The sequence below is a fragment of the Cydia pomonella genome, chromosome 13 (assembly GCF_033807575.1).
Source record: "Cydia pomonella isolate Wapato2018A chromosome 13, ilCydPomo1, whole genome shotgun sequence".
Lineage (NCBI taxonomy): Eukaryota > Metazoa > Arthropoda > Insecta > Lepidoptera > Tortricidae > Cydia > Cydia pomonella.
Window position 1 is genome coordinate 6,246,991 of NC_084715.1, and position 60,948 is coordinate 6,307,938.

The following is a 60,948-nucleotide window of genomic DNA, read 5'->3' on the forward strand; positions in this document are numbered from 1 at the left end:
AGACGACACAAAAAGCGACATCTGGGATGGCTCAAGAGTAACACTGGTGTGAGCGGCTCAGGGGTATCGATAGGCGTGTACCGCTTTCAACCCAGTGGCTGTAACAGCCACTGTGCCAACTCGCGTCTTGCACTTCCACCCTTGGAACTTATAGCTCTAACGACTCCACCCTGGCCGGCCGGCCAAGGCAACCCAGAAGCAGATAATCCTGTCCCACCCACCCTCCTTCGAATGACAGAACTCCCTAGGAACACTCGGGTACGTGAGATCGTTACTCCCCAACTGCATGCCACAAGCTGCCCGAAGTTGACTGATTGCACTGGTAAAATCAGCGGGCCATAGATTATTAGTTTGCAGTTCCTAAAAGCCATTGCTGAAAGGATGTGTAGCTGTCATATACAAAAACAATGGGTAGACAGTCTCAAAGGGTATGTCTTATGATAAATAGTTTCATGCCGCAGTAAAATAATGTGATTTGTAGTATTTAGTTTTTAAATATATTTTTATAATGTGTATGCTAATCTTAAGGTATTTATCTATGGGCCGCTAGTTGCCTGAAATAAATTATGATAGATAGACGGATAGATGGGGTGTTCTAAGAGAAAGTCGCTTTGAAAATGCTTTTGTCTTGTATGGCAGCTTCCTCAATCAACTGCGTAAAGCTCGAGAAAATACTGCCAAAAGGCTAGGCTAGATAATAAGTTTTTATAAAAGAAACATGTCTTTATGGGACCCATAAAATTGAAGCAATACAAAAGTTAGAAATGAGAGTCAAATCTGACAATCGTTATCTACGCACGAAACGCCCCTTATTAAATGATACTTGATCGTGACGTCATGATTAAGTTTAATGCGTTTTATTTGCATTGCATTTACAAAAAGAGGAGCTTTCGAGTTTCAAGGATTATGTTTTTAAAATACGTGTATATTACGTAGGTTTGTTTGTATTGATTTTTTGATTCTAGAAATAATAGTTGTATAACCTTAATATGTATGTAATGTAGGTAAGTACTAAGTACATAAAAAGTACCGAAATAGGTCAGAAGAGCAGTAAATTCAATATTACTATACAGTATATCCAAAAAGAGCGCTATGATAAGTAAAAGTTCCTTTTTAGGGTTCAGTACCCAAAGGGTAAAACGGGAGCCTATTACTAAGACTCCGCTGTCAGTACGTCTATCCGTCTGTCACCAGGCTGTATCTCGTAAACCGTGATAGTTTGTTGATATTTTCACAGATGATGTATTACTGTTGCCGCAATAACAACAAATACTAAAAACTACGGTACCCTAGATGGGCGAGTCCGGCTCGCATTTGTCTGGTATTATTTAAATATAGGAGGCAAATGAGGAAAGCCCATGAACAGAGGTCGTACCTATCATAGGATAAGTAGATATATATGTACAAAGAAACAGCGGTATGTTAAGTAGATTTTTTTATATAGTAGGCAAACGAGCAGAGCCCATGAACAGAGGTCATACTCTTATCATAGAATTGGTAGATATGTACAAAGAAACAGCGCTATGTTAAGTAGAATCGATTTTTTTTAAGTAGGAGCTAAACGAGCAGAACTCATGAACAGAGTTCGTATCATAAGATTTGTAGATATGTACATAGAAATGGCGCTATGTTAAGTAGAAGTATTTTTTTAAATATAGGAGGCAAATGAGCAGAGCCCATGAACAGAGGTTGTATCATAGGATAAGTAGATATGTACAAAGAAATGGCACTATGTTAAGTAGATATTTTTTTTAATATATGAGGCAAACGAGCAGTGCCCACGAACAGAGCTCGTATCAGAAGATTTATAGAGATGTACAAAGGAATGGCGTTATGTTAAGTAGAAGTATTTTTTTTTAAATATAGGAGGCAAACGAGCAGAACCCATGAACAGAGCTCATATCATAAGATTTGTAGAGATGTACAAAGGAATGGCGTTATGTTAAGTAGAAGTATTTTTTTAAATACAGGAGGCAAACGAGCAGAGCCCATGAACAGAGGTCGTATCTTAAGATTTGTAGATATGTACATAGAAATGGCGCTATGTTAAGTAGAAGTATTTTTTTAAATATAGGAGGCAAATGAGCAGAGCCCATGAACAGAGGTTGTATCATAGGATAAGTAGATATGTACAAAGAAATGGCACTATGTTAAGTAGATTTTTTTTTTTTTAATATAGGAGGCAAACGAGCAGAGCCCACGAACAGAGCTCGTATCAGAAGATTTATAGAGATGTACAAAGGAATGGCGTTATGTTAAGAAGAAGTATTTTTTTTAATATAGGAGGCAAACGAGCAGAACCCATGAACAGAGCTCATATCATAAGATTTGTAGAGATGTACAAAGGAATGGCGTTATGTTAAGTAGAAGTATTTTTTTAAATACAGGAGGCAAACGAGCAGAGCCCATGAACAGAGGTCGTATCATAAGATTTGTAGATATGTACATAGAAATGGCGCTATGTTAAGTAGAAGTATTTTTTTTAAATATAGGAGGCAAATGAGCAGAGCCCATGAACAGAGGTTGTATCATAGGATAAGTAGATATGTACAAAGAAATGGCACTATGTTAAGTAGAATTTTTTTTTTAATATAGGAGGCAAACGAACAGAGCCCACGAACAGAGCTCGTATCAGAAGATTTATAGAGATGAACAAAAGAATGGCTTTATGTTAAGTAGAAGTATTTTTTTTAATATAGGAGGCAAACGAGCAGAACCCATGAACATAGCTCATATCATAAGATTTGTAGAGATGTACAAAGGAATGGCGTTATGTTAAGTAGAAGTATTTTTTTAAATACAGGAGGCAAACGAGCAGAGCCCATGAACAGAGGTCGTATCATAAGATTTGTAGATATGTACATAGAAATGGCGCTATGTTAAGTAGAAGTATTTTTTTAAATATAGGAGGCAAATGAGCAGAGCCCATGAACAGAGGTTGTATCATAGGATAAGTAGATATGTACAAAGAAATGGCACTATGTTAAGTAGATTTTTTTTTTTTTAATATAGGAGGCAAACGAGCAGAGCCCACGAACAGAGCTCGTATCAGAAGATTTATAGAGATGTACAAAGGAATGGCGTTATGTTAAGAAGAAGTATTTTTTTTAATATAGGAGGCAAACGAGCAGAACCCATGAACAGAGCTCATATCATAAGATTTGTAGAGATGTACAAAGGAATGGCGTTATGTTAAGTAGAAGTATTTTTTTAAATACAGGAGGCAAACGAGCAGAGCCCATGAACAGAGGTCGTATCATAAGATTTGTAGATATGTACATAGAAATGGCGCTATGTTAAGTAGAAGTATTTTTTTTAAATATAGGAGGCAAATGAGCAGAGCCCATGAACAGAGGTTGTATCATAGGATAAGTAGATATGTACAAAGAAATGGCACTATGTTAAGTAGAATTTTTTTTTTAATATAGGAGGCAAACGAACAGAGCCCACGAACAGAGCTCGTATCAGAAGATTTATAGAGATGAACAAAAGAATGGCTTTATGTTAAGTAGAAGTATTTTCTTTAATATAGGAGGCAAACGAGCAGAACCCATGAACATAGCTCATATCATAAGATTTGTAGAGATGTACAAAGGAATGGCGTTATGTTAAGTAGAAGTATTTTTTTAAATACAGGAGGCAAACGAGCAGAGCCCATGAACAGAGGTCGTATCATAAGATTTGTAGATATGTACATAGAAATGGCGCTATGTTAAGTAGAAGTATTTTTTAAATATAGGAGGCAAATGAGCAGAGCCCATGAACAGAGGTTGTATCATAGGATAAGTAGATATGTACAAAGAAATGGCACTATGTTAAGTAGAATTTTTTTTTAAATATAGGGGGCAAACGAGCAGAGCCCACGAACAGAGCTCGTATCAGAAGATTTAAAGAGATGTACAAAGGAATGGCGCTATGTTAAGTAGAAGTATTTTTTTAAATATAGGAGGCATAAGATCAGAGCCCAGGAACAGAGCTCGTATCAGAAGATTTATAAAGATGTACAAAGGAATGGCGTTATGTTAAGTAGAAGTATTTTTTTTAAATATAGGAGGCAAACGAGCAGAACCCATGAACAGAGCTCATATCATAAGATTTGTAGAGATGTACAAAGGAATGTATGACCTCGTAATTTATTCACCTCGTAAATTATTTGCAGGTGACTAAATAAACACCCTGTATATATTTGTTGTTGTATCAACAAATCAAGCATTTACATTAAAAAAGTGAGTGACATTTAATTAAGTGGAACTGCTGATGAAGACCAGACGGAACACCTCAACTACGCGTATTTCACGTTTGGCGATATCTTCTTCGTTGAGATTGTTCTGCAAGTTATTTTTTAAGCTTCATTTTAGTCAAGATCTATTTCTGATAATGGATCCCAGGAATAATGGATGAAACTCTTCAAATATTTTACATATAGTATATTTTTATATTTGCATTTAAACAGTGCTATTTGGTGAAACGTGTTCATGAAGATTAGAATATAACTTCTCCTTGACAAGTATTTTACGAGTTAGGGCTTAGGTATATTATATGGGCTTACCTATGGGCTATTGTTTTTCATTCAATAATTTACATATGTGAAAGAGAAAGTATAACAATATGCTTGTTAGACTAAAATAGCTTTAGTTTTGTTAATTTCAAAAACTTAGTATGTGATAATTATAACATAGGTATAGAATCTTCAAAAATAAAACAGTAGATACAAAGCAGGTGTTATTGGCCCGTCTTTATATATAGAAAATCGATGGCATGATTCCTAGGAACAGATCTTCGTATGTGTTATAGTTTCAAACTTTCCCATACTGAACGATCTAAATAGGCCACCATGTATACCCTACGGAACATTTTATTTCGTTGGATGAATTTAGGGTGTAGGGGAGAAACTACCCAATTATGAGCTACTTACTGAAAACTATCATTAATAGACAATTGTAAGGATATTTAACATTGCCAAAATAAGGTTAAAGGTGCCCTCTAGTAGTACTTAGTCGATATTGTGATACAATGAATGGTATTATAAACATTTTTCTTTTTTCATATACTATGGACATTCCTCGATGGCACCAAGCTGCAACTGGAAAGCGATGATCACACGGCAAATAAAATCGTGAAGACTGTAGCAGCCACGTCTAAGGAGGATGAATGTATCCACATTCAATATTTTTTATTTATTTTTTGTTTGATATGTAAAAATGCACGTTAATAAGGTGGCAAACTATTATTAACAGAGACCGGAATTATTGTGGCATTCTTGAACTGTCATAGAGAGTTCTCATTTATCGACTTCGGGTACACATATATCGATACAACGTAGAACACAAAATATTAAAAAGTTATAAAGTTAATGGATATTTGACTGTAAAAGAAGTAACTGCTTTTTTGCATTTCTTTTTACTTATTAAAAAATAGCTCTATAGTTAGGGAGTACAAGTCCAGTAAGGGTTGCTAGATAGCATCTCTCCAGCAACTCTTACTGAGTTTCAACATAATTACTTATATTTTCAAGAAATGAGAGGGGTAAAAAATTATAACTAACCATATTATTCTCAAAATGTTGGATTGTTTTAAGCATGACATCAGTGGAATACATTTTGAGCGCTGGGATTCGGTGGTTAACAGTCATAGTCGGTCTTTCGCATGTATTGCCGTTATTCTTTAAAAACGGATGGGAAAGTTACTTACATTTTATTCACAAGAAATGCAAAGTAATTTAATCATTCAAATTTTGAAATATTTTATCACCTAGGAATGTAAAATTAACGACGACGACGACTTGTGATGATTTTGAAGTTTAAATAATTTTTGGCGTTGGTGTGGTAATTATACATTAATTCATAACGAGTTCAATTATTCACAACCAGTGGCAGTAAATTAAAACACGATTGAAAGGAGTGTTTTAAATCGAAATGAGTTGCCAATTATCTATTCGCACATATACAACGTTTTACAGTACATATGGCACTTTAAATTTTCGACATAGGCGCGTAAAGTGCGAATTAACGCCCTAGTGCGGTAAAGTAGTACCATATGTACTATAAAAAATGTTGTGTTTCAGTCGTTAGAAAAAATTGTTTAACCCTCGTGTCTTCAAACCCCCGAAACGCTCAAGATTTCCACTTCTCTAAAATACATAACTGTTTTAGCCAAAAATATTAACTGTTGAACTATATTGAAGGCCCGGTTCACATTGAGTGGCTGCACCACTGTGCACATACAAAGTTTATTCTAACTGTAACTTTTTTGACCACATTATTTTCAATATTTCTCGATTTTTAGCGAGGTAAAATTTTTTTGATGTCATGTACCAAATAATACAAAAAAGGTACTAAAACTGAGAGTAAGCGTCAGGATGTCAGGACCATGATAGCTATTTATATCGTTATAAATAGCTATCATGGTTCTGACATCCTGACACTTACGATACTACAATACAGTAAGGGCTATAACCGCGAACCACTTCATTAGTTCATCTATTCGCCTCTCTATCACTGCGCGATCTTTCTTTGTGCGAAAGAGAGGCACATAGGCTTCCCCTTCCCCCTGACGAAATTATGCGTTCCACGTCTTAATCATTAATTTAAGAACAATAAAACATACGAAGAGTATTATTGTATTATTTCAGTAGTTACAGTAATAATAGGCATAAAATAGGGAATATTACGCAAAACTCTGCGTAGAGGGCGTTACTAACGCACACGGGGCCTACCGCGAAATGGAAAATCTAATTTGTGGTTTCTGCCTCCATCATTCTTGCATATTCGATAGACAGAGAGGCAGATAGGTAACGAAATTTCGTTTCGCGTTAGACCATCTGTAACCAAAACGCCTTGATGCATCAATGCCATAGTGAAAACTTGTCAAAAAACTGTTTAAGGCATAGTATGCATAAGTTACTCTCAGGTTTATAATACATGCTAGTGCTGCTCTCTACAGCCTGAAAAAATGTATGGCCTATCTATTTCAGGAGAATGCATCGTACGCGAGCAGTTAGCAATAATATCGCCAACGACAGATTGCAAATGAAATATAGGCACCTTTATGAGTAATTCAATAACTGCACTGAAATATGATGTTCGTACTCTCTGCAGGCAGATTTACAGAAGATCAGTTGGACTCTAAATTAAGTAAAAGAAATAGTTTCCCGTAATCTACAAATTTATTAACGAGATATTTCATTATATATAACTTCGTACGAAATGAAAAGTAATACGTGGGAATATGAGAAAAAATTAGTATATTTATATTAATTTATAACCTACATGCTCATTAATGAATAATTTTTACAAGCAGTAACATTACTAGATATCTCATTTAATATAATCCGACTAAATTACATTTCCGCAACACCTCCGTATTTCACAAAATAAATCAAGACATTATGCAACTTATATAATTTTGACGTATATATCCGAGTCGCCCGTGTTGCGACCGACGCGACTTTCATGTAGTAACACCTAACATGGAAAAGTAAATAATAAAGACTGAATCTTCACGGATACCGCGTTGTTCGGGAAATATATATAGGTCAAATAAATACTTAACTAAGTCGCTTGTAATAAACCTTGCGTAGATAGATAGATAGGTAGATGTTTAAATAGAATACTCTTTATTGGAACACCTCAGTAAAAAGATACAAAAGAAAATAAAAAACAAACAATTGATTAAATGTAGAGGCAGACAACAGGCGGCTACGTAACGACTTATATATACTTATAGTACGTTATTCTTTTGTTATATAATTTATTTCATTGTCAATAATATGATAATCCGACAATATGTACGAAACGGCAGTATTTAGTTCTTAAAGCTCTGCTTCTTCAGAACATTTTTTTATTCCACTTCATTTACTATTAAAATTGGTAACAAATTCTTAGGCAACTTGTCTGGCGCTATCAACTATCTCAAGTAAAATGTGGAGCCAGCGTGACTAAAATAAATATAAGTACTATTTTTTTATTGCTTTCCACAAAACCGGCAATATGTAGAATTGTGTAGCTTTATTTACAGAAATTTGGTTTCATATAGAGATTGGCAGTCATTGTTAATTAACTTCTCTCTGCGCCGAGTAAAATATAACCCGACCAAGTAATGTATTGGCTATACCATCCATATTTAACAAACAAATTTATGACGTTTTGTAACCTTCTTATTTTGGCAAATATATACCGACACATCCGAGCATGCACATTGCGAAGGGTGGTATTCTGGTTTTTCATCTTGGTCCAATGTGTATTTGCGTCTGACATTTTGCTTAATGAGAGAGTGAGACGCAATGCACATTGGACAAAGATCTTAGACTAGTGGAATATCACCCGAAAGGAAGAATTGAGTCACCGGGTGGCCCGGAGGCTCCGGGAAGTCCGATTTTTGCTCATAGCATGACCGGCTAGTCTCCGGTCCGAGCCCGCACCGGGCCACTACAGAGCTCCGGTGATGACGTAATGCTTTCCATAGAAAACGAAGCGCCGGAAGCTCCGGCCCGGCCCTGCCCCTGTGTAGCGTGAGTCAACCTTTATGGGGCAATTGGTCTTTATGGAGATTAAGATGAGCCACAGACAAGCCGCTAATTGAGGAAAACTTTTTCCTGCGTTTAGACATATGACATATGCCCCTTGGAATTTTTAGCTGAATAAATGTTTGAGTTTTGAATTTTACTCAGCTGCTGCAGAAGAGCTTAATTTTTTTTTCTTTGTTATTCATGTAAACTTACAATTTAAAGGGGTAGATAAATATGACCATGTATGTTTGTATACCCTTAATTAATATAATTGTATTCTGAGTAGAATTTATTACTTCTCCATTCTCTTATAAGTATTATTGTATTCCGGCTCTTAAATACTGTGTTTAATTATTTATTTCGTACACTCATTGAATCCGCAAAATTAAACACGTTTTACTCTTATTTTAGTAATAACAAGAAATACTTCGTTCAATGTCACTGCAATAATAGAAAATTCTCAAATCAAGCAATCCTCAAGACGGCATTAAATATTTAACTATGGCCATCTGCTCCTTGCAGCAAAATTAAAAAGTTAAGGACGGCCATCTGTGTCTATGCTCTATTATGAAGGCGTTGCGTTGGATTTATCAGTTATTACTTACTTGTAAAATAAACTTTATGTTTTATAAAATAAGGTGAATTTTCTTTCGAATACAAATCGAATATGATTATATTAAAGAAACATTTTTTATTTCAATTTTAACTGCTTTATCTGTCTGCGTCCCTCGGGTCAGTTTCAATAAAAAAATATATCTTATGTGAATATACAGGGTGAGTTATCCAAATAGGCAAGTATGAAAATAAGCTGAAATCGTAAAGGATAACAAATTGTTTAAAAACAATGCAGTTACAACATTTAGTGATAAAAAGAGTAAATATGACCGCGGCCGGTAAAACGTCCCACTTTGTCGCTTTGCTATAAGGACGAGATTTTTGTGTATCTTTATACGAATAACCTGACAAGGCGTCCTTATGGTAAGCGACAAAATGGCGACGTTTTACTGGCCGCGGTCATAAATAGATTTATTTGATAAAATATTTCGGCACATTTTCCTACTGAATGACAAACGTCCATTTGTTGTATGACAGATACCTACCGACTTAACTCATAATCTACTGCTCAATTTCTGAACTATATTTTATTGTCGTAAAAAACTTTTCCTTTATAGATTATATAGGAATCCGCTCCTATATTTTTAATTTAATGTGTTTTTTTCATACCAAGTGCACCCTAAAGCAAGTTTAATTATGTGTAGGTATAATTTCGAATTTCCCTTTTCTGACCCGTTACAATTCAATCTGTATATAATCTTGATTTATGAACGGTGTGATAAATGACAAATTTCTTAAACGATTTGGAAAAAAGCTGTTAAATCGACAGGTTCGAGCAGAATCTAGAAATGTAACGATTTCATTTCGACCTCAATTTTTAAACACTTGACAGTGATGGATGGAACTTCTATCTAAATTGTGTTTTGATCGCAATTACTAGTTTGAATTTTGACTTCGATTTTTTTATGGTAAATTGTGCACTGGTTTTTTAGGGTTCCGTACCTCAAAAGGAAAAAACGGAACCCTTATAGGATAGCTTTGCTGTCTGTCCGTGCGTCTGTCTGTCAAGACTCTTTATTGGCAATACCGTCTCATACTACAAGTGTAGGTAAAAATGTAAACGATACAATTGTAATTAAATCATTAAAAAATATAGTCTTTATTTAAAGTACGTAATCAATCATCGAGGTTAAGCAACGGCATGCGCGGTCATAATTGCATGATTGACCAAAGCTTTTAGTCGTTTTTTTTTTACTTTTATAAAATTGTATAGGAGAAATATCTAAAAGCCGTATATTTTTATGTACCTACGGAACCCTTGGTGGGCGAGTCCGACTAGCACTTGTCCGGTTTTTTACAAAGAAAGTGAACTCCTACTTTGGAAAAACAATATCATGTGATCAATGTCAATATTTGTTAGTAAACAACAGTTTTCACATAGGTACTGCACCCTCGGTGGCGAATACACCAATATTTTAACAATAGGGAATATTACGCAATACTGCGTAGGGGGCGCTATTAGCACAAACAAACCGCCTTGATGCATCTATGTCATTATTATTCGTGACAAATAATCTGTGAAAACTTGTTAAAAACTGTTTATGACATAAGTATATACATTATGGGGGGTAGAGGTAAGGAGAAGGAGAACAATCTCCTATTGAAGAACTGTTGCTAAAGTGTCCAGCTGGCAGCTGTAAATAATAGTTCGAAATTGTAGCACAAGGACATGACGTGACCTTGAACGTTATTGACGGAGTGAAGTGCGCTGTCAGTGATTTAATTTTTTTATCTGAATCTAAAATTTGTTTGCGATGTATTGTGGCGCCACCTATTTAAGGTTTTTTGATGGGCAATTTTCATACACAGATTGTTCTCCTTGCCTCTACCCTTCATAATATACATGACGGCGGGATGGCCGATGGCGGTGGGCTCAGTACCTCTATGTATTAACTTCACAGTTTAACTAATACTAGTTAAACCACCACTATATATATATATATATATATATACATATATAGTAGTAGTACTAGCAGTTCATGAAATACGCTTTCGGATACATTAACCATATAGTGCCTACTATATTTTAGTGATAAACTTTAATAGTTATTGAATCGCCGAAGCGAAACCTATTCTTATAATGTTTTATATGTGATTGTTAGAGTCATTTAGTACCCTCAACACTGAGCTTATTGTGGGATTAGGTAGATTTGTGGAAGATAAATAGTAAAAAATATACTTCCTAAAACTCAAAAGACATAGTGGCGCCTATTTAATGGTTTACAGCAGAGTACAGTGCTAATGTATTCCAGGCGGCGACCGTACGTGATAAACTACATCTTGATCAGTTTTAACTGGAGGAAAGATCCATTTGAAATGCAATCGTAATGCAATATTAATAAGACCTACAATATATATTTACCTTTTTACAATGTAACGACGCTGTTAAAAGCGCGTTTTGGCCATGCAAGGAGACTGCGTGTGCCAAGAATGTGTTAAAAAAGTTATAAGTAGTTTTTCTGCGCACTGTCAAGTGAGTGTAGGAAAAGGAACTATAAGGTTCCTGATCAGGCATTCTAGAATAATTTCTTCCAGAGTGACTTCTAGTGAGTTCACCCAATTCTAGGTTTCATGCTTCCAGCAATATCTAGTACTTATTATAATCACATTGGTGTTCCTTTATTTTTATTTTTTTATGTTCACCAGTGTATAAGTTGACGAAATATAATTAGCATCGATTGGTCATAAAACTTTATCTTTACGAATAAAAAGAGTTTGTAGTATAATTAGGTACGTTACGTTAGTAATGTAAATGACTTTTTTTATGATATGATATGATATGATTTATTTATCTCACAATATACAATTTCACTTAAAACTACGCGTGGTAAATTCTTAGGAATTTATATTGTGATTGTCAGTTTGTCTTACTTTATATACATAGGAAAAACATGTGACAATTAATAATTCATTTAAAATTACTAAAGTTTTTAAATTTCAATTGTATAAATAAATTCACCAAGAACGGGTCGTCATTAAGGTAGAAAATAAATAGTAACAGTTACAGAAATAATGTCAGCATAAGAAATAATGTCACCATTAGGGTCGTTATTAAGCTAACAAAGAATTAAATTATAGTAAATCTTAAAATACAGATGTCGACAATATGCTTACTATTTAAATAAATCTAATTGGTAATATCATAAAACTCTTTTATAGAATACAATGGGTTATCCAATAAAAAGTTTCTCAAACGGCTCTTAAATTTTTCATTAGAGGGCTCGTCTTTTAAGTCTTGGGGTAGTCGCTCGTAGTAAGTTGGACCGATGACACGCGGGTTTTTCCCTGCAAGTGCCATGCGACGCGGGACGGTTCTAAGTCGTCCTGTTGAGCGAATCACCTTGCCAGAGACGTTTACTTTCGAAAACGATGGCAAGTTGTTCCTCACAAACATTAAAACTTCGTACATATATAGTGAGTAGTGTGTCATTATTCGTTATATGTTATTCTTTCAGGATAATACTGAGTACACTGACGCTTGGTTCTTTGGATTAGATATTTAATTTAATTTAACAGACGATTAATTGAAAAGATAAAAAAAATATAAACATAACCGGGAAAACATAAAAATAAAAATGTGGAAAAAATTAGTAAAAGCATAATTATTTAGCTCAAGTATACTTTAAGCAAATCATAATCTTAAGACTGTCGGTGATTAGCTTGAGCTCTGAATTAATATTATTTGTACTAATTAGTGGTAAGCACCGTGGGCCACACATATTTTAAACAATATAGTAAGTAATTAGTATTGTAAATATTACTTGTAGTGGCTGTTTGTTTACCTAAATAAAGAGAAAAAAAACATACTTACCTATAGCTTTTTCCTTGTTCTGTGCCGTTTCAGACACAACATTATTTCTGGCCTGACTTTACTAGAAAAAAAAAAACCAGCCAAGAGCATGTCAGCCACGCTCAGTATATATCCGTAGTGAACCTTCTATCACAAAAGGCTGGCTGAACGGGGAGTATCATTGTAACAACAAAATGTAATTTTTCTTCTTCATTATTAAAAAAGTAAGGCTCGCGTTAGTTCCGAACTCCTACAGCCATCTAGCTAAGGATTAGCGTACTAGCTAACGCGCGATCGAACACTATGAGTCAGAATTGCCAGCTTCAAATCCGGAAGAAACATTGCGTTTCCCCGCTTTCCTGTGTTTTATTCGTAGAACATATTTAATCATAGTGTGTTTTTCTTTAACATTATGTAATTCCTGCGCAGATGGTTAGTTTTTTTTTTTAAGTAAAACAGAAGGAACTATAAACGATCGTTTTGTCTGTGGAGTCATGTAGTGTTTGCACGAGCCTAATTCGGACTTGGCAACCCCGTCGGCCTATCTGTCACTCAAGATGTCGGAAAGGAAGGGAGATCTTCTTTTTGTTCGATTCGAGCCGGGATCGGCTATACCCTTTGAGATCGGGCTCCATCGCCCATTTGACCCCGGCATAACATGCTAACCTTAAATTTGTTGCTGCGTTGAAGAGCGATACATCGCGTGCCCCGGGTGTTGACATAAGCTGCATAATTTCCATGCAAGCCTTTTATCCACAAACGGGGTTCATGGCGGGGCGCTAACTACCTGGCTAACTCGCGCGGTCTCCGACCACCTGCCTCATGCACCGGTAACCCCAGATAATACCAGCGGTAGTGAGCTGTCGCTGACCGTTTTGTAACCATCCGTCCAGGCCTACACAGAACGTGGCGGCTGGGGTACAATTCCCGACGTTGGAGGTTAGACCCATCCTTTATTAACAATTTGACATTTGGACCAGATCGACTGGCCCTGGCGCCCATATACATGTCCTGTATTTTCTAAATTTAGTTCCCCGGATCGCTGTTTCTACCAAAATCTAAATAAAAGAGTTCGTTAACCCCGATTTGTTCCCTGAAGCTTTAGTTTAAAAAAGAATTAATAGTACTGTAGAGTCTGTGCAATCTATGCTAGCCGGTTATTATTAAGAAACTTGTCTTACTATTAAGAAACCTTTAGATATATATATATATATATAAATATAGGATTACCTCAACTGTGACTTCTTGCAGTATTGTTGCCGGGTTCTTCCAACCTCAGTGATTTCAATAAAAGCTTAGTTACTGACTATTGTAGTTTACATTTTATATTATTCCTTTAGGTTTTTTTTTACCCCAAAATATTACTTGTAACATCATGTACATTACAAGCAAAAGTAAGTACCTACCTTATTACTTATTTTGCAATAACTCAAAAACGGCTCAATAGGTCATCTTGTAAAAACTTTAAGAAAATCGAAGAGTTCAAAAAAATCGATTATCGATTTTTTTCATAGGGGTTTTTTTCTTTCGGAGAGATTATTTCCGAAAATATTAACTTTATAATAAAATGTTAACAAATACCCATATTCCTTTTGAAAGACCTATCAAAAGACACCCACCATAGAGTTGAAGCGAAAAAGAGGTCTAGGGTAGGTACCCCAAAAAAAGCATTTTTCTAGTTTTTAAGTATTTTACCACTTTGTATATTCATGCCAAATTGTAGCTTTCTAGCACTAACGTTCACGGAGTAAAGCCGCGGACGGACAGACAGACGGGCATGTCGAAACTATAAGGGTTCCTAGTTGACTACGGAACCCTAAAAAGAAAAAAACTAATGGACTAATTTCAAAATACCATCAGATCAAAGAATTGATTATTTGACCTCGATTTGACTAAATTCGAATAGCAAAAAAAATGGGTACCTATGTATCGCGAGTTCCAATGAGAAACCGAATCTTGTCTTATTACTAACCTACATAACGGAATTGGATTCCCCTAAGACAATTCTCTCCTCAATCTCATTCGTCGACTACGAAGGTCGGTATCAAGACAATCAAACACAAAACAGCGTCAAGTTGATACTCGACAGGGTCACGGGATTAGATGTCTTGACAGATATAGTAAACAGACGAAAGATAATCACTTTTGTTGCGCATAACATAACAGAAGGCCTACCGCGAACTACGTTCGACGTGTTGCCTCCCTGTCACACTTACGTACAAATTCACAAGTGCGATAGAGAGGCAACACGTCGAACGTGGTTCGCGGTAGGCCTTCAGGTGTAACAGCCCATTATTAAACCACCAATTGCTAACCTGCTCCTTATTTTGATGTCGGTTAAAATCTTGACCCCCTGTAACCAGAAACTGGAATAATAACAATAACAACTTAAAACCATTGCATTATGTGTAGAGTTATAGGTGACACAGCTCAGGTAAGAAAGCACATCAAATATTTTATGTAGGTATTTCATAGCAATCAGTCAGATTTATATGTATAATATAGTATATTCTCATTTCTTTTATTAATTTTATTTTCTTTTGCTTTTGAATTTGATATATTTGCTGGAAGAGCTACGTATTTGTAAGATTTAAGTACATGTATGTTTTCAAATAAAAATATAAAGTACCAACTCTATGTAATTTCATGAATTCTATAGTAATTTAAATTGTATTTTTGTTAATTATAAGATGTAATGTTAAAAAAAAATTGTCCCTCCGTGTTTCTTACCAGTCCCCTATTGGGATACCCTCCTCCAATTGAGGGGAATTTAAATTGCCTCGGACCAGAGGTGTAGGGTTTCATAAGCGCATTGTACTCGTAATATGCCTACTTGAATAATAAACTATCTGTATCAGTAACAGGAATGAAAGCTACTGTTACTGGTATTCGTGGTATTGAAATAATATCAGCGTCGATAAGCACTTGGCAACTAGGACTATCTAGCGTTTGTTATTTCCTCTCCGACGCTTTTAAGAAATAGAAATAGTAAATACAAATAGGTAGGATATTAAACTAATATAACATTTATTTGCATATCTCTATTTTTTTTATACTACGTCGGTGGCAAACAAACATACGGCCCGCCTGGTAGTAAGCAGTCTCCATGCCTGTAGACGCCTGCACCTCTAGAGGAGTTACATGCGCGTTGCCGACCCTAATACTCGTTGAGTTCTGGCAACCTTACTCACCGGCAGGAACACTACACTATGACACTACAACACTATAGTCACTCGCAGACTTCGTTAGCACGACGACGCAGCGCCTGCTGTGGCTGGAGCTCCCATACATTCAGATAGACAAGTGCATCCGCGACTCGGAAGATGATTTTCACAAGTACATCACTGTATGCTGCGCGGTGGAAGATTTAAATTTATCTAAATTCAATGATGTCATGGCATCCACTTGTTTGAAAGATTAAAATAGTTAATTATTTACAAATGTATGAACGATTCAAGAATTGTGTATAGTAGGTAAACGCCCCTGTGATGGGACTGGCACCAGTAATGGGATGGTAAAGACAAATCCTGTAAAACAAGTATTTACCATCAGTGTTTAAACTCTGGCAACATTTTACCAGCCAAAAAAACTGCTTAAGTTTAATTTTTCATTGATATTTGTTAGTTTGAAAATTAATAAAAAAAAAATTGTTTATTTCGGACCATAATCCATAGACATTGGTTAGTAATTTAGCTTCTTAAAAAAATCTATGTTAGTCTTATGAACTATATATACAGGAAATTTAACCTAGTAGTTAATGACGCCATAGATCCCATGACTGGAACAAAAAAACATAGTTTTAATTTTTTAATAATATTGAAACCAATTCAATTCATTTCCAAGCTTTCATTAAATTAAACTTTTAATGCATAAAGTGGTAGAAATTTAACAGGTGTCGGTGAAATATCAAAAATATAAAATATAAAATTTTCTCTTCAAGGTCCCATGATGGGCGTCGTTTAGTTATTGGCTGCCTAGTTCAGTGGTTGGCGGGTCATAAGCTAATAAAATGTTCGCGTTACAATACGGCCTCTATCTTTTGCATGTCTGTTAAAGAAATGGAGGTTTATGTCTGATATAAACGCGACCGTGCGAGCTAGACTGGAAAGTGGCTATTTATTTTATATGTAGTCGCCATCAGATATATCTGAGCGGTCAAGGAGCTCCAAAATACCTGAGCATGGACTGTAGCATATTGATAATTGACTTTGTTTAGATATTTTACCTTGGGCGTTCCAATAATGGTATTCAGGTAGTGTAGCTGGTCCTATACAATCCCAGTTACGCTCTCATTTGTCATCATTAAAATGACGTGTTTAAATTACATGAAACTTAGTATCAACATTAATGAAACATATATCTATGTCTAGTATTTGTTTTTATTCATTTGCTAAAATAGGTATAGAAACAAGATAGGAAGAGTAGAGGTGTTATATGTAAAGCTTCCACGATACGTGGTCTAATTTTTTTGACCTCGTATTACAATTTCCAGCAGCGAAAACTAGTGCAAACAGTAACACTCTGAACTGGCCATCGGTGGACCTTATGCCTTTTGTAATAAGGTCCACCGATGGACAGTTATCAGTGTGGGCGATGGTACCTATATCCCAGACTGGATATACCATCGCACACACTGATAACAGTGATAACTGTCCATCGGTGCTATAGGTTATATCATAGCTATAGGTTACTTGGATGTTCATGTAAAATTTTGTGTACTACACGAGATCAAAGTTATTTACATCTCGTGCGCTTTTGAGTCCCTTAATACGCTCAAGATTCTAAATTAGATTCACTCGCTACGCTCGTGAATCTATTATAGAATCTTTCGCTTGCACGGGACTCAAAACAAGCACTCGAAGAAATATCAAACTTTGCTCTCTTGTTGTACAAATAACTATTTTTGAATGTGGTTTTGAAATGAGAGCGTAACTTCGTATCTTTTACCCGTTGGCTACGGAACCCTAAAAAGGGAAAATATTCTAAGTAGTTATCATAAAAGCACGAGTCATTTCATCACTCAGTACTTGAGTCATGCATTTTAAAAGAGCAATATATTTTTTATCTCTAACGTAAAATGTTCTATCTGAGGTTTACTGGTATCAAGGGAGAAGTTTTACGATTAACGTAAACATTTGCGTGCAAAGATTACCAAGTTTGACCGTAAATAAAAACGAGGACAAACACTGAAAAACGCACTCCAAAAGTTAAACTTGGCAGAGATAATTTTAGATGCGTCTAACTTTAGGCAGTTATTAATGTTGAACGAGGATCTTGTTTATATTAGGATACATAACATTCGATTCTAACTATTTACAATTTAATGTAAAAATCTTTTAATAACGCCGTAACGTAATACAGTGTGTCAATCCAATACGGCTGATAAATTAAACCGGATATGGAATTTATCCGTGTAATCATTAATTAATTATATTAATATTATAGGTCATTATTACACAAATTGACTAAAGTCCCACAGTAAGCTCAATAAGCTTTGTGTTGTGGGTACTTAGACGACGATATATATGTTACTGTAAAAGCCCGAAGTACGGTAAAATCTAGGATATACCGGTAAGACCTAGGTTTTACCGATGCCGATCGGTAAAACCCCGAAATGTGAAATAATTATTGTTCACTTCGGGCTTTTACCGACATGGATTTGGTAAATCCTAGGTCTTACCACGGCGACCGGTAAAGGTTGAATCATGCACTGGTTTTTGACAGTATTAGATGAAAATCTTGTATCAGTGTAAGGGGCGTTACATGTAGCGCCATTTAGAGTGATGCTTCGTATTGTTTCGGCTATTTTACTAGTCATATAGGTCTAGGTTTTTCGGTTTTGCTGAAGGTGAGAGTGAACTCTACTCACTGCAAATTCGAACGCCGTGAGTAGGGATGTAGAAGTCCTGAGAGCAGAGTAATGTACAGTGTGTCACATACCCTTTGTAAGGAATGTGCCCAGTTGGTGGGAATTTTCGGGCTGTAGCTAGCCGCTGTAATGGGTAACAGAAACGCGTTCCGTATGTGCTTCGTTTTCCAGATGACTAGGGTGCACTGCATAATGCAGAGATTATTATATCGCGAACGATTGGCATCTGACTAGGTACCAAGGTTTAGGTATAGTTTACAGTAAAAACAAATTAGGTATCTATTAATAGTTCTCGCTTGTTGAAGCGATCAAATAACACCCGCTTTCAATTAAATCAATCAACCTTGAGGATCCTGTTGCGGCTGTCGAAGCACTGCAGCGCGTCCGGCATGTTCGCTGAGGCGCGAGTAGATGACTTTTTTGCCATTAGGCAGAAAAGAATCGCCTCCATGCTGAGACGGGTGCGCGGCAGCAGCAATAGTCTACTCAAGGTATTGGCCGAGCGCCTCGAGTGCCCCGTTATAAAGTTTTGGGTGGAGGTGGCAATTGGGGCAGCGAAATAGAGTATGGCAACCTGCGCTCCTACTCTCCACACATCTTAGTTTTTAGTTATAAGTTCTCATTTTTATTTTTCTCTAAGTACCTAAATAGCATAGTTTTAAGTTTATACTAATAGTCGTTATGGATCAGTGATCTGAAATAAACGGTGTCTTTTGTTTTTTTTTTTTTATACCCAGGGTACGACGCGAAACTTAAATACGTCTTTTTCTACACATTAAAGGTTGTGCTAAACTATTTCTTTTATACCTAACATTTTATTCTGTAAGAAAAGGAGACCCTTGACCTGTCCGATGCGTCGCGTGTGATGTCACGGTGCGAAGCTCATGAACACGACCGCACAGGACCGTATCCTAAAGGCAGCAGTGCATCAGCGCCAGAGTACTCTGAACGTACCGCACGAAAGAAAAGTACGGTAAGCGATAAAAACTTGTACAAACAATGTTTTTTGTTTCCAAAAAAATACTAAATCGTACTTTTCTTCCGATTTACATAAACCAAAATTCAAGTGTCAAGTTTAGGTCCCAAGATTAAGTTTTATAAAAGCTTGTAAAAACTCAAGTATGCGAAAAACACATGTACAAAGAAACAACTTGATATAAATAATAAATAGTTTGTATTCAAAATACTACGGACGCCTTATAAAGAAATGTGTCGGAGAATTTTCCGGAGAATATTCTTAGGAGTAATGAGAAATTTGCTCTATTAAGTTTAAAATATTGTTTCGAGACCAGGTCGCTTTACTAATATCAATAAAACACACATAGGCATTTAATTTGAGCAAAAAAAGGAACATTATCCTAATAAATAAGTACCGAGGGACCGCGCTAGAGCTCAGGCAGTACTGAGCGAGGCCATCGCCTCTTGGAACTCCAGCTCGAGTAATAATTAATGCCCTTTACATTTTCGGGGGTCGGTGTGGGTGGTGCAACTAACACCTCTTGAACAGATGGACACATGATTCTACGGGGCATAATTGGATCGCCATTTAGAGGCGACGGGGTTACGTCAGGGTCACGCGGGGTAGTTATTCTGGAAAGCAACAGCATGAATGATAAGCGTGTTCTCCCTGTCCTCTTTTTTTTGACGCAGGGGTAAATGCATTTACGCATCTCACCTCGGGCTGGGGAAGCCCATTGGGGGGTGCACGGTGGGCTGCGCGCCAAGGGAAGGCGGCCATAACTAATATTTTATGATTTTTCCTGATTTCTTCTACTTTTTCTTTAAGGTAGTATATTTAAAAAAAACGTGTTGCATGCAAAATATATTCATAAATTCTAACAAAAAAGTCATTCTCTTACCACCCGGGTGGTATGTGGGACTCGCTCCTCCCGTAACTCCCTCTGTTAGCCAGAGGAAGGGGAAGAGAATACCCACTAACATCCCCTGCGGTGTCATCCTCTTTGCCGTTAGGGGAGCGTCAGGGGATCGCTTGCGGCATTCTATCCGCGACGCCCCTCGGCAGCCCGACTGACCTGTGTTGGACACCCGCGCCAATGAGGAAGAGCACCAGGACGCTTGGCTCTCCTCCCACACGTGCAGAGCCATTCCGTCTGGGCCCCCCAATCCACTGGCTCTACGAAGGGGAGGAACTAGCTGTTGGCTAGGGCACATTGCCTATCTAGGGAGGAGACCCTCCCTCTCCGCCTACGCCGGAGCGGTAGCGCATCTGCACTATCTTCGCGCAACCGCTCCGCTGCTTCCTTTAGGGAAATCACGGTTTCGCAAAAGACCTCAACTTCCTTCCATGCCCTCTTGCTGCGCAACATGGGCGACACGACGTCGTGCAGCGAGAGGTCCCCACTCGTGATTTCCGCTGCCACCACCATGTTTTGGCGTACCACAGCCCATCGCCTGCACGATTCAAGTGTGTGCTGGGCCGTGTCATGGCAGATTGTTGAAGCAACCGTGTCCGGTTGTTACCTGCGTCAATCTGTAGCTGGGCACCCCGTGTTCTCTATGGAGCCACTGGTTGAATGACTGGAGGAGAGCCCCTATACTGCGGACTCTATAGGAGGAATCCTCCTGGTCGCTCTTTCAGCGGTCCCACAGTCTCTTGACAGCCTGTCGTTGCTCTCTCTTCGCCTCCTCTGGGTCGAGGCGTTCTCCACGCGCTCTGGCCTCTGCTTTCATACGGTAATTTCCAGCTATCATTTTAGCTTCCAGCTACCAGGGTGGAGTACCTGCCAGGGCTCATGCTACCGCGAAATAAACCGTATGGTATGCCTTTATTATGCGCAAGGCCACCACCCTCAGCGGACGCCTTAGGAGAGGCTTGGCTTTAGCCAAGAGCCTGTCTGCCCAAATTCGTGCCCCGTATAAGGCCATGCTCCGAACAACGCCCACGTACAGGCACCGACAAGGGGCTATCGGCCCACCCACGTTTGGTAATAGCCGGCTAAGGGCTGAATTCGGGGCGCTAACCTGAGGAAATACTGTTCAAAATTCCACCTCCGGTCAAGAACAAGACCCAGGTACTTCATGTGTGAATTGACCGGAACCCTCTCACCTGCAACAGCTATAGTTAAGTCCTCAGGTAGCGCCCTTCCAGGTCCCTCGAAGACAATTGCTTCAGTCTTCGAGAGGGACACATTCAATCCTAGGCGTTCGATGCGACCCACTGACATCTCTGTCGCTACCGCCGCTCTGAAAAAGTTATCGTCCATGTGCCTTCCCCGCACAGCCACCATGGTGTCGTCAGCATAGCAGATGGTGATCATGCAGGGAAGCTGGGCCCCCCTTATGGCCCAGTCATACGATATATTCCATATCAGGGGAGTGTTCTCCCTGTCCCACCTTCCGTACTCCAGAGAGAGCCGCCGCGGCTTGTTGTTGAAAAATTGTAACTAAACCTACAGCAAAACCAGAACATTAACAGTCAGCACTATGACTATTTTTATGAAATAAGAGTGTTAAATATATTATCAGTGGGAGCGGGACAGCAATAAACAGTGTAACGATGCACGTTATTCTAATCAAAGTAAGATTAGGTTATACTCTGCGCGACTGTACAATCGCGAGAGTAGTTTCAGCGTAGCAACAACGTTAGCAGTTTTGATCGCGCGGTACGTTCAAAGTACTCTGGCGCTGATGCCTTTAGGGTCCGGTCCTGTGCGGTCGCGTTCATGAGCTTCGCGCCGTGACATCACACGCGACGCGTCGGATAGGTCAAGTGTCTCCTTTTCTTAGAGAATAAAATGTTAGGTATAAAAGAAATAGTTTAGCACAACCTTTAATATGTAGAAAAGGACGTATTTAAGTTTTGTCTCGTACCCTGAGTATAAATAAAAAAAAACCGTTTATTTCAGATCACTGATCCATAACGACTATTAGTATAAACTTAAAACTATGCTAATTAGGTAGGTACTAAGAGAAAAACAAAAATAAGAACTTATAACTAAACACTAAGATGTGTGGAGAGTAGGGGGCGCAGGTTGCCATACTCTATTTCGCTCTCCCAATTGCCACCTCCACCCAAAACTTTATAACGGGGCACTCGAGGCGCTCGGCCAACACCTTGAGTAGACTGTTGCTGCTGCCGCGCACCCGTCTCAGCATGGAGGCGATTCTTTTCCGCCTAATGGCAAAAAAGTCATCTACTCGCTCCTCAGCGAACATGACGGACGCGCTGCAGTGCTTCGGCAGCCGCAACAGCATCCTCAATATGTTATTATATTTAACGCGCAATGCGTTCTAGGCTGGTTGTGTAAACTTCACCCACAGGCTGCATGTGTAGAAAGTCTGACAGTAAGCTCTAAAGAGCGTCAATTTAACTGATGTATTACACCGTGGGAACCTGCGGGCAAGCATATTGCCTCTCACTGCTGTCGCTCTTTTTTCCCTTTCCAGATCCAGATCGTCATTCAATTCAGTTGTAAGCTATGCCCCAGATACTTAAAGCGATCTACAACTTTGAGGGGTACAACATGATCCTCGGCTCCGTAGACGGGTTATACTTACGAGCTTTGAATATAACAAACTGACTTTGGGCCGTGTTGTATTTTAGACCATGCTGCCCGGCGTATTCCTCACAAATATTGATGAGCTGTCGTACCGCGTCAGCCGAAGGCCTCAGCAACGCCATGTCGTCAGCGTAACTTATATTGTTAAAACACACATCATCTGTATGGCAACCGACATGTGCCCTGCTGAGTGCCTCGATCAACTCGTTTACGTAGACGTTGAAAAGGAGAAAGGATGTTAGCCCTCCCTGTCTCGCTCCACTTTGTAGTTTGTACTCGTCAGACTCCTTTCCCGCCCATCTCACTCGGTTGACCTGGCTGTTGTACCAATGTTTAAGCAACGCGATATATTCAATGGAATCTCCCGTTTTTGTAAGCTTGTACTATAGCTTGTCTTACACAACCAGGTCAAACGTCTTTGACAAGTCCAGAAAGTACGCATAGATCGGCGTGTTCCTGTCCTTGTAGTACCTGACAGCTTGCTTAAGACACAAAATCGCATTTTCGGTCGACAGCAGTCTTACAGAATAGAGCTGTAAGATTCCGGTTCAAATAACCCTTTACCGGCGCGGTTCCTTTGTTCCGACCGGCCGTACTAATAGTTCCTAGGGACGCGGAGGCCTCCTTTCGCATTCACATCAGCTGTCCACGGCGCTTAAAGACGTTCCTGGCTAACCAGGAGCGGCCCTCGGTACGACCAACAAGCATGACAGGGGAGTACCAACATACCACGGAACCAGACAGGCTTATTTCTCTCCCTTACGAACCACTGCCATAACCCACGTTTGGCAAAAGGTTTTTTACTTAAAACAAAATTATTTAATTGAAAGCATCTGGGTGTCATTTGATCACCCATCCATAGTCGCTTCAACAGGCGGGAACTATTAATAGATACCTAATTTGTTTTTACTGTAAACTATACCTAAACCTTGGTACCTAGTCAAGATGCCAATCGTTCGCGATATGCACCCTAGTCATCTGGAAAACGAACCACATACGGAACGCGTTTCTGTTACCCATTACAGCGGCTAGCTACAGCCCGAAAATTCCCACCAACTGGGCATATTGCTTACAATGGGTATGTGACACACTGTACATTACTTACGAAGCATCACTCTAACTGGCGCTACATGTAACGCGCCTTACACTGATACAAGATTTTCATCTAATAATGTCAAGAACCAGTGGATGATTCAACCTTTACCGGTCGACGTGGTAAGACCTAGGATTTACCAAATCCATGTCGGTAAAAGCCCGAAGTGAACAATAATTATTTCACATTTCGGGCTTTTACCGATCGGCATCGGTAAAACCTAGGTCTTACTGGTATATCCTAGGTTTTACCGTACTTCGGGCTTTTACAGTAACATATATAATATATAAATACTTAAATATATAGGAAACACTCATGACTCAGGAGCAAATATCCGTGCTCATCACACGAATAAATGCCCTTATATACTTTAAAAAACTTCTTATTAATGTCCTGGACATTAATAAGAAGTTTTTTAAAGTAATAAGATTTTTTTTAAAGTAATAAGATTTTTTTAAAGTAATAAGATTTTTTTTAGTAATAAGATTTTTTTTAAAGTAATAAGATTTTTTTTAAAGTTACACTTAATGTTAATTAATTATGACCCCGTAATTATTTTTTAATAATATATCGTGCAGCAATGTACTGCAAACAATTAACGTAACTTCTGTGTTTGCTTTACATTGCGGGCCGAATGGTTTCGTATATTTCATTGTTTCACTAAGCAAAATGTATCTCATTCAATATAGTTACTTCTTAGGTCTATGTTAACTACCGTTTAAATATTCGCCCGTATTGAACGTGCACACTGTATGCTCTTAAGTAATATCAAAGAAAAAACCCGAACTTTTCAACCAAACCAGAAAACATATAAACCAATCTATTTTAGCAACATCACAAATTTAAAGTAAAAATAAGTTTTATCGCAAATTTAATCTAGTCTAACAGTTTATTACTTGACACAGCAAGGCAGTAAACAAGATTCGTGTTAATGTCTAAAGTAATTAACTTAAAGTTGTCAAGTTTTATCTACAGTTTACACTGGTTTTGCTCGACAAGTCAACATATTCGTGTAAGATTAATATCTGGGAGACCGATTTTTGCTCGGAAAACATATAAATATACAAAAATGCGCGTTTCCCAGAGATAAGACCTAGATCGATGTTTTGCCCCCGAAAACCCAACTAATTTCATCAAAACCGTTAGAGCCGTTTCCAAGATCCTCAAAAAATATAAATATATATACAAGAATTGCTCGTTTAAATGTAAAATAATATAATAATTGCGTACATATAACACAAGTCCATAGGCGTACGAACGTACACTGACGAATGATATAGTCTCGCTCGCTATTTCGGGGTTGGTACCATCCCATCCCATAGTATAAGTTGCTCAGAATGAACTATATATTCACCCCGTAATAATAAATTATTGTAAGTGACAAAAGAAACTATATAAATGATTGTTGAGTGATTTAATGTTAATTTTACGAAGCTACTGGACTAAATTTCCGGTTTTTATCAATTGTAAATAAATATTTTCATGACTAATAAATTACCATCAATTAAGGGCACCAGATCAAGATCACTGGATGCAATTGATTGCATGATGATGCATACGTCTTAGGTTTCATGACTGTTAATGTCTCTAATATATTGTTTGTTCGTAAGTTATGAATGTAAATATTTATTTGTTTACAATGTTATTTCAAAAGGGGAAATACTGGAGAAGACACGAGTAAAACTATTAGGTATACGAATGTGGTAAACCAAACTATATAATTGAATAATAATGATTTATTTAATTGTTTCATAATAAGCATGAGATTTTACTGTAATTTTATATGAACATGTGTGTCAGCTCTAAGTAGATGATAAGCATAGAACTCATTATCATATAAATCAAATCTACTAATTATACTTTATCATATAAATAACCCGTAATAAGTTACATAGTGATAAAACATGTTATTAAACTAATCATGTTTTATCATACTTATTTCTCATCTCCTGGATTTTTGTACGGATACAGCTCATCTCACCAGCTGTGTAAGATGTTTCTCGCATTCTCATCCAATCCAGGGGCCCATTTCTGATTTGTTAGACCTGTACCCCAAAAGCATAAAATTGTTGTAGTAATTCACCGAATCGCATTTCACCTTGAATGAAAAAGATATCACTGGATTTTTTTACTTGACGCACTTTTTCCCGTAGCCTTTGACATTAGTATAATTAATTTGTAGTATTTAATTTTTCGTGTAGTATGTTACCGAAGAGGCATTTCGCCGCGATCGACGTTTGTTTGGGACTCTATTTAACTTGATACGTTAATTTTATGCTTGCACTAAAATTAAGTGTTTTTTTTAAACACGTTTTGTATTTGTAGGATTAAGCCTCAAGTGCTATCAAACTCATTAAAATTTTATCTATGTGACGTTGACGTTGCGTTGAATCACGTCGCCAATACAATATCGAGGTGAAATGCGACTAAAGTAATAAACGATTGAGTCACAACGCGATGTTTAAATGTACGGTCGAGGTGAAATGCGACTAAAACTTATAGCCACTAGAAAAAAAAAACTATTGAGACACAATGCGAAAATTAAATATGAGATCGAGGTGAAATGCGATTCGGTGAATTACTACAACAATTTTATGCTTTTGGGGTACAAGTCTAACAAATCCTAATAATATTAGACTAATACTGTTCGAGAAATAGGCCCCTGGTCTTACATCAATGCCCTACGGTCGGTATTGAGCGCCCGGGCTTTTACGCCTGTCGGAGAGCATACACTCGGTGCATTTTTGCTGAAGACTACATTTAGTAGCCATCGTGCTATCGTCCTGCAGTCATTAGAAGCCCGTAGATATCGAACTATCACATCATTATAGACAAACAGAAAAAAGTTTACAACATTTGGGGGGTGAGTGGTCCAACCCGATAAGTCCAGAAAAAATTCATTAAATTTTGAACTCCACACATGTTACGTCACACAGTTCCAATTTCAAAAACCCATTTTTATACTACGTCGGTGGCAAACGAGCATACGGCCCGCCTGATGGTAAGCAGTCTCCGTAGACTATGTACGCCTGCAACTCCAGAGCTCGACTTATCTTATCGGGTTTGGCCGCTCACTCGCATTATAACATTTGAAAACAAATAGTAATTTACATTAAAACTAAATGGCAGGCAAATTAACGGTTTAATATATCTGCAGTTAGATATTGTACCTATCGAGATAAACAAGATGGATCACCGAAATTTAGGACAGTTTGAAGTTTTACAAATGACGGCATGCCACATCTGCTCCTACGTTATACTTAAATAGCATCATCACTTAAAATACTAAATCAACAAAATAAATAGCCAGTTCCAAAACTTTTTGAAAGTGAATTAATTGGAAATATCTATTTATAAAATACTGATAGCGATTAACGATCATTATTTAATATTTTTAAAAATAATATAATAATAATATTAATACTATCGTCGACATCACCATCCCCCATGATGAGAATCATTGTCCCGATAGTAATTTCAGCGAACGGTCTCATAGCGAAGAGTCTCGACCAACACCTTGAGAGACTCTCGCTAGATGGTTGGATCAAGGGTCAGATGCAGAAAGCGGTGATCTTGGACACGACGCGGATAGTCCGCCGGTTCCTCTCTCTGCGGCCCTGACCACCGGCAGCTTGGGCCCTGCCCCGCTGCTGGTGGCACCCTAGGTTAGGTTTTTTATAATGTGTTTATATGTATTTTGTATTGTTTTGTAAGTGTTTTTATATTTTACTTTTATATTCATATTATAAATAACCTAATCTAAGATTTTAAATGAATATAGGGAATATTACTATATTCTCGCAGGTACTTAACGTACCATACTCGTAAGTTCTGCGTATTTAAAATACAAAAACTAATTAAAAACTAAACCTAAATAAATCAGAACTTAAATATAAACTAAATATGTATAAAAAAACTACCTACCTATTGGCTACCGGGCCGTCCCCGATGCAAAGGTGCCCATCACGCTTGCTGCATTGCCGCGTTGGATTGCGATGGATAGCCTTTGCATCAGGAAAAACCCAGAGCGGGGGTCAAGGCCCCTTTCTAGCAGGATTAGAATTATTATTTTTTTTCTATTAGTTTTATGTTTAGATATACTTTAGTATATATGTATCTTATTCGAATAATAAAGAATTAACAGAAATACAAAATATGTATTAGTTTCCTCTCAGAAAAATGTTACTTTGCAAATCTCTATAAATTGTACACAGCAAGATTGCCAAAAAGTTTTGCAATCATTAAATTTTTCGTGTTATGGCTCCATCAAAGTGATGATGATTCCGCCAATGTCGAAGTTGGATAAAAAGATACGGGTGCTTTGCATCCACGATCCAATCAACACGGTAAACATAAACATTCGCCCAAAAGTCATGTTTAAACTTTATTTAAAAAATGCTGAGTTTACACTCTGGGGCAATCAGTTCTACCGCAGCTTAATTGTTAAAGGCCAGTTCAGACGGGTGGATCAAAACGACCGATTTGATCAGAAAAGAAATTGGCGTCAATCTTATCTAGCGTCTACACGTATACGTACATAATTTATTCACCAATTTTAGATTTATAATTATTTTAAAGCGCTCTAAATTAAAAATTATACCCGCATTCCGATACGCGCATTCTAGCGTCACAAATTGGTATTCTTGTGTTTGCACCTCCATTTTATGGGAGTCTTACAATCTAATATAGTGGAACTAGTGAGCCATAATGACGTTTGGGACGCAAACGTACCTACTGATTTGATTAAACAATTTAATCAGATTGGCGAAAACTAGTCTCGTCTCGTCTGGACTGGCCTTAAATAGTTCGTTAGCAGTGAGTTTGTTTTGAATAAAAATTCTGTACAATAATTGCGTTTATAAACTTTGAAAAGCTCAATGGATTATTTTACCAATTAAATCAAATATATGTGCAGGGTATATTATAGGAGAATACCCATACGATGGACGTGGTACCAGCAATTTTACAAATCCTGTAAAATAAGTATTTATCATTAGTTTTTAAACCCTGGCAACATTTGACCATAAACAAGAACCATAGATCTGCTAAAATTGATTATACACAGATTTATGTACGTATTAAAATTAATGGCGCCTAACTGCCTTATTATTAACAATTTAAAACCATGTTTCAATTAAACTGTGTTAATAAGATTGAAACCAATTGCAGTATCTTACATTAAATACCTACATCGAAAATCAATTTTTAATGCATAAAGCGGTAGAAATTTTACAGTTGTCGGTGAAATATCAAAAACACTCCAAATTTTTCCAAAATGTCCCATGATTGGTGCCGTTAACATAGTATTTTTAGAAGTAAACTAGCTTCTTGGAGTTCTTTGTATATCCATTTATCCATATACTCTACCATAACAAATTCCACCCCCTCAAAGGATGGTTCCAGAATGAAAACTATCCTATATGTCCTTCTCCGGGACTCAAAATCTGTGCATACGAAATTTTGCGGTTCAAACGTGAAAACTGAAAAGGTGACAGACTAGCCGACAGAGTAACTTTCGCATTTTATTTACAATAACAATATAATATAATAGATATATACAGAGGATTACTATAACTAGCTTAAATCTAAAATAGGCCTTTAAGGCATTGTACCAAGGATGCTGTCGGCATTTCCTCGTTGTATCGCAATGCTGATACGTTGTGCGAGGAAACCGCCAGCTCTTCGGTCGGTTAAGGATGACAATTATGATCAAATTAATTTGATTTACATTGATTTCGATTTGAATTTAATTCATGTTGTGTGTGATTTTATTTCATTATCTGAGCCCCTAGTGTAAATTTATTCAATTTCAAAACGTGACGTACGCGTTTGCGTTAAGTCTCATTTAGTATGGGATTTTGACACGGCGCGCCAAGCGGAACGTTTTGGAAACTCAAAATCCCATACAAAATCAGACTTAACGCAAACGCGTACGTCATGTTACGCCATCGAATAGAATTACACTAAAGGCCAATTAAAACGTAGATCTCTTCAAATAATAAAAAATAAATCAAACGAAGGGGCGTGTTAATATCCAGGGAGGAAAATGAGGATTACGTTTGTATGGAGAAGAGATCACGTGACATCGTCCCCTTTTGTCTTAACTGACCCTTCGATGAACCTTATGTCTTCACAATAAGATTGTGAATTGTGAAAAATGAAGAAGTGTGGGCGATGATATAATACACGTTGTCCTTGATATCTGGACTTTGTACTATTAATCATAACATAACTTCATAATTGTAATGAATGTTCTAACAGCAAAACTTTTTTTGCCCGTCACTGGACCTTATGTCTTGGCATTAAGGTTAATGAATGGTTAATACACTGTTTCTATGACGATACCGTGAAATACCCAACTATTATAATCCAACAGCCCCCAACTCTATGGTCCAAAATGAACGCTAATATCTGCATTCAGATGTGACTTTAATTTGAATGTTAGTTCTATGTTCTTGAAACCTTGGGGCCATGGGGCCAAGTGCGCGTCAACTTTATAAAGATTTGTCGGCGCGCCTAATAGAGGCCTCGGGCGGCCAGAGGGCTGGCCACTATTTCGCACAGCGTATAAGTATCGCTATACAGCGAGGAAATACGGCCAGCCTTCTAGGCACCTTGCCCATTGACGGCGATTTGGGCCAAATTTTTCATCTTTAGTTTAAGTAATTAGTAAGTGTTATTATGTTTGTTTATTTCTGTTTTTGGATATAAAAAAAATATACATAGTTCTATGGCAAAATGTGTATAAATGGAAGAAAAACCATGACAAAAGACAACGATACGATTACGTGATGAGATTACGTGTTGGGGGCCGATATTTGAATTTGAAACGCTCGATTTCGTCACTCAAAAATCTGTGGAAAACAGTGAATTTATATTTTTTTTATATGAGTAATGGAAATTGAAAATATCTTGGTATGGAATGACCACTCGTTTTTAATTCTATTAGTAGAATTTAAATTCCTAGCAGTGGAGAAATATTAAAGAGAGCCACACGATATCGAGCGCTCGAAATTCAAAAAAGTGGCGGTGACATAATCGGACAGACAGACGGACATGACGAATCTATAAGGGTTCCGGTTTTTTGCCATTTGGCTACGGAACCCTAAAATCAGCCCGTTGAACTTCTGGACCATAGTTGCAGTAGAATATAATTGGGTGGTTTAGTTTTACGGTACTCACGACAACACATAGTTAACCGTTGCTGGGGACCTTCCGCGAACACCGAAGTTTACAAATTGTGGGCATCTCTCTCTTTTACTTCAATTAAGGCGTAATTAGAGTGACAGAGAAAACTGCCAGTAGGCCCATTTGAACCTTATTTCTTTGCCATAAGATTTAACAAATGTCAGTCGACAGAGTGGTCGATGTAGATACACGTTGTCCTTGATATCTGCACTTTGTACCAATAATGAATCATAACCACGTACCTAACATATAACCAATTCATTATAATGCATAACTTGATCTTTGTGACGTTGTTGGTAGAAACATCCTCTATCTTGTGAATATCCTTAAGTAGAGCGTTCTTATCTACAAACAAAAAAATATTTTTTTAATGTTTGTAAGTAGTAACTTCCAAATTAGATTTTATCTTTTGTAATACTCTTCTAAACCTACGAGTTTCACTTCCTTAACTTGCCTTTATTTATGATTGTATAATATGTATATATACATTATATTTATTTTATTAGTATGTATGTATGTATTATATTGTTTGCGTCTTCAGTTTGTTGAATTATATGTACATATATTCAATATTGTAAGTTCTTAGTTTCCTGCTACCCAAAGGTTGACTGGAAGAGATAGCTTCTTAGCGATAAGACCGCCTGTTGTTACCTAGCTTTTAACTGTATTTAATTTTCTGTGTAGTTTTACTTACTTTTTCGCCTTTGGTTAATACGAAATAATTTGATTCATTTTCGATCGATACTCATAACTTGGAGTATTTACACTAAATCCATATTGGCGAGAGGTCGCACAGGACCGAGAAAAGTGGCGCTGTCTTGTGTCGGAGGCCAAGTCTCATTTTGGGTCGCTGAGCCAACGGAGTAAGTAAGTAAGTATTTACACTAAATAAATATCACGTTATTAAATCGCGGATTAATAAAGCAATTTTACTGTTTTTATTAATGTGTATTTCTGCAAAGTAATGTATATTTAAATAAGTTAATGTTCGGCATTTAAAGTGTAAAAAATACAAGGTAACAACAAGGACTGTATTGCAATTTAAAACTCCCGGTTTACCGGAAGTAAAATAGGTACATGAATCGCTTAACATTGAATGAATATTTCGTCATGTATTCACTAATCTTTGAATATCGTTTCGGAGTAAATATTCATCAATTTTTTTTTAAATCAACATCGATATCGATAATATTTCTTCTCTCTTCGAAATAGTTATCCCTATTTAACCGAAGATCTTGAAGAAACGCTCCTCAATATCGCTCAGAGCGTGATGCAGGTGGCGGACCACTATGTATACATTTATGAATAACAAAACAATGAAGAATATTGTAGGTACACTTAGCTTAATGAAGAATATTGTCAGTACAGTTAGCTGCAGATATTTAGACTGTCCGAAAAAGCTCATAAACTCAGGAAGCCTATTCGAACGAATACTTTGACATCTAAATGATACATCATTGACATCATTGTCCATGTATTTAGTAAATAAAATAAATAATAATATATATTTTTAATGTAATAAGTAGCAAACGAACAGACGAGCCGCCTGATGGGAAGCAGTCATCGCCGCCCATGGACATAAGCAACATCGGAGGAGCCATTTATGCGTTGCCAACCTTTGAGAACCCTAAATACCTACTTCAATGCTTCTTGAAGAACCCCATGTCATAGCGCAAGGGAAAGACCTCAGAAGGTAGCTCATTCCACAACTTGTGAACATTCCGGGGAAAAACGAGCGTGGTGGCAGTTTAGTTTACTATGAAAAATTTAGTTCCAATGAAATTCCGCAATATGGCACGCGATCATATATTACTGTGGTCAGAGGGCCTACCGCGAACCACGTTCGACGTGTTGCCTCTCTGTCGCACTCGTAAATTCGTACGTAAGCGTGACAGGGAGGCAACACGTCGAACGTGGTTCACGGTAGGCCCTCAGGTTTTACAAGTATTAGAGCGAGCGAGACGCGCGGGGGAATGAGAACGAAACTACTGCCTTTGTAAGATACCCACAAAAGCTGCTGTCACTAAATTTACCAAAATATATACAGTGTAAACTCTGTATAGCGACACTCATGGGCGTAGATAGGTACAGGCAGGGAGGGCCTCTGCGGCGTCTGCTCCCCTCCTGGCCTCCGGCGATAACAACTTAACACCCCCAACTTCACTGTTAAGGACTACTTAAATTTCAAATTGTAATTTTTAATTTTTCATTATCATATTATGACATAACTTTGACATACCTACCAATCTATTTTAGTTTAGCTTAGTATTTCTATTTTAATCTCATTTGTTTTTATTTTTATTAGGATTATTAAAATTTTATGCATGTACCTGATGTACTCTACTAGTAAATATAAATTACAAACATTTTGCATGTTGGCTTTATGTCGACTGAATACTGATACTAAAACTGTTTTAAGACCTTATTGTAACGTATTCTGGCAAATAAACATTTCTAATTCTGGCTGGCTACGCCTTTGGCGATACTCAGGGGGCCGGACGTTTTTTGACGCTTTAGACAGTTTTCGTTATATAGAAATTAAATACTAAAGTAAATCAAATATAACCAACATATGTCAACGTTATAATAACGTCCCTCCCTATAGGGAGTGAATCGTTAAATCGTGTGACGTTATATGTAGTATGGTATTTACACTGTAATTGCTTCAGTCATCTATAACAATTTGATTCTAATTTACAGATCTTTTTATCTGGCTTCATTTTTATTGCTTTTACCCCATGGACGACGTACGTTATATCTACTAAGTGTACCCATGAGAACAAATTGCACGCCGATTAAATGAGTGAAGTCCTCGACATAACTTACGTAGTTATATCCCCTCCAATTGATAGTGTACCATTTGCAACGGCAGCTTGGGTGAACCGCTTCAGTGCTCTACTTCGACCTGCCTAACTTGAACCCTAGATCGATAGAACTGGAAAGACTAAAAATTCATGTATATCGGAAAAAATCCAATTGTTTTCCAGATTTTGTTTTCTTAAAAGATTTCTTAGTATTTATTTAATGTCGTAAAAAAATCGAATCTCTAATCTTTATTACCTATTGAAAGATCCGTCATCAGTGTAGAAATATTTGGGTGAAAAAAAATTACTTAATTAAGCTTAGTTAAGAAGATGTGATTAGTCTTAAGTTAATCGTTTCATTTGTGTTACGGAAATTAACCATGTGAACTGTATTGTTTGTATTTTTTGTGCTTAATTCATACACATATAAGCACACGAAAAAACCCTTTCATGTATATACCTGCACTTAATGGATTGTCACACAATGGAGTCAATTAACTTCTAATTACAGGTCCTTAATTGTGTAAAATTTTCTTGCAATTCACTCATTTGAAGATTTTATTATTTCATCTAAACAAAACCATAGAAAATCATCGCTATTGACTGATCTTCAATATCGAAATCAATATATTTACTTAAGCAATGAAAATTTACTTATCTGGGAATTCTAAGGTTTATTTTAAAAAGTTTTATCCAGAAAGCACTCAGGTTTCCACCAGAAGCCATAAAGTCGTTCAAGAGTTTCAAGCTTAAGAGCTAAATCTCGACCTCTGCCTTAATATTGTCTAGAATCTAAATAATTAAGTCAAATCTTAACTTACGATGAAGACTCCAGAAACTAGGTACAATTACTGAACTGAATGCTGCCTACCACGAACATCGAAATTTCGTTATCTGCCTCTCTATCGTTGGAATATGCAAGAGCGATAGAGAGACAAATAACGAAATCTCGATTTGCGTGGTAGGCCCTTAAAATTATCTGGGAAGACGAGCCAAGCGAAGCGCAAGGGCACTACCTACCTTTTCTCGAAGCGCTACGTCGTTTTTTTTTTAACCCTCATAACCTGGGTTTGGATTATTACTTATTTATTTTCCCGAATTTTAATCGCGATTGCAACATACTCGAACGGTAGTCCTTGCCTCAATTCATCGCCGCCGAATTGTCAACAGATGCGGTCAAAGGTCGGCCACTAGGGACGGGACTAGGTTTGTTTACGCTCGGATCGATTACTATAAAAATCAACTACAAATTACCTACTACAAACCGCACGCCGCGCGCCGATCACGGCGCCGCGGCCGAAGCCCGCTCGCGAGAGCGGTTCCGCCGCGTCCTCATTTATATTTTTTTGACAAGTTTTTACTTTAAAGATGTTTTTCAAGTTATACTTTTTATATTTAAGGTTAAGTGGGCTTTATTATCATATTTTTTATTTTGTGAATTTCTCAATTATTCCGATCGACGAATTTCCGCATTTTATAATTTTGTGTTTTTTCAATTTACTCCGTTTTTAGGGTTCCGTAGCCAAATGGCAAAAAACGGAACCCTTATAGATTCGTCATGTCCGTCTGTCTGTCCGATTCTGTCACAGCCACTTTTTTCCGAAACTATAAGAGCTATATTGTTCAAACTTAGTAAGTGGATGTATTCTATGAACCGCATTAAGATGTTCACACAAAAATAGAAAAAAAAACAATAAATTTTGGGGGTTCCCCATACTTAGAACTGAAACTCAAAAAATCTTTTTTCATCAAACCCATACGTATGGATAGGTCTTTAAAAATGATATTGAGGTTTCTAATATCATTTTTTTCTAAACTGAATAGTTTGCGCGAGAGACACTTCCAAAGTGGTAAAAAGTGTGTCCCCCCCCCCCCGTAACTTCTAAAATAACAGAATGAAAAATCTAAAAAAAATATATGATATACATTGCCATGCAAACTTCCACCGAAAATTGGTTCGAACGAGATCTAGTAAGTAGTTTTTTTTTAATACGTCATAAAAATTAAAAAAAAAATTTTTTTCATCAAACCCATACGTGTGGGGTATCTAGGGATAGGTCTTCAAAAATGATATTTAGGTTTCTAATATCATTTTTTTCTAAACTGAATAGTTTGCGCGAGAGACACTTCCAAAGTGAAAAAATGTGTGTCCCCCCCCCCCCCTGTAACTTCTAAAACAACAGAATGAAAAATCTAAAAAAAATATATGATATACATTACCATGCAAACTTCCAACGAAAATTGGTTTGAACCAGATCTAGTAAGTAGTTTTTTTTAATACGTCTTAAATGGTACGGAACCCTTCATGGGCGAGTCCGACTCGCACTTGGCCGCTTTTTTTCTATGGACGGGTAAACAGTTTATCCCAAAAATGAATTGCTCATCCTCGAATTATACGATGCCAAACTTGATCTGATAGCTATATGGAGGCAGATATGGAGCCCAGAATGCACTACGGAAGATGTACCTTTGCCCCCCCCCCCCCCTCCCCCTCCCACCAGTCGGGGGGTACCGCGTGTCAACCGGGCTAAATCAGCTCAGAAAGACCTAAGGAACAACTGTGCCAAGTGGCGTCTTTTAAGAAACAATTGCAGGGTCACTGCCACTATTTCCTCTACTATTTGGTCTGTGATGCCTTGTGATGGCGTCATATTATTAGAGACTGAAAACGTAGGTACACGTAAATGTAGGTAAGTACCTAAAAAAAAGATTTATTTACTCGTTATCACATTAAGTATACTACTTTGTTATAACTTATTGTTAGTAGGTACATGAGATATCCATAACAAAATGAGACATGGTTCATTTTGCCAGCAAAACAATGCGCAATTAGCTCTTCAAATTGTTAACTATCCACGTAGCACGCTATAATTGACGTAGATGTACTACAATAATATAATAAATAATAAGCACCGTAGGTACATCCTCTGGTTAGTAATTTTAATCTTTTGTGAGGAAATTGCATATTTTGATTATAATTGACTGACTGCAGAATTAATTATGAATTTTCTTCTACTAAAATATTCTGTTAACTTCAGAGGACTAATAAAATTATAAAATAAATTTTAATGAAGTAATTTGTGACATAGGAAAATCGATCATTCTCGATCCTCATGTATGACCAACACATGTCAATAATGTGAATCATGTCTAATAAATAACACAATTTTATCGACATTTGTCTGCGGGACATCCCTACAGCGGCGTGCCGGTTACCGGCAGTCGTATGTATAAGCATTATCGAATCGACAGTGCTCGCGCCTAGTGCTTTGCGGTGAATCAAATAAAGTTTTTGAAAACAGAATACAGTGAATATTTGAACATGAATGGTGAAGTGTTGTAGTAATATTAATTGCAGTAGTTAATCAGTGAGGATTTTTTCAAGATGGCAAAATCTACTGTTTTGTTTCGGCAATGCATGTAAGTTATATGAGTTTATTTACAAAAAGTTATTTTATTTATTTAACTAGGTTTTATTAAATTTGTTCGTTAGTAATCGAGACCTTTAGTATCTCTCGTTTTTTGCGTAAGATGTATCAGTTGATGCAATCAATATATTTATGATTGCGTATTTTGTTCTTTATGTTTTTGTCATTAATTTTAATATTATTACAAATTTATAAACTACTTATAATTATTTAACGCAGTGTATGTGTAGTGTAATGAAGGAAGTCCAAAAAAAAACATTAATTGTGCTGCTTAAGCTAATAAAAAAACTGTATTTTATTTTAAGTAAATTAAACATATTAATTATCAACTATTTGTACTTAAAAACCAGCTCGAATCATAAATAAAAACAAAATCACATCAACGAGCAGTGTCAACCAGTAATTCGCAGAATTACTGAGCTTTAGCAACTTTTCAACACTTCCTCTTTACACGCAGTCCATTGAACTCCCTACAAGACCTCCTTCACTCTCACTGAACAAAAGCAGCAATGTACGCAAAAGCTTATTATGTCCAAACCGATTCGTTCCTTTGGCCTTGAACTTGATACCTCTAAGAACTGCGTATAAAGTTTCGCATTTATTGACCGGACCGCATTCTTATTCTTACCACGCAGTTGCCATACTACGCTTGAAGAACCTCAAAGTTATTCTAAATTAGACCTTAAGAGCATGATATAAAGTTTATATTGAAATATTATGGTATGCGTTTTTATGTGTAGATGTGCAACGCAGACTGGTTTTAATAAAAACAAAAGACGATCGCCCACGCATACTTGGAATGAAAGAAGTTAGCACCATTTAAGACAAACAATCGATAAGGGAATGTAATAACGGTAAAGCTTAATTTGCGGACTTTGACAATCTATATTTAGAATCAATTAGTTATTTGCAATAGTTAGTAGGTATCTAAATAAATGGACACTACCAAAATAAATCTATTTCCATCAATATATGTATCGTAATTATTTGCGTGTGGATTCAAATTATCATCTTTATTGCTTGCTGTGATTCAATAATTTAGGAAGCTTAAAATAAATGAAAAGCGGAATATTCACTGTCTCGGGTGAGACTTGAACTCGCGACTCCGGATCACAAGCCCATCGCTCTGCCAACTGTGCTCCTTAGACTTCACTCGATGACAGCGAATATTTCCACCATGTCACTCATAAGTATGTGTGTTAGGGAGGGCTTAGCTCATAAATGAAGCTTTGAGGTATCGTTTGCAAACATTTCTGCTAAAACAAAAGTGTGTTCATCTTGGCATAATACCCGTTTATATTATATAAAAACACGTGCCTCGAGTGGTCTTGTTACCTAATTTGTTAATTTGTTTTATAGGTACCTAATTAATGAAAAATGGCATCTCGTAATACTTAGTCTATGTGCTTATTAAAAATAGATTGTTAACCAAGTGCAATAGTCCAAGACTGAAATGGTGCCTTAGACCTGAGTTAAACACTACTTATACTTTTCATTTCGAATCCGAGGAAAGTTCGTGTGAGACTTAGCAACATACTCGTAAGTTAATAAGTTATGATAGTTCCTAATAAAATGTCATTATGTTTGTAAACATATAGGTATGTTATATGATAACAAAATACGAAAACAGGTTTGTTATAAATATTTACCTTATTTTTAAAGCAGTCTGGTAACCTACTACTAAGTACTCATCATTCCCGATAACGTTGTATGCTAATTTTAGCTCACAAACAAAACAATTGAACTGCATTGAGATAATTTCGGTAATGGGATAATTTTGAAGATCGTAATTTTCTGCATTTATGTAGGGCTAATATGCAGGCCTAGCGAATGATTGGCGCGAGATAGACTACCCGTATTTTTCTAACTATGTCTATTAACGAGGGACGGGTAGTCTTTCTCGCCGCGAGATACTCTCGCGCCAATCATGTGCTAGCCCGGATGGTCGGTGTTTTATCATCTGTCATCATGCCTGTCTCGTTCTAACAAGTATGTAAGTACGAAAGTGACGCATGACATGACAAGTGATATACATGCGACTATGATACCGCCGCAGGCTCTTCGTAAATAGTCATGTAGATACTGATAAAACTAACATATATTTTTTTACAGTATCCCTCGTCAATCTCGCTCCGTCAGTACGACCTCACCCCATCGCACATCAACGTCGCCGCAACGTCGCTCTGTCGCCGCGCCGTCGCCTGCGACATCGCTCAAACCCTTCAACGAGATCCCTGGGCCGCTAGCGCTGCCTATGTTGAGGCATTCTGCACACGTTTTACCCAGGATAGGTAGGTGTTTAGTGAACAAGTCACTTTATCCTTGTCTCGCTAGCGACATCGAGACCAACGAGATCCCTGGGCCGCTAGCGCTGACAATATTGAGGCATTTTGCACACGTTTTACCCAGGAGAGGTAAATATTACTCGCTCGTTTTCGTTACCACTCACTGTATGTTGCCACTGTTGCCAGCGCCATCGCTTTAACCCTTCGGCGAGATCCGAGATCTCTGGACCGATCCGAGATCGCTGCCTATGTTGTGGCATTTGCACACGTTTTACCGAGGATAAGTAAGTTATTATCGCTTGTTTACTATGTCGCTGGTTGACATCGCTCAAACCCTGCAGCGAGATCTCTGGGCCGCTGGCGCTGTCTATGTTGAGGCATTCTACACACGTTTTACCGAGGATCGGTAAATAGTATTCGCTCATTTATGCCACTGTATGTCGCTAGCGCCATCGCTTTAACCCTTCGTTGAGATCCGAGATGCCTGGACGCTGCCTATGTTGTGTTGAGGCATTTTGACACGTTTTACCCAGGATAGGTAAGTTATACTCGCTCTTAACTATGTCGCTGTTTGTCGCCAGCGACAACGCTCAAACCCTGCAGCGAGGTCAGCGAGATCCCTGAGCCACTGGTGCTGCCTATGTTGACGCATTCTGCACACGTTTAACCTAAAATACGTTTTACCCAAGTAAGAAGTACTAAGTATTTTAATAGAAACTCGCTCGTTTACCATGTCGCTGTCGTCATCGCTGGCGCTATCTATGTTGAGGCGTTTCGCACACGTTTTACTCAGGATAGGTAAGTATTTCATCATCATCCTCCTAGCGTTTGTCCCGTACTGTGACGGGGTCCGCTTTCCTACTTTTCTCCTTCCACTTCGCTCTATCCTAGACGTCGTTTTGCGATAACTCACAGGCGTTTAAATATTTTCGGCGATGACATTGCGCCAACGCTGCCTTGGTTTGCCCCTCCTGTTTAGGCCTGGTAAGGAAAAACTAAGGGCTTTGTTCAAAATTCTTCCACGCTTCAATTGGAATGCCATCTGGTCCTACGGCTTTATTGTTGGCCATCTTGTTTAAAGATTTCTTGACTTCCGATGGTGATATAGGTGCTATCATTCCTTTATTAAGTTGCGGTGTCGGAAGACTCAAGATGGGACTTTTAGTATTCAGAAGTACGTTGTAGTACTCATACCAGCGCTGTAAAATATCGCTATACAGTAGATCTGTCCATTCGAGCCCTTTAGCAGTTTCGTTTTTGTGATGTCTTTAGTTGCCTGATTTCGTCTCTTTGCAAGTTTATATGTTTTTCGGGCCTTCTTTACTCTCCAAGCTGTCGTAAATACCTTTCAGGGCTTTAGACCTTTCTTGAGCGACTACTTTCCTGGCTGCTTTCTTGAGATTTTTATATTCTTCCCTATCTTCATCCGTTTAAGTGACTTGCCATTTTTAAAAGCAATTTTCTTCTCTTCTAGAACAGTTTGCACTGGCTGAGTCCACCAAGGGTCTCAAGTGTTTAATAGTAGGTAATTTTGAACCCGCGTGTTCATTTTATCGCTGTCTTGCTACTTGCTAGCGACATTGCTCAAACCGTTCAGCGAGATCCCGGGGCCTCTGGCGCTTTCTACTTAAATACGAGTATATTGAGGTTTTCTGCACACATTTTACCCAGGAAACCAGAAAAGGTAATAAAGTGCAAAACAAACTTGCGGGTGTTCAAGCACGTAAATTTTAAATCTTAATAAACAAGAAGTCTTCTTGTCTGAGTTTCTCATTATATAACACCCGCCACTCTATTCAACATATGTTAATGCGGTTAGGGTTAGTTTACATTAAGTTATTAGAGACGTTACTACTGGTGACTTCTACTGAGTCCGCTCACGCTGCTGTTTACTGTTTGTATAATAGAACACTAATATTTTGCACCTATTAACATGTTTTTGACCTACATATACGAGTAGGCATGCTTTTTTAACGTTTAGTTTCGCAAGGTAGCCGGTCATACTTTACCGTTAAACCAACCCCAAAATCATGAAATAATGTTTCACAGTTTAATTTGCATGTCGAAACCATTTGAATAAGTCCTTCGCAATTCCTGTCACTACACTTTTCTTATCACATTTCACACCACACATACTTCTCAGAGCTCTCAACTCCACATTGCATTCGACTATAGGTATCTCTCACGTCGAATGATGACAGTTCATTTTTATATGGAGTAGCTAACACGTGAAATGTTTGTTTTGAAGTTTAGCACACAAATTTATTTCGAAAGGTAACTTTTATTTAATAAAAATACGATAATAAATAATAAATATTATACGACATTATTACACAAATTGACTAAGTCCCACAGTAAGCTCAATAAGGCTTGTGTTGAGGGTACTTAGACAACGATATATGTAATATATAAATATTTATAAATACTTAAATACATAGAAAACACCCATGACTCAGGAACAAATATCCATGCTCATCACACGAATAAATGCCCTTACCAGGATTTGAACCCGGGACCATCAGCTTCGTAGGCAGGGTCACTACCCACTAGGCCAAACCGGTCGTCAAACGATAAGAACATATTTCTGCAATTATTTTTTAACTTAAGCCCAACCAAAAGAGACTTGAAGGTTCTGTCATAGCAACCATCATTCCGCGAGAGAGGATTGTTGACTTTTTTAAAGTGTAAACGAAGCTTTAGTCTAGATTGTTCACTAAGAATCCAGTTTGTCTATATTTAGAAATTAACTGGATTCACGGGACAGATGGCGTAAATCCGAGCCAAAAACTGGTCTGGCGGCTTTCTATAACGCATTAGGGCTTAGAGATGAATTCCAAAATTACTTTTCTGGGGGCCTAATAGCCATGGTAACAATCATTTGCAGAAAACGAAACGAAACGCTAAGAAACGTAAATATTTAATGTATTGAAATAATGTCTTAAAGTTCAAACTGAGACGGTTCCTCGTTCCGTTGCATTTTGGACGAAATGATACAGACCGAAGCTTAGCAGACTGCCTATTTAGCAGAGCTGTGGGTAGTATAGCTATCAAAGTGAAATATAGAAGTGAGGTAAATAAAACCCAGTTTTAACCACAACCCGTAATTCGCAGGTAACTTCCACCACACAGTCGGCTTAGGCCTGCTAGAAGGCCTGCAATCCCGCTACGGAGACCTCGTGCGTCTAGCGAAAGCCTCTCGCACCCGCCCAGTGCTGTACATCTTCCACCCCGAGCTGATGAGAGAGGTACATTACAATAAAGGATGACTCTCGTTAGGACGGTCCGGGTCCGAGCCGAGGCATCCGATACTTCGTTTTCTATAGAAACCATCACGTGATCACCGGTCACATGTCATAGAAAATGAAGGGTCGGTTGTCTCGGCCCGGGCCCGGGCTATTCTAGCGTGAGTCGTCCTTAATGCAGTCATGCTTCGGTGTTTCCTTCTTGCATAAGACCCAGTACATTACATCTTCCACCCTCATGAGAGAAGGAAATTTTACACGATAAGCGCCTAAAACACATTTTAGACTACACTATTTCACGGTTTCACAGATAGGGTGGTGTGGGGTAATGTGTGGTGTAGGGGTTAGGGCACTTATTTATGGAGGCAGGGTTTAACACAGCTCAAAAGGTGAATTGGTTTACTCAAGGGTCTCCATTAACGCTAGAGAGGATGGCTGTAGATCTAAGTTCCAACACCATAATATTGACCGTAGGTACACAAAATAGTACAGTAAGTCCGGTTAATTTTTCACACTAATCTAGTCAGATATAAACCACTAGTTTAGATATATATGTATAGGTATGAAATAATGACTCGAGACGAGATTTGTATAAATATTAAATAATACGAAAAATCTTTTTTAACTGGATTTATTCATTTAAAAAAATAACATAATATATAAAGACTAAAAATAAGAAGTCACTAAAGTGTACCTTTATATTGAAAATATTAGGTAAATTCAACAACAAACCTGTTAGTTAATAATCAGTAATCTAAACTAACCTAATTCCTAAACTATTAACCTCATATAATTCAAATGAACATAATAACTTGTCACGCAATCTAATTATCTTTCATGTAACATCGGACAGATTGTTCGTAATTGTAAATAAGTTCGGCATTCATTAACATGTCATGCCTATCAGGCTATCATGTGTTTATTTTCTATTACAGGTCCACAGCAGCTAACTAATAATAAAAACTCGAATCATAAAAAGTGGTCCTTTTTGCTCATTTGTAAAACAAATCCCTTTAATACCAAACGAACAAGAATAACTATAGAAATTTGACGAGAGCTCAAAAATAAATTTTGGCAAAAAAGAATATTTTTAGTACAAGCTTTTATCGCTGACGCTGACTGTACTTTTCTTACCACAGGCAACTAATACCCATCGAGATAATTCTGAAACCCCAAACACAATTGCGTTGTTTCATCAATCATCACAGAGTTCCCATAGCCACCTCCTGTCTCCAGCATCAGATCAACTCTATGGTCGATTGTCACCCGACATACATATATGTATGCTAATTTTCAGTCACGTAAACCTTTTTTCTAAGTTTAAAATGTATTGAAAACTTTGTCTATCTATATTCCGTCGCTGTCTGAAACAAATTAAAACAAAAGAGACACGTTGGCTGTTAAGAATGGAATTAAAAAGTAAACACAATTAGAAAGTATACTCTGCAACTAACCAGTCTCATTTAAAATTCTAGAATTTCGGCTTTCGAGTCAGACGACTCGGACGTAACGGCAGCTTTCGCACAATCACTTTTTAAATATGGAATTCATAAGTTGCAATTAAATCTAAGTAGGTGCCAGACAGGTTTCATTAGAAAATTGTATGATGAATGCGAATACAAGCAGGTAACTTATACCTTCTGCATTGAATAGCTGTCACGTCAAATGATTGTAAGCATTTTTTTGAAGTTTATTACATTAATCTATTTAGAAGTGTATCATTTAAATTATGAAATTAGGCACATTCATAATGAGGCGAGCTCATATTCGACACGGTTTCCCATCACTAAAACCGGCGGCCCTTCGCCAATCCCTAGTTTCCGGGAATCGCCTACGAGCGCCGCGCGCGCGCCGCCTCGGCAGCCAGTGCGAGCCAGACACTTCTAGCGAGCGGTCACGCTTCTCGTCCCTACGCTCGCCGCTCTCGCGAGTGCGATATACGTACCGAACCGACGCGAGTGATATTGTTATTATTGTACCGAGATCGTTCTTTGTGATTAGTTATCCAATAAATAATTGCAATCTTGCTCGTGGGTTTCTATTATAATAACCACTCAAAGGAACCCACAATAATAATTAGGGACCATCATTTGACGCGAACGATATAGAAGAGATGGAGAAAGTAGATGATTGCAAAAACGCCCATAGTAGCATGGTAGTTATTACGAACGCTATCAATACCAGCAGATGGAGCGTATGCTTGTTTGCCACAACGTGACACACGACTTTTCATGACTAGACATAGAAGATGTGGCAGAATAAAGTAATTGACAAAATGAAATATCGACATGTCCGTTATCGATGTTACCTTAAAGTTATAGATATTTTTAACATTGTATGAGAAGATACGAGTAGCAACTGCGAAATACACAACACGTTCGATATCTCCTTTGATATATTTTATTTTCCGTATTTTGCTATTCTTTTGGCATTGTATTAGTACAGTTTACGTTTTTATTTTTAGGTGCTAAATATTTATTTATTTAATTAGTTATTTAAACTTTATTGCACAATAAAAATAAGTACAAATGGCGGACTTAATGCCTTAAGTGCATTCTCTACGTACGTAATATATGTAGTTAGTAAAGAAATTATGTACCGATTTGTAATTGATTTTCATTCTTGATATTTCTCGGTAATTTACAGCAAGTAGAAGTTACACCTTTTAATTATTAATCTATTACTGACTTATCGATAACAGATTTATCGATGGTTCATTTTGTGAAACACTCGTTCGTGCCACAAAAACTTCTATATCTGTCCATGACACAACCCTTTTATTATAAATGCGAAAGTAACTCTATCTTGCTGCCTATCTATCGGTCTATTACCTCTCTACACTTAAAATGCTGAACCGATTAAAACGAAATTTGGTATAGAGATATTTGCGACCCTATAGACCGCGAGCCAGGAGCATATATCGTCAGTCATCGCCTCCCGGCTGATACTTTGTCAGAAGATAGTTAAGATGAATAAAAAAAAATGTCAGCCGGTTATATGGCGGTGGAATACCGTCAGTTAATGACATCAACATGTAAAAAAAAACAGTCATCGCCTCCCGATTGTTATTGTGTCAGATGATAGTTTAGATGCTGTTTTAAATTATAAAAACCGTTAGCCGGTTGTATCGCGGTGGAAAGGCCGTCAGCTGGTAACATGAATATGCAAAAAACACGCGCCTTACCACTTGTCCACAAAGTATGCGTAAATTGCGTGATCCGTTTATTTGAAACGCCTGATGGAATGCTACATGCAAAGTTTCATGATTTTATTATTAGTATCATAAAAAGGTAAAGCGCTTATTTTAACATGTTCATGCGACCAGCTGACGTTCTTACCACCGCACGAACTATCATTTGACTAAGTATCAAACGGGAGACGATGACTAAATTTTTTTTCGGTGGCTGCCGTTCCTCAACCTACCAACGTAGCAGCAGCTGACATCCACGAGGGTTCATCATACAGAGCCGTTAACCACTATAAGAGTTTTCGCCCGGGAGGCGACTGGTCATGGAAATATGCTCCTGGCTCGCGGTCTATATGTCCTTCATAGGTATTTTTTTATCAATTATAATCATCATTCCACGCAAATGTCACGGCCGTAGAAGCTAATGATTCAATAAAAGCTAAATGCAAGTGAAAACAGTCCATTTAAAGTCAAAGACTAAAGAATTCGAGTCATTTGTTCCGAAAATATCCTACATTCAAGTACAGATATTATCAAAAGAAACCTTAGTCCTTAAGTTATTGACCTCCTTCAGTTCAATGGAACCTTGATTATATTATATCAATTCACAAACCAATGTTAATTCAATAATAAGCTCCTAATTATGTCTTGATCCCTATATTCTTAACAACTTTTCAAAAACTGAGGCCATGCTTATACTGGTCAGCGAACGGCAAAGTGGTGAGTTACGCGTTAGAAACTACGAGGGTAAGTTCAAAAGTTTACGGAATTCAACAATTCAAAAATGTATTAGTAAGTAGACCTCAAGAGCTCTTTCACGAGTCAATACAACATTTACAGTGACATGAAAAATACAAACAAACATTTACAAATACAACAGTAAATACCTGGGTAAACAATTACATTATAAAAATCTTAAAATAAATAATTACTACAATATACATAACAGAGACGGAGATTTAAAAGTCCCCGATGTCAGATAAAATACTAATATTATTAAGAATTGGAGCTGTAAAGGCTCAAAAATAAATACCTAGCATTACCATATAGAGGTGAGGATGAACATAATATCTACTACAGTACCATTTGGGAACTCATTAATAATACTTATATAATTATACGTATACCAATTATCAGCCTAATGAGCTCAAGTCAATCCGGAAGAACTTTGCAAGAAATTTTGGCTCACTTGTACAGCAAAGATAAATTTATTATTTTTTAGGTTCAGAAACATTAGTATCCCAATGTTACAAGTGTATTTACCTACCTAAAGAGACCTTATATTGAAAAGGAAAAACAGTAAGGTCTTTATATTTTGATTGATAAATCTGCCATTCCACGAACTTTTAGACCTTCCCTCAGTCCCCTTGTAAAGTTAAATCTTATCAATTGACGTATAATGTCAAAGGTTATGTTTGTATACAATTTTACATACACAATAGGAATGATAATTCTCAGCGCTTACTCGTTGCGTGATCGTATGATAATATTATCTACAATACTGACATAAAAAGTATTTTAAGAACCCAGCTAGATAAAAATTATGTGCAAATTGATGAGATGAGGTCAGCTTGGGCGGCTCCTTGACTGGGCGCCATGTCACACCGATAACTTATCGGTGAGACCTAGTAGAAATAGTTCCATGATTCTCATGAGTGTCCTGAGAAAGGTGGTATAGCCGATCGTTTTTTTTTTGGGTTCCGTACCCAAAGGGTAAAAACCGGACCCTATTACTAACACTCCCCTGTCCATCTGTCTGGCTGTATAGATATACAGCCAGACAGACAGATTTCTGTCATGTTGACAATGTCAAATATTGTATAAGTAATTCCGCGGAAGAGAGTTGACTATAGAATTTTATTTTATTATATCTTTTATCGACCGATCACAACTAATATCACCAGTAATAATGGCTGTAAATAGTGTATGGGTAATATTTAAAGCTTGGGGCGGGGTATATTTATAGAGAAGGGATAACTTCCAGTGATATGTGTCAGATAAGTCACATAGATCTATTTCGAAGTCAAAACTGACGCCGATCCTTAAACCTGACGAAACCGACGACCCGATCGTCCCTATTGATGAAAAACCTATTTTATTTTAATTTTAATGGCTTCCCAATCTTTTATTCTATAGAAACGACGACCGGCGACCTAGAGAACATTAAGTCTTATTTTCGTAAATAATAATGTGCACAAATCGTGATAGTTTTAATTTGTTTTATTTTCTTACGATGATTTAATTTCATTAAAGAAATTAATATCATTTAACAGAGGGCCCGTGGGATGCTAGAGATAATATGAAACCGCTACGCTTCGGTGTGAATCAGACTGCACGGCGCACGCGCACGCCACGTGCTACCTTAATTTATGTGTTATTGTTCACGATTGTTTTGATTCTCTGCGGTATTACCTAATGACTTGTACTTAGGTGATTAAAGCTGTGACTGTGAGCTGTGTGGTGACGACTAATAGAATCGTGAGCCACTTTGAACCTGAAAATCATTATGGTTTTCTTATTATTATAAGTCCTAGGCAAAAAAGCGTTGGTGGCCTAAAAAAACGCTAGTAGCCTAGCGCTAAGAGCGTGCAACTTACAATCCGGAGGTCGGGTTCAAACCCCGGCTCGTACCAATGAGTTTTTCGGAACGTATGTATGAAATGTCATTTGATATTTATCAGTCGCTTTTCAAAACGCACTAATTACCACCACAAGTTCATAGCTATAATGAACCGTATAACTACAGAAAGAAGGTTAATTTTTGTTTAATTAGGTTTAAGTAATTAGTACCAGTATTATTCTTGATTTATGTCAATGACTTACCTGCGAATATACCAGAATGGGCACAGATCAGCCTTTTTGCAGATGACACACATATAGGAGTCAGACACAAAGATCAACCATCGATGGAAAGACACCTAAGATGCATCACAGACATATTGCACAAATGGTTTGAATGTAACGGCATTGTTTTAAATAAAAATAAAAGTACATTTGTGAACTACAAGACACTTTCAAGTACAAGAAATACTAATATAACAACTACTTTTGAGTACACTCACAATACATGTTTCTTAGGCTATGAAATTGACAGTCAACTAGCACATTGCATGCATATTGATAAAGTTTGTAATAGATTAGCATCAGCCAATTACGCATTGCTGAAACTAAAACCTCTAGTTAACAAAAAAACTTTAAAAACTGTATATTATGCCTATGTTCAAAGTGTACTAACTTATGCGATTACTATTTGGGGAAATGCAGTAGATGTAAACCGGGTATTAATTTTACAAAAACGCTCGATTAGAATAATATGCGGGGTAAATTGGCGCACATCTGCGAGGACCTACTTTGTGAAGCTTGAGATAATGACGGTCATATCATTGTTTATATACAACTCTGTGTTGGAAATTCACAAGAATGCAAGCACTTTACTTAAGCGTTCGGATTGTCACAATTATAATACAAGGAACAGTAGTAAACTAATACTTCCATCACTTAGATTAAAAAAGTGTCAAAAACAGGGAATTTTCATTAAAATAAAGCTATTTAATAAACTGCCCACAAATGTCACAGATTTACCTTATAATGTATTCAAAAACACGGTCAAGACTTTTTTTCAAAACCATGCCTTCTATTCGATTACTGAATATTTATCATTACAAAATATTTTAATTGAAGCAAATTGTAAATAGATTTTTAATATTATTAATCGTATTTACTTCGTATAGTAAATTCATAGTGTAGAATATTGTGAAATACTGACTTACCATGTAATGATCATGTTACATTATGGTTAATAAATAAACTAAAACTAAAACTAAAAACTAGTGAGTTTTGCTTGTCACCTGACGATTTATTTCTAGTTGATTTTCTGAAAATTTTATATCTAAAAGAGCTTTTATTAGAACATTGGGATTGGCTTAGATAATGGATTGTAAGTCGGAAATAAGGGATTGCCGGTCATGTAGTTATAACCGAGCGTAGAGAGGCCGCACATGGTTACAAGGCTGGCAATCCCTTTCTCGGGATATTTAGAGTTCATCTCAAACAAATGCAACTAAATTAAAATAAAACTTGGTATTAATGTATGACTGTTTTTTTTTTTCAGGTATACGAGAGCTGCTCCACGGAGCCGCCTCAGTGGGCGCGATCTCCACTCCAATCACACCGAACTTCTACAGGCTGTCCGTTCCACGGGTGAGTTATCATAAATAAATTAATACTATTTTTATGGGGTAATCTTACCCTATATAGATCGAATTTGGTAAACTGAATGACGGTGGATGTGTGGATGACGACCGTGTTTTATTTCCATTAATTTCAAGGGTCCATACTGACCTTATATTAAGTAAATTTCTCAAAGTATTCTAATTATCTCCATTTCGGAAATAATCAATAAAAAAAAACTTTTAAGGCCCTTAGGTCCTGTTTAGTGTTTACATATTGATTAGGGTTTACGAGTTATACCTAGTACTTACTATCTCGGACAATCGATAAAAAAATAAATATTATTGGACAGTATTACACAAGTTGACTAAGGTCTGATTTTTCAAACATCAGATAAAGATAACATGCTCCCTTTCTTTCACAAGCAAGAAGAAAAAGAGAGCGTTATCTTTATGTGACAGATAATTTTATCCGATAATTGAAAAATCCCACAGTAAGCTCAATAAGGCTTGTGTTCGATGTTCGAAATGAAATTGATATGTTACAGTTTTCAATTGTTTGGTTGTATACTGCCCCCAACCTCTCTTTTGGACGTAGCTTAATTACGTACCCGGGACCGTCATTTAAATGGTCTTTTTTTTGCAGTGACGAAACTAAAGCGATCTGGGCATCCATAGGAGCACTCCTAGAAGACCCAACTCTTCTGAAAAACTTGGAAAAATCTTTCAATGATATCGCAGTAGACGCTACGAGGAGGTAAATAGACGTATTTATATCGCATACATTGTTCCTAAATCTCTATATTAAGTCATTTTCATAACCGCTAACGAATCTATAAATTTATAAACTCTTTAAAATCGTCCCTAACCCTAAGGTTGTCTGGAAGAGATCGCTCTTTAGCGATAAGACCACCTGTTGTCTACCATAGTTTAAGTTATGTGCTTAATGTCCTTCTCAAGTTCCTTTTCATATTGGAACAATAAAGAATATTTGTATTGTATTATACGTCGCGAAGAGTATTTAATTTAATGATATATATATATATATATATATATATATATATATATATATATGTATATATATCGCACATGCAAAATTATATTGCTGTGATTGAAATTGTTTGTGCTTAGCTCCTTATGTACTTAACACAACAGTACAGTGTGAGGTCGCTTCACACTGTACCGTAATACCGTTGCACGCCAGTGTTAGTAACGCAATGTAATGGCGTTACTTAGTACTTACAGTATCCGAATTGACGTTATTATAAAATTAAAACTGTCCTCACCTTACTCAGCTCTAGCGGACTCTTTTTAGATTCGGAGAGCTAAGGAAAGCTGAGAACGCGCTGAACGAGGAATTAGAAACTGAAGTGTATCGCTGGGCACTGGAGACTCTAGGCATGGCGGCGTTGGGCACTAGACTTGGGTGCCTCGCCGGTGCTACCCATGTACCCACTTCAGAAAACAGGTAACAACAACACAACATTTACACTAAGAATTGGAAACTGAAGTGTATCGCTGGGCACTGGAGACTCTAGGCATGGCGGCGTTGGACACTAGACTTGGGTGCCTCGCCGGTGCTGCCCATGTACCCACTTCAGAAAACAGGTAACGACAACACACTTTTACTCTAAGAACTAAAAATGCAGCTGTATCTCTGGACCCTGGAGGCATGGCGGCATTAGCCATTAGGTTGGTTGCCTCGTCGGTCTGCCCATGTATCACTTTAGAGAATAAAGAGACGAGGTAATTATTATCGAACTATCACACAACAAGCTGATAGTTAAGAGTACCTAATTTCCTACAAGGTATATTGTTGAAGTAATGATACTAATAATTAGTAATATAAACTAACTAAATTAAACCAAATAAAATAAGAAAACATAAACATAAGAATATAAAAACCCCCCTCCTATGAAAAGTCCCCCAGGTCTGTCCCCTGCGGAAGGGTGCCCATAAGGCTGGCTACGTTCCCTCGTTGAATGGCGATGCCTATTCTTTGGCCTAGGAATGAGCCAGCCCTAGGGTCACCCGTGGTCTCAAACAGTTAAAAAAAAACAGAGTACCTTTAAAAAAATGAAAACGGGTTACTTTGTAGTGTTTAAAGTGAAGTATAAGTGGAAATATTAAGCGAGATTCGCTCAGTTTTCCACTTTTCAACCCACCGCTCTACGGTCCGAGGAAAATGGGAGACCCCTTCAAACTTGGATGTCCGTCATCAACATGACCTAAGGAAAGCCCAAATCAATGACACGACAACCCAGAACCGAAGATTATGGCGAAGGAATTTTTCCACTTTTCAACCCGCCGCCATACCAGAGCTTCATCTGTCTCCAGAATACGTTTGCACCCTATATAAAATGCCTAACCCACGTACTTACTACATGGCTACATCCTTATAAACATTCTAGAAACCCAGAAAAAACCTCAATGGACGACGAGATCCCGGACCTCTGCTCGCTGTCCAAACGCTGCCCCAGCGGTCTCACTCCAGCAGAAGCGCTGGTCCGGTGTACGAGGGCGATATCTGATGCGGGTTACTTGGTGCGGAGCGAAAACACCCTCAAGACGGAGTCGAAGACGTTTAACAATGCACTGAAGGCGCTGGATAAGCATTACAGGTAAAAAATAAAAATAAGATCATAGTTAAGATTTAGGCAAGACTTACCTATAAAATGTAGACAGAAATGGTCAGAATTGTCTTCAAATATACGGTAATCGTACTAGTGTTGGATGGACATGTTAATGCCCAATAAATAGATTGACAAAGATGACATGTCCCAGGGTGCGTAAATAAGATGCCAATCGTTCACGCTCCGTAGCATAGCGTAGTTATCTCTCTCTGTCACTTTTCCATATTAGTGCGACAGAGATAGTTGCGTTTCGATCGCAACAGAGCGGTAACATTTGGCATCACAGTGTCGGCCACTCAGACGTCTTCCTTATACGCGTATCAATTTTAGATGATGACATTTCAATTTTCCAGCATGTAGGTACACTACATCAAATATCAACTGTAATTGTTGAGTTTGAGTTAAAGTCAAACCAAGATTAGTTGGCAGCGATTTTGATAGCCCAGACAGTACACGGGTTATTTTAAATGTCAAACTTCTATGAAATGATGACGTTTCCTTGACACTTACATCTTCTAGGCTATCAAAATCGCTGCCAACTTATCGTGGTCTGACTCTAGCTACATCACCTGTCAAAGGTTTAGGTTTACTGTATAATTTTGGTTTCGATTTGCTATTCCTAAGGCTAGGTAATGACAATAAGATATTTTACTTCCAGCCTGACAGAGCACTTCGTCCAGCAAGCCATGTCCGAGCTAAACAGCACAAATCCGAAGCCAGAACAAGTCCTCCTAAATAAACTGGCCCCACTGAAGCAGAGGATACTTCCACTTGTTGCTGATGTTTTATTGGCTGGAGTCAATCCTGTAAGTCTTTTTTCAAACGTTCATAAGCGCATTGTAATACCCTACTTGATAGTTGAAAAGTCTTTTTTTCATCTTTATGGAAACTCTTTTCTAAACTAAAGATAATGAATTCCAATCATGTCTTTGTCGTAATCGTAACTTTGATTTTGAAACTAGTTTTTTTATTGTGTTGGTCATTTTTTAATCATTTATTTCGGATAACAAGACCCATACATTACTTATTACACAATATAATAATAAAAACAGAAACATTTAAAAATTAATAATAAAAAAAAGTCATTAAGTAATTAATTTAAAGCATTGTCAAATCATAACATCACTAATAAGAATAAATTAAAAATGAAATAAAATTTAAATGTCAGGTTTTAAAATAATAATTAAGTTAAAAATATTAATTTAATATTACAACGTGATGATAATAATGTCGTGATTTAAAATGCAATAATTTAATTTAATTTATCCATATAATACAATAAATTAAATTAACCTAAATCTAAGTCTTATAACTAAAATAGCCCAACAACACCTCTATTGTTCAATTTGTTCATGTGCATAGCGTTCCACTTTGCAACTATTGGACAATCTAAACTGTCAATAACAGTGTTCAGAAGGCTGTTGGGGCTGACTCGAACACGGCGCATCAGGGAGGCCATTGCATGAAAGAAAAAAAGTATCAAAACCTCTTCTCAGTTACCATAAAATGTTCACCAATACAGTACGTATAAAGCTTAGTTAGATGGTACACTAACTTGCTTGCAAACGTTACAATGCCGACTACTACTAATAACAATAGGGTTGTTTCCAATTTTTTTAAACGCTTGTATTACGTTCTATAGTAACTAAAAGTTGCCCTAAAATTCAACTTTTATACTAAAGACGGCTTCAAACATGTTAAATTAACAAAATATATTTTGACAGATGCTTTCGCGCCCAAAACGCTCTTTGAAAATTGTGTGACGTCACAGCTTACGGTTTGACACAACTACATACACAGGTAGAAGATACGAACTGTCAACTGACATTTGTCATTTGTTGTTTATCGCCTAACTGTCAACAGTGTCAATCCGAGAGTTGTGACGTCATCAGATTCTTCAATTTCGAGTTTGGTCACGTGACGTGTGCCAAAAGATATTTTAAATTCAATATTTACAAAAAAATGTTCATCACAGGTCCCCTAAAAGTAGTTTAACATGTTCTTATAATCCAAAAGAATTTATTGGGATACAATTCTGCCCTAAGTAGATGGAAACAACCCTATTCAATCGACCGATCAAAAACCACCATGTATCGAAACACGTATACCCTGTTCTTGTAACGTCTAAATGATTCTTTGGCAATCAAAAATTCAATAATTAAGAGTTTATCCCTTGCCATCATTCTCTTTTATTTTTCCAATAGTTAGCCCAATCGGCCCTTGCTATGCTCTACCACCTGTCTCTCAACCCCGCGCGACAGCAACGCGCCCACGATGAGATCTGCTGGTCCGCAGCGTCTCATGAAGCTGGTGCTGGGGTCCAGGAGTTACCTTACCTAGCAGCGTGTGCCAGGGAGGCCTTGAGGCTACATCCAGCTACGGGAGGCGTGGTGCGGAGGAGTACGGAGGCTATCAGTGTTGGTGGATACGAAGTGCCTGCTGGGGTAAGTTTAATTCTCGCTAAAGAAACTTCTGTGGTGCCTTAAGGCGTAGTGTATCTAGATGAGTAAGGAAAATATCAGTGTTGAGCTCTACTTATGTCTCAATTTAGAAGTTTTTGTAAGGTGCGCCATTTTTTGATGTTAAAAAAAGTCACCAGCATCCTAGAGCTAGTATCCGAATATGTACGGAAGGAGCGTGTAATGTGGGTGAGGAATAAAGACTGATTAGGAGGCATAAAAGCTTCTGTGCCCGGTGTGCAGTGTCTCAAGAAGCCGGTGCTGCCGATCCAGGAGTTACCCTACCTAGCGGTAGGGAACCCTTGAGGCTACATTCAACTCTAGCGATAGGGAACTCTTGAGGCTACAGGGGGTGTTGATGTTGTGCAGAGGAGTTCGGAGGCGATTAGTGTTAGTGGCTTTGAAGTTCCTGTCGGGGTAGAAACTAATTCTTTAGAAATAGGTGTTTTTTTTTTTTTTGCTAGGGAAGGTCATCTATCTGACATTTAAAAAAACTTGCATTACCTTGCGGAGCTCGGAGTCTATCTATTGATAGCCTTGAAGCTTTGAAGAATTTGGTAGCTTTGAAGTTCATACTAAGTACCTACTATAATTTAAATAAAAATCATGCTTCGTGTTCTACACGAACTGTTACATCGTTCAGGGATATAGTTACCCCGGAACGTAATAAAGATATTTAATTTTTTTTTAAGGTATTTAATTGAGTAAATAAAGGTGCTTAACTATTTACATTGTTTTATGGTACAAACCCAACAAGCAAGTAAGTATCATCTGACCCCCGTACCAGTGTCAACTGTATCACGGTGGTTCAGAATTGAATATATAATAATAACTTTTAAATATTACAAAACGTGATAACTGATAAAATAATTAATTTAATTATGTATTCCAGTTCAAAGGTTTGAAAACTCAACTGTTATTTCATCCTCAATTAGTGTGTAACTAACATTATTAGGGTTTAAGGTGTTATTAATTCGGATCACAATGCTCTTCCCGAAATTATAACTGTTATTTCAAATTTAAATAGCATTTAACAAGAAATAAAGGGCCCCATATAATTTAACAAGTCGCCGTATTTCTGCACAATTTGCGGTGATACAATTAAGTTTCAAGTACGTGAGATTCAGTTTAAGCATCCCTGAGGCAGTCTTAGCCATAAAGCGTTCGCAGTTTACTTACCTAATGCATATTACTTAGAGACAAAGACACAAACTACGAGCATTTATTTGTTCGACCTTATTCCTTTGAGACAAAGTTCAAAAATGTACAGAACAGTATCACGGATTTCGCTTGAAACTTTATTGTCTTGGGTTTCCGGATAAAGGAGTGAGGTGCATAGAAATTATGTATACTGTATGTAACATGAACGCAAGCGTAGGTAAATTGGACTCACGCACTGAAGATTGGCTTGTTGTTGAATAGGGAATATTACGCAAAACTCTGCGTAGATGGCGCCACTAGCACAAACAGAGGGCCTGCCGCGAAACACAAAAATCTAAATTTCGTTATCTGCCTAGAGAGACCCTTGCATTTTTGAGCGATAGATTGGCAGATAACGAAATTTCGGTTTTCGGGTTTCGAGGCAGGCCCTCTGTAAACAAATCGCCTTGACGCATCAATGTCATATTTATTCGTAGTAAATTATCTAACTAAAACAAAAAAGATTACTTTGCTAATCCGCAAAAATATAACGCGCTAGTCAATCAGTGCTAACCCGTTATACTAACTTGCGTATTTTACATGCATTGAATGTTCCCATCCCACCGCGAAAATAAATATAACAACCCGCTACCAAAAGTACAAAATTCGACACGTGTTTCGCTTCACTTCTCTACGAGGCATCCTCAGGAGATTCTGGAGATGTTGACGGTCCGACGTCCGACAACTGAACTAACTCCCGACTGACTTCCCGTTTTCAAGTACGTGAGATTCAGTTTAAGCATCCCTGAGGCAGTCTTAGCCATAAAGCGTTCGCAGTTTACTTACCTAATGCATATTACTTAGAGACAAAGACACAAACTACGAGCATTTATTTGTTCGACCTTATTCCTTTGAGACAAAGTTCAAAAATGTACAGAACAGTATCACGGATTTCGCTTGAAACTTTATTGTCTTGGGTTTCCGGATAAAGGAGTGAGGTGCATAGAAATTATGTATACTGTATGTAACATGAACGCAAGCGTAGGTAAATTGGACTCACGCACTGAAGATTGGCTTGTTGTTGAATAGGGAATATTACGCAAAACTCTGCGTAGATGGCGCCACTAGCACAAACAGAGGGCCTGCCGCGAAACACAAAAATCTAAATTTCGTTATCTGCCTAGAGAGACCCTTGCATTTTTGAGCGATAGATTGGCAGATAACGAAATTTCGGTTTTCGGGTTTCGAGGCAGGCCCTCTGTAAACAAATCGCCTTGACGCATCAATGTCATATTTATTCGTAGTAAATTATCTAACTAAAACAAAAAATATTACTTTGCTAATCCGCAAAAATATAACGCGCTAGTCAATCAGTGCTAACCCGTTATACTAACTTGCGTATTTTACATGCATTGAATGTTCCCATCCCACCGCGAAAATAAATATAACAACCCGCTACCAAAAGTACAAAATTCGACACGTGTTTCGCTTCACTTCTCTACGAGGCATCCTCAGGAGATTCTGGAGATGTTGACGGTCCGACGTCCGACAACTGAACTAACTCCCGACTGACTTCCCGTTTTCAAGTACGTGAGATTCAGTTTAAGCATCCCTGAGGCAGTCTTAGCCATAAAGCGTTCGCAGTTTACTTACCTAATGCATATTACTTAGAGACAAAGACACAAACTACGAGCATTTATTTGTTCGACCTTATTCCTTTGAGACAAAGTTCAAAAATGTACAGAACAGTATCACGGATTTCGCTTGAAACTTTATTGTCTTGGGTTTCCGGATAAAGGAGTGAGGTGCATAGAAATTATGTATACTGTATGTAACATGAACGCAAGCGTAGGTAAATTGGACTCACGCACTGAAGATTGGCTTGTTGTTGAATAGGGAATATTACGCAAAACTCTGCGTAGATGGCGCCACTAGCACAAACAGAGGGCCTGCCGCGAAACACAAAAATCTAAATTTCGTTATCTGCCTAGAGAGACCCTTGCATTTTTGAGCGATAGATTGGCAGATAACGAAATTTCGGTTTTCGGGTTTCGAGGCAGGCCCTCTGTAAACAAATCGCCTTGACGCATCAATGTCATATTTATTCGTAGTAAATTATCTAACTAAAACAAAAAATATTACTTTGCTAATCCGCAAAAATATAACGCGCTAGTCAATCAGTGCTAACCCGTTATACTAACTTGCGTATTTTACATGCATTGAATGTTCCCATCCCACCGCGAAAATAAATATAACAACCCGCTACCAAAAGTACAAAATTCGACACGTGTTTCGCTTCACTTCTCTACGAGGCATCCTCAGGAGATTCTGGAGATGTTGACGGTCCGACGTCCGACAACTGAACTAACTCCCGACTGACTTCCCCCCGACTCCCTCTTTTTCTCGACTGACTGACTGACTTTTGTTTCAGTTGTCGGACGTCGGACCGTCAACATCTCCAGCATCTCCTGATGATGCCTCGTAGAGAAGTGAGGCGAAACACGTGTCGAGTTTTGTACTTTTGGTAGCGGGTTGTTATATTTATTTGCGTATTTATTTTTGAGGTGGGAGGGTGGGAACATTCAATGCATGTAAAATACGCAAGTAAGTATAACGGGTTAGCACTGATTGACTAGCGCGTTATATTTTCGTGGATTAGCAAAGTAATATTTTTTGTTTTAGTTAGATAATTTACTACATATAATATTTATATCTACACTATACTCCAGTAAACCATTTCCCCGCGAAACGCTTATCAATAAAACCATTGACATAAATTTTTTTTTCAGGTCGACATAGTCTTAGCTCACGGAGTCACCAGCAAATCTGAGAACCAGTGGGGCAGAGCCAAGGCCTTCATTCCCGAGCGCTGGTGCAGCGAGGGCTGGGAGCCTCTGAGGGCCTCCCGGGCTCATCCCTTGGCCTCTCTCCCTTTCGGTACCAGGTGCCCAGCCTCCGGCTTCGCTGGGCATGTACTGGCAAGTTTAGCTACCAGGGTTCTGGAGAGGTATAGGCTGGAATGGCACGGGCCGGCGGCGAATATGGTGACTACGGGAGTGAATAAAGTGCAGGCGCCGTATTATTTTGTATTGCAGGATGCACATTAGTTTAACACCCCTGCACCACTTATCCTTTAAACCGAGCAGTCAAACTCGGGCAGTCAAGTTACACATTTTAAATTTTGACATTGGAACTACTATTTTATTTAGGTAATCGACAACGTTGTCTGTAATTTTCTGTACGAATCAGCCTGCCGATTTTTGCGGGGAGGGGCACGTCAAATGTATGGCTATTTGTATGTAAAGTAAAAATAGCGATGTCAGATAAACGTCAGTCCAAACAATACATATGACCATTGGCCGAGTTTTTCGACAGAGGTGTAAGCTCTTAAAGGCGACTCCGGTTTTTAAATCCTCCAAGCGACAACGTGACGAATTACTTTGTCCTAAGCATCTAAGCAAGATTTTCTTTATTTAACTTATAGTTTGATAGAATCAACTTTAAGTAAAACAAAGAGAAAGTGTGTAGGTATTAAGTGTAAAAAAAGTTCAATTTGGGTACGAGAAAACAGTTGCATAGAATTTTCGAACTATTCCTAGGTAGCAAAAATTATTTTCATCTTATTACCCCACTTTAACTTATACCGATTTTATTAATACTGAGAAATGCACTAGAAAACGAATTTAACATTTTGCGTGCATAAGTAAACCGCCTTTATATTCTATGTTCCTTAATTTTAACATTGTATTCTTACAATCTAAGACTTTATATTAATTTAAAAATAAATGGTAATTTATGTCAACTTGTTTAATTTTTAACTACTTACCTACTAACATACTTTAATTTCTAAAACAAAGGAAGTCAAAAACCTTTAAAGTTGTTTAAAACATTAATCTCTGAAGATTCAAATTTGTTTGGTCTGTTATTTAGTTCTAAAAGTTTGACTAATTGTAAGTGAGGTCGCACACGGCGAGTGCGGCGACTTTTTGCAGCGATGCAGCCGCAAAAAGGCAGCGATAC

At 37.5% G+C, this 60,948-nt stretch overlaps 1 protein-coding gene across 1 annotated transcript; it reads left to right on the top strand.

Moving 5' to 3' along the window:
- The first annotated feature begins 37,612 nt into the window (after window positions 1-37,612).
- Window positions 37,613-60,730, top strand: LOC133524041 (probable cytochrome P450 49a1). Its single transcript, XM_061859817.1, has 10 exons — window positions 37,613-37,805; window positions 39,926-40,104; window positions 43,210-43,343; window positions 50,639-50,727; window positions 51,343-51,453; window positions 52,012-52,164; window positions 53,108-53,317; window positions 53,988-54,135; window positions 55,534-55,773; window positions 59,718-60,730. Exons 1-10 carry the CDS (start codon window positions 37,771-37,773, stop codon window positions 60,033-60,035), a joined length of 1,617 nt encoding a protein of 538 aa, XP_061715801.1. The 5' UTR covers window positions 37,613-37,770; the 3' UTR covers window positions 60,036-60,730.
- The last annotated feature ends 218 nt before the right edge of the window (window positions 60,731-60,948 follow it).

Bases quoted from the DNA above. Each gene is read 5' to 3' on its own strand.
- LOC133524041 (XM_061859817.1), top strand. From the start codon at position 37,771: ATGGCAAAATCTACTGTTTTGTTTCGGCAATGCAT. The intron at 50,728-51,342 runs GTGAGTTATCAT...TTTTTTTTGCAG, and splicing joins ACAGGCTGTCCGTTCCACGG to TGACGAAACTAAAGCGATCT. The intron at 52,165-53,107 runs GTAACAACAACA...TAAACATTCTAG, and splicing joins GTACCCACTTCAGAAAACAG to AAACCCAGAAAAAACCTCAA.